Raw genomic sequence first — 72,089 nt, 5'->3', positions numbered from 1 at the left:
GGTGTATTACTGAGTAAATCTCACTATGTGTTTTTATCTCAGACACCCGTATTTCCGCTGGTAAACATCTGCTTATGTTACTTTGTTAAATATTGACTAGGCCTATGAAAACAAGACATGGGGATATCATAGTTTATTTGACATAAGGTATGCACATGTCTTTTGTAAAGATCAGTTTCTGCATTATTCAAACCCTAATATGTTTATCTCGACATTTCGTTATCTCGATATTTTTTGGACGGTCCCGATGACTTCGAGATAACGAGAGTCGACTGTAATATCTTTTTTTGTTTCATTTTATTTGTTGGTTCAAGATTAAGGAACACTGACACTGTAGCTCATATGGTGACTTTCCAGTTTTTGTTTGTTCGGTTGGTTATATGGCCAACCAACACAATTAAGGTCATATGACTCTCAAACGGGAAAGATGATTTCTGCTAACCTTGAGTGTAACAAGCTTAAGCAATACCAGGGGTCAAAACCAACTCATCTGCTGGAGGTAAGAGAAGACTCTAGCAATTCTGACCCATTTAGGGATAAACGGTGGCTGCAATTCTTAAGCCTCAACCCTTCCAATTTAAACTGGTATTGGAAAACCTCAAGTTTAGTTAAGTCTAAACATATTTATTTTAGCTTGATTGCAAAACTAAGTTCTTGTGACATATAATTTTCACTTTCCAGTCCACTTCATGAAACTTACCAGTACTGATGCCATATGAGTAAACATAACATGATAGACCTCAGTCGAGTCATCATGTATTATTTTAAGCACAAGTGGGCACCAGAGTAGAACCACTGACACTCTGAAAGCTACCTGGATAGCTTTATAACATGAAAGATAACAAAGTCCTTGGCGTGATTCAAAGCGAACATATTTATATACTTGTATGTTTTCTAAGGAAGAAACAAGAATGGTCACAAGAACTTGTGTTATGCTTCAATGAGCTAAATAACAACAACTAAATATATTCCAGTGAAGCAAATGAAAGTTTAAAGGTATAAATCAAAACTCTTGCAATTAATTTATTAATTTTCTAGTTCAAAATAATGAGTTGACCAACAGTGCTATCAGTGTTTTTCATTCTCAAGATGGGCCTAAACATTCCATACCCGTTTAAGCAACACAATACCCTTTATATACTTATAAAAACACTTTTTTTTTAAGTTGCTTACCTCTAACAAAGCTATTTTTTGTTTTACTTGTTCTTTAGTATTTATCTTTGTAGGGGGTTTCATACTGAAACAAAGAAATACATGTACACAAATAATGATAAATAATGATAAACTATTTTCTCCATCACTATCCATGCTTGCATATATAACATTTGCTTTTTGTCCATACTGTATTTGTCGACAAAAAGACACTGACAATTATTTCTTCAAATGATGATGTGAATAACTACTATACACTCTCAGAAAAGACATAAACCTTATGAAATAAAATTTGTTTAAACCAAAAAGACAACAATTCAAAGGTTTATAACTGGCACTCTTTCAAATCAGAAAAAAATGAATTTTCAAATAAGCAAACTTATGAAAACTATTTTATTAGGTTAAGAAATAAATATTTACAATCCAGTTGAAAAAATTCAGTGATTTATGCAAAGTACAACAGACTTTACAAGCACAAACCTGGAGGTGTGCTGCTTTAAAAATATGTTTCTTAAAAAGATACTAAATAACCTAACAAGAAAATTTTTTCAAATATATTTAACTACAAATGTATGTCTATTTAAAATTCACATTAAACCAACAGATATCAATGTAATAACATTCAAACTATGAACAAATAGTCTTGAATTGATGATTTTTTTTCTAACAAAAAACTTAAATTAATTATTCTACAGTCTGTTACCCAAAGTCATGAGGTATTCTAGTATAAAACTCATCACAGGCGTTGTTTAACGTTGAACCAAAATCTTTCTTCTCTATGCATGCATCTATCTTCTTCAGCGCCTTGTACCCGGCCTTTATCTGGTCAGCTGTTAGTTTACCTGCATTAATAAAACATGACATGTATGTGCTACCATCTGGGATCTGAAATATGGCAAACATTGTGTACATGGTCTGGAAGCTCAGTCAGTTCAGAATCGGACTGGTAATTTTTGTTTGCATCCCCGATCAGGCAGCACATTTCAATACAATGGCAATTGGGAATGTTGCATTCTATGAATTAAAATCCATTTTAAATGCCCTTCTTAAAATGTCATATTTTCCAAAAACAAGAACTTTAGTAGCATGCAAACACTATCAAGAAATATGGGGCAGGGGCATTCATTAAAGAGGTGCCTATATTACAGAATTTACTAGACATATGTATATTTAACTCCTTATTATTGATTACTAACCTAGAGGAGCTTTCTTGGCATCATACTGCATTTCCATGACAGCTTCTTCCATTGATTTTACATCACAGATCAAATCTACCAGTGACTTTAAAATAAATGAATGCATGTAAGCTGTTACATTGTCACAGAACAATTGACCAAAAAAAACACAAACTATTCTGCCAATGAACAAATACCATGGTACAACCCTTGTTGTCAATGAAGCCAAGCTTTCAATTTCATATACTTTGGATATGACTTCCTATCACTTTCTTTTTAATAAAAATTCACACTTAAATGGGGGTGGGAGTGTTTTGTTGGTGGGATTTTAAGTTCAAAAGGCAACTTTTAAGCTTAACTGGTGGAGGAAGACCTCCGATGTTGCACGGTGCATTATTTCAAGCAGAAGCTGGCACCTGAGTAGAACCACCAACTATTAGCAGAAGTAAGGCAAGAACAAGAAGTTCCAAGTCAGCAACCTCAACCACTCCAAAATTGGGGCAGCTTATTTAAATCTTTCAAAAGTTTAGATCTTTAAAGGATATGAACATATGAAACCCAATTTTACAGTTTTTAGTTAATAACAGCTTTACACTCTTTAAATAAAGCCAGATTTTTTGTCACGCCAACACATTATAGGTCAAAAGCAACTTTCCAGCTTTACTGGTGGAGGAAGACCTCAAGTGCCTATCCTTGCATTATTTCAGGTAAAAACATGCACCGGAATAGAACAACCAACGTTCTGTTAGCTAGCTGTAAAGCTTCCTCACATGCAAGAATCCCCACTTACAGCAGTGAGGGGCACGTGGTGTTAAGTCAACTACCTTAGCCACTCGGTCAAGGACACCCAAATAAAGCTAGTTAGTTTATCAATGCAAAAAGCCACTGAGTAAAAGTGACAAGAAGAACAGACTGTAAAAGAACAGTCCTGTACAACTTTCTGGCAAAACATATTACCATACCTGTAACCGTTTGTCAAGTTTGGAATCAGGAACTTTTCCTTCACTTTTCTTCTTTTTTAATTCTGGTGCATCAACTGCATCCTGTATTAAAAATAAATTTTAATTACTGAATGAAACTTAGTATTTATGCAACATTCTTCATTTAACATTGACATAAGCAATAAATATCATTAAAATTTTCATAGTTATGACATTGATTAATAAAAAATTAGGTACCTATTCCCTACACAATGTTAAGAACAAGAACTGTCGGAGGACAGTAACGCTCGACTATTCAAAAAGTTGTCACAAGTGTGTTTCATTGAGTATAATAATGCTTACCTTTATCAGGGATCATTCTAGGGGGCGATTTCCGCGATTTCTCGCAAAAAAATCACCAAAATCTCAGAGAAATTTGTGAAATGAGAGAAAATCTCGCACAGCAATTTGAGCCGGAAAATGTCTAATCACAATCTAAAGAATGCTAAAATCACACAAAATATGATGAAAAATTTACGATTCCCATCAAGAATTTAATTTCAAATTTTTTATTAATGAAATCGGTGTAAAAAAAAATCCAAAAAGTAGTCCAACACTTGGAATTATTTAGCCTAAAATAATTGCCGATCGGATTCGGAGACCGCAAATTCACCGTACAGAAATACGGTATGATGGCTAACCTTTATCTATCCATAAGTCGGAAATTTACACGAAACACTTTTAATTGATTTTAATAAAAATTGTTCGACACAGACTAACATAAAAATGGACATGTCAAAAAACAAATACTGGTAAAATTTATCTTCTTAATGTCACATCAACCACGGTAAATTTTGCCGTAAAGAACAAATTTAAAAATTTTGTTTTACGATTCCTGATGAAGTAGCCGATAAAAAATATTCTTTTATTGAACAAAAATATTTAATTTTATATAATTGCAATCAGCAACAGCTAGAATTGTGAAGGTTTCAGCGGAAAACAGACAAATATTCATTTGTCAGATATTTTCGCGATGTCGTGATTAAAAATAAATACTAAAAGGAAGCTGAGTGTTATTTAAAGGTGTTTTATAACACTTAAAATGATGTTTAAGAATAAAAATTACTTTAGGTATTGTTTATATTTGTGGATATGGAGATATTTGTCATTATGTGTTCAGGTCACATATTCAATGAATATTTTTTAATGGAGGGAGGTGTGTGAAGAGAATCATAAAAAAAAATGTAAGGTTTTAAAAAATATTCTTCAAATCTCAACAATCACTTTTGTAGAGTACAGTGTTGTCCATTAGGAACATTGGCTGCAAATAATAGTTGTAGCAGATATCCATGTATACTTCTTTTATATTTCAGAATGAAAGTGTTATATTTATTTTTTTCACAATTAGAATTTTATTATGTTTAAAAATTCACAAAAGAAAAGGCATAGGATGAATCCATAAAGTGAAAACAAAACCACTGTAATAAACAGAGCTACATCTGTATCCTCATTAGATAAACAATGTTTATATGTACAGTGATTTTAAAAAGAAATTTCAATATTTTTATCCTCGCCCATCATGAAAATTAAATCTCTCAAGAAAATCTAATTTCTCTCATTAAAATTTCTCAAATGAGAGAAAATCTCTCACTAAAAATCCTGACCAGAATGATCCCTGCTTTATGTATCCATAAAATTGTCCGTAAAGGTACAAAGGCTTGTTATTAAGATGTTTTATCGAGTTAATCACTGCTTTATTATTATGAATGCATAAAATTGTTCCAAAAAGCCACAAACCCTTCAGTAGTTATGGTGATACCAGCTTACAAGCAAAAACTTTACCAAGAATTTCCAAGTCAAAAAAGGGGCATAATTATGCAAAAAATCAAATCAGAGTTATAGGACTTGTGCCAATCACGTTAGATTATCGCTGAGAACAAGTGTGAGAAGTTTCAATCCATTCCCTTCAGTAGTTATGGAGATACCAGCTTGCACGCAAAAACTTAACCAAGAATTTCTAAGTCGAAAAAGGGGCATAATTATGCAAAAAAGCAAATCAGAGTTATGGGACTTGTGCCAATCATGTTAGATAATCACAGAGAACAAGTGTGTGAAGTTTCAATCCATTCCCTTCAGTAGTTATGGAGATACCAGCTTACACACAAAAACTTAACCACAGGGATGCCGACACCGACAAATGGGTGACTGCATTAGCTTGATTATTCTGCGAATAGTCGAGCTAAAAATAATTCAAGAATAAAAAACAAGAGCTGTCGGTAGGACAGCAACGCTCGACTATTCTTAGTGCTTGATAGTAAAAAAAATGCTTGATAGAGTTACCTCCTCCTGTTTACAGGTTGGGGTTATGATGGTGAACAAGTGTGCAAAGTTTCAAAGCCATATGTCAATGGACTTTGAAAATATTTGAACTGTTACAAAAACTTTAACGTAAATTCTAAGTCGAAAAAGGGGCATAATTCTGTCAAAATGCTTGATAGAGTTACCTCCTCCTGTTTACAGGTTGGGGTCATGATGGTAAACAAGTGTGCAAAGTTTCAAAGCCATATGTCAATGGACTTTGAAAATATTTGAACTATTACAAAAACTTTAACGTAAATTCTAAGTCGAAAAAGGGGCATAATTCTGTCAAAATGCTTGATAGAGTTACCTCCTCCTGTTTACAGGTTGGGGTCATGATGGTAAACAAGTGTCGAAGTTTCAAAGCCATATGTCAATGGACTTTGAAAATATTTGAACTATTACAAAAAGTTTAACGTAAATTCTAAGTCGAAAAAGGGGCATAATTCTGTCAAAATGCTTGATAGAGTTACCTCCACCTGTTTCCAGGTTGGGGTCATGATGGTGAACAATTGTGCAAAGTTTCAAAGCCATATGTCAATGGACTTTGAAAATATTTGAACTATTACAAAAACTTTAACGTAAATTCTAAGTCGAAAAAGGGGCATAATTCTGTCAAAATGCTTGATAGAGTTACCTCCTCCTGTTTACAGGTTGGGGTCATGATGTTGAACAAGTGTGCAAAGTTTCAAAGCCATATGTCTATGGACTTTGAAAATATTTGAACTATTACAAAAACTTTAACATAAGTGGTGACGCCGACGCTCGGGTGACTGCAATAGCTCTACTTATTCTTATCGAATAGTCGAGCTAAAAAATATTACAAAAACTTTAACATAAGTGGTTACGCCGACGCTCGGGTGACTACAATAGCTCTACTTATTCTTACCGAATAGTCGAGCTAAAAATAGGAAATGTCAAAGTCTCTTTCTATCAAAACAGGGAAAGTAGTCAAAATTTTCAAAAATGCCCCAACCCATACCTAAATAGCCTAACCTTTAAATAAAATACACACAAACACAAACCTTCACACCATAGTCCATTTCAAGCTGGTCATATTTACCCGGGTGCTTCACAAAATGTTTCCTATTGGCCCAGTCATTTAGTGTCTTATCTTTAAACCTGAGAAAAATATAGTCTAGAATGAAAAACCATGTTTTTTGAACATGAACAAGAGCTGTCGGTAGGACAGCAACGCTCGACTATTCTAGTGCTTGATAGTAAAAAATAATGCTTGATACAGTTACCTAATCCAGTCTACAGGTTGGGGTCATGATGGTGAACAAGTGTGCAAAGTTTCAAAGCCATATGTCAATGGACTTTGAAAATATTTGAACTATTACAAAAACTTTAACATAATTCTAAGTCGAAAAAGGGGCATAATTCTGTCAAAATGCTTGATAGAGTTACCTCCTCCTGTCTACAGGTTGGGGTCATGATGGTGAACAAGTGTGCAAAGTTTCAAAGCCATATGTCAATGGACTTTGAAAATATTTGAACTATTACAAAAACTTTAACGTAAATTCTAAGTCGAAAAAGGGGCATAATTCTGTCAAAATGCTTGATAGAGTTACCTCCTCCTGTCTACAGGTTGGGGTCATGATGGTGAACAAGTGTGCAAAGTTTCAAAGCCATATGTCAATGGACTTTGAAAATATTTGAACTGTTACAAAAACTTTAACGTAAATTCTAAGTCGAAAAAGGGGCATAATTCTGTCAAAATGCTTGATAGAGTTACCTCCTCCTGTCTACAGGTTGGGGTCATGATGGTGAACAAGTGTGCAAAGTTTCAAAGCCATATGTCAATGGACTTTGAAAATATTTGAACTATTACAAAAACTTTAACATAAATTCTAAGTCGAAAAAGGGGCATAATTCTGTCAAAATGCTTGATAGAGTTACCTCCACCTGTCTACAGGTTGGGGTCATGATGGTGAACAAGTGTGCAAAGTTTCAAAGCCATATGTCAATGGACTTTGAAAATATTTGAACTATTACAAAAACTTTAACGTAAATTCTAAGTCGAAAAAGGGGCATAATTCTGTCAAAATGCTTGATAGAGTTACCTCCTCCTGTCTACAGGTTGGGGTCATGATGGTGAACAAGTGTGCAAAGTTTCAAAGCCATATGTCAATGGACTTTGAAAATATTTGAACTATTACAAAAACTTTAACATAAATTCTAAGTCGAAAAAGGGGCATAATTCTGTCAAAATGCTTGATAGAGTTACCTCCACCTGTCTACAGGTTGGGGTCATGATGGTGAACAAGTGTGCAAAGTTTCAAAGCCATATGTCAATGGACTTTGAAAATATTTGAACTATTACAAAAACTTTAACGTAAATTCTAAGTCGAAAAAGGGGCATAATTCTGTCAAAATGCTTGATAGAGTTACCTCCTCCTGTCTACAGGTTGGGGTCATGATGGTGAACAAGTGTGCAAAGTTTCAAAGCCATATGTCAATGGACTTTGAAAATATTTGAACTATTACAAAAACTTTAACATAAGTGGTTACGCCGACGCCGACGCTCGGGTGACTACAATAGCTCTACTTATTCTTATCGAATAGTCGAGCTAAAAAGTAACATATCTATTCCTCAAAAACCAACAAATTATTTTCTTTTATTTCTTAAAATTGTTTGACCTGTAACTGAAGTGGTACATGTATTAATATTTTTTTTCAATGGATTTCTGAAAACTTCTTGTTGTGGAGTTGCAGTTCTTGACAAGTACATGATAAACAGAGAAAAGAAATTGATATATAACACTATATGTTTCTTTATATCACAAATGACTAAACTTATCTAAAATAAGAATGGTTTTCAGTTAACCAATGTCATTTTTCGTTGATGTGCCTATAGTGTTATTCTTAGTTTAGCACCCTTTAACGTAATGTTTGTATATAACACAAATGCTGTCATGCCAAAGTATTATTACACAAATGAGCCATGTCATGACAAAACCTATATAATGGGTCTGCGACCAGCATGGATCCAGACCAGCCTGCGCATCCGCGCAGTCTGATCAGGATCAATGCTGTTCGCTTATCAACTCTATAACAAGTAGAGAAACTGATAGGGAATAGCATGGATCCTGATCAGACTGCGCGGAAGCGCAGGCTGGTCTGGATCCATGCTGATCGCAAACGCATTATGTTGGTTTTGTCATGACACGGCTCAAATGTAATATCCTTTTTTATTAAATGGGATTATTATACTCCTGCCCCGTGGTTTATGTGAACAGATGTGACATGTTTAAGAATAGGCAATTTTTAACACTATCAGTTATGGGCCAAGAATTGAGTAAAATGCATTGTCTCTTTTAAATTTCATGTTCCAATTGTTTTGCTCTAATTGCCTGTGCAGGTTAATCACACTATATATGAATTGACCTGAATGTGTCCGACCACTTTGGTTACATACACATACTCACGTTTTGTTTGTATTTTGTACCAGACAATGTTTTATTTTCCAATATAGACTGCAAACTGCAACCAATCATTCTCTTCCAAATATTATAAACATTCTTACTTTTTAAAGAAGTGTTTTTTGGCAGCGTCAAGGCTCGCACCACATGGTATAAGATTGTTACTGCCGGAATAGCCAACTCTACCCCACCTGAACCATGTGTAATACATCTTCTTGTCATCTGCTTCCAACAGCTGTATGATGAAATACTTGTTGTTGTTGTTCGAGACATTTGTCTGAAATATATACAAAGGTTTTAAAGTGCTAAAAGAAAATTTTCTGACAAGAAATTCTCATCTGTACATTATTTGATATCTTTTATAAAACTGCATATTTGTAATGAAGATTTTCATTGGCTAACACAACATCATAATCTAATTATATATACCATCAAAACATTATTTAAGCTAGTTTCAATCTGGAATAATAAGAGATGATGTTTACCTTGTTTGAAAGGCATGTGCTCAATGGTCAGCCAAAATGTCTGTAATCAATTCAAAAATACATAAAACAAGGAAAATTTATTTCATTGTAAACTTTGTCAGACATGCAGTTGTGGGAAATTTATTCATTCATCCATACCTGATTCAACATACAATCATACACATCTTTCCCCTCATAGTATACATGAGCTTTTCCAACCAATGAAGTACACTCTGCATCGACAGGTGCCTTACCAGACAACACAATCGACTTCACTGAAATTAAAAGGTACCATCATCATACATATCTTAGATATACTCAAAAGGAAAAAAATGAAAAACGAGGCTCCAAAAATGGCAGCTTTTTTCAAATGCGAGAAGTTAACATATGCAAAATTAAGTGTTTTACGGTGGAAAATGGAAAAGATATTTGGATATATTGATTATTAACTGTATTTGTTTAGTATCTTTGATATTACTTGAAAACTTACTTCGGAAAAGGTAAGCATGTGGTGAGGCAGAAGAAAAGACAAATGGCATTTAAAAATAGCATGCAGCGTAATAATGAAAGAGAATATTACCCGCAGGCCTCTCCTTCGCTCCAGATTTCGTTTTACTGCCAGATTTTCCGCCACCAGATTTTGCTGCTTTCGTTTCCACTTCATCATCAGGCTCGGCTTTCACTTTCCCACCTGATTTACCTGCTCCAGTTGATCCTTTTGTAGCCTTCTTAGGAGTGTCGGCACTAGAAGTTGTAGCAACTGGCTCTGGGGCACCAGGATCTGCTTTTATTGCATCTTTAAAATATTTATAAATTATAGTAAGAATACCCTATAAGAATCTGCTACCATACAGATGGGAATATTTAGCTTGAGGGTAACAGTTTATGGCCGTAACAAGGTTTTGCCGAGTTTCTGCTAAGCAAATACCCCAGAGCTAGATATTTTAATGGTCTGTTAAGACAGTCAGTGTTTGATTCTATTTCTTGCATATCAATATGGCATATTTATCATAATTGGGAAAGAAATTAAGAAAACTGATATTTTTATTTAAACAGTTGCAGTTGAGAAACAAATTATTAAAATCGTATTCTAGTATAGAATGAAAAATAAAACTTCTTTAAATTTAAGTTTCATTATTATATGATCTAAATATAGCTGTCATACACCGTATACTGTTAAATACGCGTGTTACTTAAAAAATAATTGTTGCTTTTTGTTCTTTGTGGCATATTTCATTAAAATATAAATACATTACCATTTTACTTAAAAGCTACACCGCAATGATGAGTATAAACTTGAATTACTTTTGTATGCGCAGCGTTCGCGAAGTCGTTGCACGCCTAACACGTGCGTCTTTTTTCCCGCGCTTCAACGAGGCAAAATTTGTACATGTATATATAAGGTTGTACTGTTTGTGATTTTTTTATTTCCTAGCCTATTCATATAATAAAACAATTATTGACTAGTGAGCCATTGAATATGATGTGATATTCACCGGCAGAAAGTCATATTGACCTCGGCTATCGCCTCGGTCAATATGTCATCTGCCGGTGAATATCACATCATATTCAATGGCTCACTAGTCAATAATTGTATATTATGAACTTGCTTTATTTATAACAAAAAATTTCCTTCAGTCATAATTGTGTGGATGAACAGGCCAACCAGATAATTTTCCTACAGGTTTGTATTCTGTTCTTGTTTTTTTTTATTACAAATCACCCTTAACTCAACTGATTTTCTGATGTTGACAACTTTAATATTATATAGTATATCAATAACAACCTATGCAATATTGATTCATATACCATAAAATTGATATATCTATAAATAAAATGATATAGAATAAATCAAAATGAGCTTTATAAAACAAAGATCTTCAACTATAATCCAGAAAACCTACTGTGGCGGCATGGCCTAGTGGTTAACACATCTGACTAGTTATCTAATGATTGCTAGTCGCTCAGGTTCAAACCCCGTCAAGGTCAAGTCATTGTTTTCCATGAGCAAGAAATTTTACACTTATTGCTCAGTACTGGTTGGTTCCAGGAACGGATGCCAAGTCTTTAAGCTTATAGCTTCCTACACATTCGAACTGAAATAAATTCTGTATACACCAAAACCTACTTGACTGTTCTCTAAAGACCTTCCTTGAGACATCAGTGACAGTATTTTTCTGTTCCATGTTCTGTATATCAACACTGTATGATCTACTACATGCCTCTATTGTCACACTATCTTTCATTTGTTTATGAGCAGTCTCTAGCTCAAGTGTATTCTTCACACCGTAAGGATTCATGTTTCCTTTCTCGTCTTCCCATTGCCACACATAGTACACTGAAATAGTAAATATAGCCATTCAATATGCTAAAATTATAAATATCTATAGTCATATAGTACACTTAAAGGGTAAAAGCCACCATGCATAGTTCACATATATATAAAATAAGCACACTCAACTAGTACACTGACATTTGTGAATACTGTTTCACCAAGGGCATAACCATTTTTCCAACAGAAAATGATAACTCATTGTGAATCATACTTGCACTTAAGATTTTATTCAGAAAATGAATATCTCTAGCATCTATCCTAAACACCGAATACATATTACATGTACATGTATTTGTTTAAAAAAAATGCTACTAGTCCTTTTAAAACTGTGGAGTATTGAAGTCTCAAATAACATTTAAATCAAGTGAAACTTACAAGTATCAGAATCATCTTTCACAGCTATTCGGATAGGTCTTTCCCAGCCCGTTTTCTTATTTTTCTGCACATTCTTTTCAAAGTTAACAGCCATCTTGATTCCATTACTCAGTTCAAAATCAACCTAAAATTCATATTCATAATGTTGGTAGCTTGAAAGTTATAAAGATATGCATCATTGATTAATCTCATACCAAATAATATCTTCGTGGATTTCTGACTTACCAGAAGCATAAGATTGCCCATCAGTTTGCATGAAGGTTCGTATGTGGTTGATTTTCATTGAAAAGGGAATCCCTTAAAATTACTTGTAAAATATGAATACAAAGGCTATCAAATATTTGTTAGTGATCGTAACTCAGAATAATTTTACATTTCTCGAATTATTCAATCATAAAAAAAAATTTAACTGAAGAATCTATATATGTTTTAATTATAGGACAGAGTTGACCGTGCTGAGTTGGTATAGGGTCAAGTTGACCCTATGCTGATTCAAAACCCATGAGGCGCAAGCTGTTGTTTCTTTGAGCATGAAACTTAACATACATTCAATGTTCATTACTGGTTGGTTCCAGGAGCACGGTGCCTACAAGCTTAGCTTCCTACACAATCAAACTAAACAATAAGTTCTGTATAAACTATAGTAAACACCTCTGAAACATAGCCTCATTCTGTACTGTTTCTTTTTAGTTCGTTGTAAGATCTGTAAAGGGCTATCCAATGGCACTACTGTACTGTGTCCCAGGGTCTCTTGTCACCTTCATATTCCCAGCGAAATGCCAGGCTGACCTCCTCCACTTTTTTCTTCTTGACTGGTGTGGCATCTCCATCACCATTGGCTATTTAATTAAAAAGAATCTGACAGCACAAGTTTTACAGAGCCAACATGTAACCCTTCTTTGAAGAAAAATATTTGCCACTTCCCCAACCAAACCAGCTTCTCTTTTTTTCCCCACTTTGGTCCTTAAAATTCCCTAGTCCCATAAAAATTCCAAATACTGAATAGAATTGAAAACCAAAAGTAACAGAAGGGTAAAAAATATTCTGAAGTTGTAATAGGCGACAAATAACTGAACAAGAGGGCCATGATCATTGATGGCCCTGAAATCGCTCACCTGTATACAGGCCCCCGGGGCGGGCCAATTTTAACCCAGGGGCTTTTATTTGGACAAACTTGGTAGACACCCATTTGAAGATGTTTCATGATAAATATCTAAGCTCTAGCTGTAAGAAGATTTTTTTAAAAATTTTACTATACACATGTATGGAAAAACAATGACTCCCCCCCCCCTCTGGGCGGGGCTAATTATGTCCCCAGGGCTTTTACTTGAACAAACTTGGTAGTCACTCACTAGAAGATAGTTTATGCTTAATATCTAAACTCTAGCTCTTTGGGTTTTTTAAAAAAAAGATTTTTTAAGTTTTTACTATATACATATAAGGAAAATCAATGATCCCGGGGCGGGTCCAAATTTAACCCAAGGGCCCTTATTTGAACAAAAATGGTAGACAACCATAAGAAGATTTTTCATGCTTAATATCATAGCTCTAGCTCTTAAGGTTTTTTAAAAGAAGATTTTTAAAGTTTTTACTATATACAGTCAAGACTGCCTTAGCGACCCCCTGATTTCAACGACTCCCTGTCTTATCCGACCTTGTTTCAGTCCTGTGTGTGTGTGTGTGTTGAGTTTATTTACCCTCGCCACCGGTTAAAAACCATATGGGCGAGCATATGCTTCATTTATTAAAGGGAAAACACTTTATTTAGTTAATATCTGCATATGTGACTAGTGAGTACAATATTTCCTGCCCCAACCATGCAAAATAATTGCACTGAATGGGGCCGGTAAACGGTGGGATTACATCCCACACTAAAGATTAAAAAAGCTGTATTTAAAATTTTAAACTTAAATTAAAAAGGGGGGAAGACGCTTATACGCGGACGTCTTCTATATAGGGAACAAAAAAAACCACCTAATAATTATGTTTAATGATAGCTTCATGTTATTGCAAATCATATTTATAATGTTAAACAAATATTAAAAGGGGGGAAGACGCTTATACGCGTACGCCTTCTATAACAGACCAACACAGTTAGATTTGTATATCTTAGTTTTTATAAAACTTTATTTAGCACATGAGAAGGTTTAAATAAGTATAAACCTTAGAACACCCCGAGAACATAGTTTTTTTTACAATTGGCCATCATTTAATGAATTTACTTTTCGTAGGGAGACACAGTGCAGAAACGATTTTGACAGATAGCGCCGAACCACGTTTAGTAGGGGGTAAAATTTGGATTGGCCGAAAATGGTGTGATTTGCTAGTGGCTAATTAGGCGATAAGAATATGATTGGTTGATAGTAACCAGATTTCATTGGGTCATTTTACTATCGCGATTTTTGAGGCTGTAGCTTCGAAGTATTTTGTGGTCTAGACCACGTGGTCTCTGTTTGACATTTCTGCACCGTCTCCCATATAATGCTAAAAATAGTAACACGGTGTCCTGTTGGAGAAACCACGACACCGCTGTTTAAAATATTTAAAACAACAGGAGGGGAATAGTACTGATACAATTGGTACATGATCTTATAAGATAACAATGATATATCATAATTATATTCGTTACTTCTAGACTCTCTATAGAAACCTATTACAAAAAGAAATATAGAGAGATAAGGAAAAATTCTCCCTAAAATGGCTATTAAATAAACTTGCTTGGTTTACTACAATCTTGGTGATGAAGTAACTGCCTTTTAGAGAAGAAAAAAGCTGCGTCATACTTGTTTCTTACTCAATGAATCTAAACGTATGCATCCATTTTTGTCATTGAGGTAGATCACAGTATAAACTGTTTTATAAAAGTATTTGTTTATATGGGTACAATTGATATGGAGTCTTTGCTAAATTAAGGTTGTCTTTTAAGAAAAAAGAACAGCATTGTAGCCATAGGGGAACTTGTTTATGCTAGTTTTGAAATAGAGATAGGACATCCTTAATGTGATAAAGTCCTCTCTTAATTACTACATAAAAGAAAGACTTCATACTTGATTGAGCACCTATATAGCCTTTGCTCCTAATTATTGAATAGGGCTCAATTTTAACATATAAGTATGCTTATAGGATTGTACCCTATATAAGAATGAATAAAAATTAAGAAGATATATTATATATTATATATTTCAAACATGACCAGCTGTTTATTATTTACAAGGGATTAAAATATAGATAAAGAGGTATAAAATGGAGTCTTTAATGTGACATTGTAGGTATCATGTAGCCACATCGCAATTTTGATTGATCATGTTCCAGGGACAATAAAAATAAGTGATAGTTGTACAGTCAGTATTTTAAGAAATATGTATTAAATGTATTAAAATGTAAATAAATAAGCAACTATATAGTTGTCTCACCGTTTAACGGCCACTTTTTAGGAACCACTTTTAAAAATTTAATTACATGTAAATAAAAAGAAATACAATAGATTATGTACAATAAAAGTGTCTGACTGTACACTATTACAACTTTTTAAAAATTAATATTTAATGGAGCTCATAGCTATTATCAAAGAATATAACCAAAATAAACAATACAAGTAATGATGGCAACACGCCATTGGCAGGTAATTGGAAAATTTATACACCTATATGGATATACATGATTCTACATTAATAAAACCTGGCTCTCTTGGAGCCAAATGATAATTAGATGAAAATAAGAACAATACCAATTAAGCTATTCATGGAGGAAATAATGTACCTCAAGGAAGGACAAACCACAAATTACCTTAAAATAGCACCATTAGAATAGGTATTAAACTAATACCAATTACCAACATACTATGTGTATTTCTACTATATTGGAAAACAGTTGAATATTTAATTAGGACAGCATTGGGTCAGTTTCCCTGAGGTACGGCTGTCCACAACGCTCAGTTCAGCCGCCCCTATCTGTCCTATCAAAATCTAATTGAAATATTTTATTTTACATTTAAATTCTACTCTGGGCACCAGGTTGGTAAAAGATGTAAATAGATTTCAGTATTTTCATGTACAATGTTGGTTTCCCCATCTGACAGGTTTATATTTATTATGTTTCTATGTATATAATTTCATTTATTACAGTAATTGGGGACACTTTGCCATTATTTCTTTTAAATTCATTTGTGTTACATTTCATATGTTTCGCTTAATAGTTGAACTAAGTATGATTATAGAGGTAAACCAATAATAACCCAAAAATTCAAGTATTGGGTAGGACAACTCCTACTTATACCAAGAAATTTACCTTTTTCTAGCTATAATTTCTTATTTCCTCCTATCCTATTATCAAATATTATCTTAAAAACTTGTTAAAATTACATATTTATATCCTATATAGATCATATTATAACCATTTGATCTTATTATGGCCATTATTAATTATATCAGCAGCAAATTGAGAAAATATACTTCATTAATCCAAGTTTGAGTTGCTTCCCTTGTACTATTATCTGAAATTTAGTGATTTAACATATTAGTTTATGTGTCATAGGTAATTGGCCATATCTTCTTTAAAATTTAATGAATTTTGATGGAATTTTCTTTATTGTCTCATTAAAAAGATTGCTCTTAATTATTATAGTGATGTGGCATTTGTAAATAAAGAACTTTACTTTTTGGGGGAGTTTAAGTTGGTGAAATTTTGATTATTGTTTATTGTTAAATTGACTATTTACCACATATTTAATATGCTGTATAGGGAAACAACCATAACTTTTTTAATAAACCACATAGAGTAATGAAAATTCTTTTAATAAGACCTTAAATGGTGTTAGTTAATTATAATTAATTAATAGTTTGGATATTTCAATTGTATTTGGGTTTAATTTTTGGTTTTACTGGGTCATATTATGTCAATAAATAGAAATTTCACTGCTTTTCATAAGTATATATATTATGATTTATATACTATCATAAATTTGGACAATTTTTTACTATATTTGATATTGTCAAAACTATAAATCCATAAAAAAGGAACCGGTATCGGGGGACTGAGTATGCAAACTGGGTCCCTTTAACACCTTTTGATAAATTAAAGTGAAGTATACAAATAATGGAATCTTTATGTTATTGTCAGAGGGGAGGAAAAAGTAGGATTTTTACATTAAAGGCAATATCGACTTCATATTTTAATATGACTGTGGGATCAAGGTCACAGTTGTATTTGGACAAAAAATTTAATTTAAAGCCCCATCACTCCGATAAATTAGTGAAATGGGTTATTATTTGTTTAAAATTTATCTGTTAGACAACAGTTTAGAATAAAAACTCTAAAGCTTTAAAATGGTGTACTGGAGTGATTTCTTTGGGATGGACTCAGTATATTTTGTGTGTTATAATCTCAACCGCTACAGCACCAAGTGCAGACCGCAGTTCTTCTATGGTCCCTGAACTGAGTCACACTCATGGCAATAGGTGGGATATATTGGGTATCTCTCAACATTGGGCACAATTGGGGGTCATTTTCTTGATATATTGGCAGAATCCCCTGGTAATAGGGTTGTTGCCCAACCTCAGGTCTTTGTCGTATGGCCCTATCTTATTTATTAATATTATTTGAATATTGAAATTGGGCGACTGAAGCCCAACTGAGTTTTTATATGTTTTCTCTGATCATGGCAGGAATTGAATCAGCTGCACACATTTTAACTATATATTTTTTTGTGATGCGTATTGTATAGGATACTGACTGGTAGTAGTTTTGTGTGGGGGGAAGGGGGGGGGGGGGGGAAGAATGCAGATGAGTGATTGGAGTTGAAAAGGCGGGGACGCCGCCCCGCGCGCCTGCCCCCCCCCGCCTAGGTTTGGGAGGGGGGGGAGGGGGGGGGGGGGGGGGGGGGGGTTGTTGGGGGGGGGGGGGGGGGGAAAACGGGGTTGTTATTCTGGGGAGCGAAAAAAAAAAAAAAGGGGGGGTGGGGGGGGAGGTGGGGGGGAATGGGGGGGAAAAGGTTTTTTGTTATCTGTTGTTGGGAGAAAATATTTGATGGGAGCGGCGCGTACCCCCGCGGCGCGGCCTCCGCCAAAGTGAAATGTTGAGGTTTAAGCCCATTTTGGCCGCCCTGTTCTGCCTGTTTTGCTGAGATCCTATATGTGGCTGGACATCCAAACTATGGTAACCTGTTTTCCTAGGTTTAGGACTTTGATTATATAGAAGAATTATTTCGTTTAATAATCTTGGGTCCTGACTGACTAATTGTTGGATTTCAGTGAGATCAGTGACTGAAAGTGAGTCAGAGATAGATGACAGCTTTTTAATTATATACTGTCATGGAATCAGCACATAGCATTTCTAATAGCAAGGAGCTCGGCGGTATAGATGGATGTATTATTGGTTAAGCCTATCCAAGTTTTTTTTATATTTTTGGTAAGGGTTTTACTACAGCCGAGGCAACCTGCCAGAGTCCGGGTTCCTTTGATCCATCTGTATTAATGTGTGTTTGGACCTATATATTTGTTAATTAATATTTTTGTTTGCTGTATTTGCGAGGTGCGGCAAATCAGATTTTGTTCACTTTTTCTTGTAACGTGATAGTCGACCTCAGCAAGGTTAGGGTCCACGGCGGAAACCTCATGGGCCGCTTCTCAAACAATGTTTGAATCCTTAATACCACATTCCCTCCGCCAGGTCCTGCGTTGCAGCACCAAAGGGGAGGACTGGGTCTTTAAAACCTATTTTAGTGTATAGTGGCCTTTTCGCCCGCAGTTCCACGGACGGGTTGGTCTGCCGCAGAAGGCTCGAACCCGGGTATAATATTTTTAAATGTTTGTGCATTTCTCCTTATTGCTAGAGGTACTTATACGCGCCCTCCACCTCGCAGGTCCTTGCTGGTGTGGGGTGAAGGGCCCCCAGGGCCAATCTGAGAGCAGTGTTTTGTACGGTATCGAGTTTATTTAAATGTGTTTTCTTAGCAAGCAAGAATAGATCTGAGCACGCATAATCTATCTTTTGAACGTATTAAGGATTTATATAGGAGTAATAGGCTATTCTTATCAGTCCCAAAAATCAGTGCCCTTTTAAACATCCTCATGACATTTAAAAATCCTTTTTACATCTGTTGACCAAATCATTGATATGCGGCCCGAAAGTTAATTTGGTTCATCTAAAAGTTAAACCTAGAAATCGGGGCCGTTTTAACAAATTTAATGGGTGTTACCACCTAAAGGGATACGTTCAAATTGTGCTTTTTTTGATTAAACCAAAATTTCAGTCCTCCCAACGTATTTTCCTATATAAATGGTCTGAATTAAACGACTCCCTGTCATATGTGACAAGCGACCCTAAATTTTCTGGTCCCAATGCATTGGGCTTTTTCTGATTTAGAATACGACTTTCACAACCCTTTTAATTGTCCGTTTAATCAGATAAATAATACCTGTTTTAACACCCAGAGAGACAAAATTATAATCCAATAGTCAGTACTCTACAAACAAACTCTACACACCTCTGATTATTACATGTATATATGCAGGTGTCAAGTGACGTAGCGTCTGGAGTGTCCGTAGCGTCTGATGCAATCGATGTGTGTTAACAAATTGAGGTCACAGGTGTAATAAACATAATGAAACTGAGTAAACTGGGATTAAGACTTGTGTTAAAAAAATTATTGGAGTGCCAACGGAAAGATTTTTTATAGGCAGTTTTTTTTTTATTTTACCTTTCTTTAGCTGCATGGATAAACGGGAAAAATGTTGATACCAGACTAATATGGATATGTTTTTAAAAAGTATGATATTTATTTTAAGGATTTGAATGCATCAAATCAAGTTTATTTTGTACCATAATGATTCAATATTAATTAAACTAATACAAAAAATAAAATTAATTTTTTTATGATATACATACTATTATATTTGCTTTACAGGGATTCTTATTTTATTTACATAAAATATTTAAAGTACCTATGTGTATTTGCAATTGGTTAGATATTATTCCTTCACACAGTTATACAGTATATATGTTAAGTCACAATGATATATAGACAGATGCAGTTTTTAGATGGTATTTTAATTTTCTATGAGACTGTATTAAGAGACTCCCTGTCATATGTGACCTTTTTCTCAAGATCCCTTGGAAAGTCACATATGACAGTCTCGACTGTACATATAAGGAAAATCAATGATCCCCAGGGCGGGACCAATTTTGACCCCAGAGCCCTTGTTTGAACAAACTTGGTAGACACCCACTAGAAGATGTTTCATGCTTAATATCTAAGCTCTAGCTATTTGGGCTTTTTAAAAGAAGATTTTTTAAGTATTTACTATATACAAAGAAAAATTAATGATCCCTGGGGCGGACCAATTTTAACCTAAGGGCCCTTATTTGAACAAAAATGGTAGACACCCACTAGAAGAAGTTTCATGCTTAATATCTAAGCTCTAGCTATTTGGGCTTTTAAAAAGAAGATTTTAAGTTTTTGCTATACACATATAAGGAAAATCAATGAACCCCAGGGCGGGGCCAATTTTGACCCCAGGGCCCTTGTTTGAACAAACTTGGTAGACACTGACTAGCTGATGTTTCATGCCAAATATTTAAGCTCTTTCGCTTTTCTAAAAAAAGATATTGTAAGTTTTTTCTTTTGGTTGCCACATGGCAACCAGAGTTCTGCTTAGAATTAAATTCTAAATTCTAAATTTTTAAAGTTGATCACCAAAGCAACATTCCTGTGAAGTTAGGATAAATTTGGCTAAGCGGGTTATGAGAAGATGTCGTTTAAAGTAAAAGTTTACAGACGGACGCCGGACGAAAAGCCATCACAAAAGCTCATAGGTGAGCTAAAAATTATTAAAGGTTAAATTGTTTGGTCTGTTTTAGGTTAATCTGCTTGGTGTGTTTTGTTGTTTCACAGCTGAGCCCTTTTCAAAATTGTTTGATTAAGTTGTGTGAATCTCTTTCCTTGTGAATATACCCGCTTTGAATTACGGGAACCAACATATTACCGAATGGCTCCGCGTTTGACCGACTGGTTCTCATCTTCACAGCGCTGAGTTTTTGCATAATGCAAAGCTTGGAGCCACGTTTGAATTTATCGAAAGATTTTATAAATAGAGTAACAAGAGCAATCAGTAAGCACATGTGTCGCCTCATAATGGCCAATTTCATGTTGGGACAAATTTTGTGACAGACGGACAGACAGACGGACAGTGCACAACTAGACTTGGTACTGATCAATCCTGTAAAGTTTGGATAAAATTGCACCAGTAGCTTATGAGGAGTAGTCTGGACAAGCTTTTGCGTATCTGGCAACACACTGAAAAAAACACCTTTTTATCAAAGGGCCATAACTCAGCCAAAAATCATTCAACCGGAAAACCCGTGCAATATGCGCAAGGACTTGAGCTACAGATCAATCCTGTAAAGTTTCATTGAAATTGCATAAGTGGTATAAGAGAACTAGTCCGGACAAACTTTAGAAATAAAAATTATTAAAGGGCCATAACTCTGACAAAAATCATTGAACCGGAAAATGCTGACAATATGCACAACTAGACTTGGTACTGATCATTCCTGTAAAGTTTGGATGAAATTGCACCAGTAGTTTATGAGGAGTAGTCCGGACAAGCTATTGTGTATCTGGCAACACACAGAAAAAAACACCTTTTTATCAAAGGGCCATAACTCGGCCAATAATCATTCAACCGGAAAACCCTTGCAATATGCGCAAGGACTTGAGCTACAGATCAATCCTGTAAAGTTTCATTGAAATTGCATTAGTGGTATAAGAGAAGTAGTCCGGACAAACTTTAAAATAAAAAATTATTAAAGGGCCATAACTCTGACAAAAATCATTGAACCGGAAAATGCTGACAATATGCACAACTAGACTTGATACTGATCATTCCTGTAAAGTTTGGATGAAATTGCACCAGTAGTTTATGAGGGGTAGTCCGGACAAGTTTTGTGACGGACGGACGGACAGTCAGACGACGGAGAAGTGATCCCTATATGTCGCCACTACTCCGTAGAGGCGACACAAAAACGGCGATAATCTTGATGTTTATTATTGATGTAGTTTAAAAATGACCATCATCATGAAGAATTATATCTTCTGATCCGATGGACCAAAGGATTATGTGAAATCATTGGAAATGGAATAAAGTACATGGTGATTTTGACAGTAGGTGTGCGGATTTTTTCCAGCGAACATTTTTATCTTGTGTATAACAGTATTATTATAGACGTTGAAATATGATTTTTTTTCAAAACGGCTTATATTAAGTTTTTTTCAGTACATGTGCTCACGGGGGAGGAAGTGTTACACGAAGGATGGAGTTCTTATGATAACTTGTTTGGAGTTCTTATGATAACTGTCACGGAGTTCCTGGAAAACGTTACGGATTTCTGTGGAAAACTTTTCGATATACTTGGAGAACTCGCGTAAAAAATGGTTATTTTTAACTTTAAATGGGTAGTTTGAGGTGCTAAATTAAACTTTGATAATTAAGCTTGCCCTACATATTGTATTATGTTTCCGAAAAAAATATTTTAGTCCATATTTCGTCGCCGTTTAAAAAAATCTGGTAGTTTTGAGAAAAATTTCCAAATTACTTGCTAATTCGTACATATTGACTTTTTCATTTGTGATCTTCTTCGTTGCTATACATAATCACCTAATTATAGTAGAGAGTTGCAAACATAAAGCCCGGGCTAATAAAAGTATACCCGATTTTTCAAATGTTACGGAGTTCTTGTGATAACTCAAAATATGTCCTGGAGTTCTTATGATAACTTTTGTTACTGCCAGTGTGTTTCTTGTGCTTAATTACGTCACGTTTAAGCGTATTTTATTAGTCAATAAGTGTGTAAATCATTATGAAGCATAGTACGCTTATCATTTGCACAAAAATTTGGTTATATAACGTTGGTTTTGATCGTGTTTTTAGTTCCTAATTAAATTGGTGCGAAATCATATTGACATTATAAAACCCAACGAATGCACTAAATGTTTCTGTGTATACTGTTCGTCAACAAAAAGTTTTATGTCATAAGTTTCCGCAAATGCAACATTGAGGCCATGTGGCAAAATTAAAACACGATCAATCAATATATCTGGAGAAGACATGAAACTGCTTTGGTGTACAGTCTACATAGGATAAACAGGTGCTAAGTTATATCTTCAGGAACGACCGCCTCCGTGGTCGAGGGGTTTGAGTCGATGACTTCTAATCCAGTTACCTCTCTGGCGTGGGTTCGATCCCCGGGAGATGCTTTGGTAGTTTAGCACGGAGGAAGGTAGTCTAGTACTGGTGTAACTCTCCAGGAACGATGGAAACTACCCGCCCATATGACTGAAATACTGTTGGGAAAAGGCGTAAAATGAAACAAACAAACAAACAAAATTCTTCAGGAAAACCTGAATCAGCGGTCACCTGTATTCAGCAGTAACATGGCTTAAACCGCCAAGGAAAAAATATTTAAAACTTACACTTTTTTTCTCAGATAACTTGTTTTAAGCAACCACCTTTCTAAAGCAGACAATAAGTAGTTGGGCTTCCCTCAAGAAGCGGCTAAGTAAATTGTATCATTATATACCATGTAACGTATATAACCGGGATATCCTTCACACCCATGCACCGAAATGTATGATCTTTTTTAATGAATAAAAAAATCAACCGATTACTACGATCTCTTCGACAGATTTGCACGTGCCCTACGTGTTCGAGCGAAAGAAGTTCGACAATATATTTTTTGTAATCAATTACAGCAAAAGTTGTTGCAAAATTTCCACAAGGACTCCAACTTTGATAAGAAAAATGTATGCAGTACTTTTCCGTAATATGGAAATTGCTATACGTCACGTGATGCTACATTGGATTTAATAGAGAAAGGAACAAGGTCGATAAACGGCATGAACCTTACGGTGACTCACATATCTTATTAAGACTTACTTTCTATCGTCATATCATTGTCATAGAACTTTATACGTTTCTATGACAAAAACTGATACATTTTAGAAATTGAAATACCCGTTGAAACATAAAGACGACACCCACCTCATTAAATTTAGATAAGGGTAGTGCATACTACCTACTGTTTTGCTGATAACCATTTACATGCATACCGATAGCATAGTTACTTAATGTTCTCTAAAACTGCCAGGAATAATGCATATATGACGAAATCATGCTTGAGTATTAAATTCAAAGCGTATTTTTATCCTGTAAGTAAATGCTCTACATCAAGTATGTTTACAGTCATTCCAATAAAATAAAAAAAACACACACACACACACAAAGACCAAAACAAACACACAAAAAACCCCACAAGAAACGGAGGTAAGAAAAATATCTCTTGAACTGAAAAACACGATCAAAACCAACGTGATATAACCAAATTATTTTGCAAATGATAAGCGTTCTATGCTTCATAATGATTTACACACTTATTGACTAATAAAAATACGCTTAAACGTGCCGTGATTAAGCACAAAACACACTGGCAGAAACAAAAGTTATCATAAGAACTCCAGGACATATTTTGAGTTATCGCAAGAACTCCGTAACATTTGAAAAGTCGGGTATAAATTTATTAGCCCGGACTTTATGTTTGCATCTCTCCATAATTATTAGGTAATTAAGTATAGCAACGAAGAAGATCACAAATGAAAAGGTCAATATGTACGAATTGGCAAGTAATTTGGTAATTTTTCTCAAAACTACCAGATTTTTTTTAAAAGGCGACAAAATATGGACTTAACGATTTTTTCTGAAACAAAATACAATATGTAGGGCAAGCTTAATTATCAAAGTTTCATTTAGCACCTCAAACTACCCATTTAAAGTTAAAAATAACCATTTTTTACGCGAGTTCTCCAAGTATATAGAAAAGTTTTCCACAGAAATCCGTAACGTTTTCCAGGAACTCCGTGACAGTTATCATAAGAACTCCAAACAAGTTATCATAAGAACTCCATCTTTCGTGTAACACTTCCTCCCCCGTGGTGCTTGGATTGACAAATATACTGTACATTTTATTTATAGATAGATTTTAAAGGCATTTTGAGCTCCACACCCCAAGGGTCTGTAGAGACAACAGGTCAATGTTTGTGGTTAAATTTATTGTTATTCAAATAAATTTTAAAAGGTCAGAGCAGGGATTTATCGATACAGAAGCTCTATTGTACAAGTACAAATCTTTTTTAAAATGAGATAGGACCATTTGCACGTAACAATTATTTAACCACACCGTTTTACTGTACACAGACAAAAACATGACGACTTTGCATTTTTTTTACCAATGTAAACAGTAAACTGTTACAAAATTTTGCTTCATCAAAGAATTGCCTTACTTTAATAAAATAATAATTGACATATATTGCTTCAAACTAAGCAAAATAAATGCTGAAAATCAGTAAAATACCATTTCTTTTCCTCGGCATTTTCTGTTTACTTTTCTAGCGCGCGAACTGGATAATTTCTGTCACAATTGGAGTGGATATATACCGTAATATACCGTCACCGTACGGTATATACCGTCACGGTACGGTATATCTGAACCCTCTTGGTTGTCAAGGTGAGTTTTGTGCATATTAAGTACAACTAGAAATGTGTCCATAGGACACGGATGCCCCCACACGCCACTGTTCTGTCAATATTATGATTCTAGGTCAAATATTTTTTGGACTACATGTGCCACAAGTTGAAAACTAAAAATCAACAAAGGGCCATAATTCTGTTAAATTTGGTCGCAGCAAAAATTCCTTCCTTTACTACCATCTACACATTAAGGTTGTTCATCCCTGGAAGTTTAAGCAAAATCTGCCATCCGGTTTAAGAGGAGTTGCATTCACAAAATTTCTACATAGTATATAGTGAAAAAATCAACAAAGGGCCATAATTCTGTTAAATTTGGTTGCAGCAAAAATTCCTTCCTTTACTACCATCTACACACTAAGGTTGTTCATCCCTGGAAGTTTAAGCAAAATCTGCCATCCGGTTTAAGAGGAGTTGCGTTCACAAAATTTCTACATAGTATATAGTGAAAAAATCAACAAAGGGCAATAATTCTGTTAAATTTGGTCGCAGCAAAAATTCCTTCCTTTACTACCATCTACACATTAAGGTTGTTCATCCCTGGAAGTTTAAGCAAAATCTGCCATCCGGTTTAAGAGGAGTTGCGTTCACAAGATTTCGCGACATACGGACAGACAGACGGACGGACGGACGGACGTTCTCACAGGACAGTAATTATGTGGCTACTCTATTGTTCTCTCTATTGTTCTTTTTAGCCACACAAAAGAAAATAGCCACATAAAAGCATTACGGAATGAATGACATCAAAGAGAAAGAACAGTTACCTATTGTCCCTCTAGCCACATAATTACTCTCCTGCGAGTGCCGACTGACGTACGGACGGACACTCGGATAGACAAGTGCAACGCTATATGCTCCCACTCTGTGGGGGCATAAAAAGTATTTTCAGGGGATTACAAATTGCAGGAAACAATTTTTTTCGCTTTCTTTGAAAAATGTAGGTAGCTAGAGTTCACTGATTGCCACATCTCCATTTATTCACATGAAAATATGGATTTTTTTCTCCATGAATAAATACTGAAATGATTTCAGACTTAAAGGACTTGTGTTTTGGAATATCAGTCATTTACTAGCCATAATAATCGGAGAATAACATAAGGTTGTTTTGTTTTTTTATGCAAGGGTTCCATAAATTTTGGATTACTTTTATCAAGTTTGACCTACAGATACTCAAAATATCTCACTGGACAGACAACTGTCCACCCTCAATCTTATTCTTTACTCGACGGACAACGGACCATCTATCTTGGTCTTATCTCATCTCACCAGAAAGATAACCGGCCATGTTACCATTTTCATATTTCACCAAACAGAAAACTGTCACCATCCATAATCTATTATTATATCTCACCAAGCACATAACTGATCTTAATACACTTGTTACTAAATATAGTAACAAAATTGCCTATGATTTCAACTGATTATGAGTGTCACGTGACCTATTATGAGTTTGCGGCCCGGGGCCGAGAACTAGTTATCAGCCCGCGGAACATGTGCACGTGCACAAACTGAAACAATGACGTCATATTTTATGTCATCAAACAGTTAAATGTAGGTTATCAGCACTCGCTTTATTTTATTATGAGAGCTTAAGCGTATTTCGTACCAATACATTTTTGTTACTATTGAAATTTGAAGAAATAATACGACAAATTGATTCCAAAAAATATAAAAATAAAACTTGCTTCTAGATTCTACTGCTTTGAACACACAAACAGTAAACATCTCTGTACAGAACAGTAGAAGTGTAGACAAGAATTTCAACGAAAGAACTTCAAAGTATTTGTTTTTGTTTTTTTTTATAAAAATGCTACTTTTAGATCTACCAAGTGTATTAAAGACATTAATACACGACAGAGTAGGGCCGGAAGGTGATAATCGGCCCTTAATGAATAATGCCCTCGGGCTGAAGCCCTCGGGGCCATTATTCATTTTGCGGGCCGATTATCACCTTCCGGCCCTACTCTGTCGTGTATTAATCTCCTAATCTGTTCCACTGCACAGATAACCATCTCACTGGTCATCCCAATAACTATCTGTCCTATATTTATATCCATGGTCTATCAAATAGAAATTTGAAAGACACTGTTATATCTAACCATAACTGCCTATGAACTAAAAATTCAAAACACTGACACAGTTTTTATGTTGTTAATCTTTTTTTTTTCATTAACACATGTAGAGACATTATATTTATACAAAATACACCAAAAAACAGCACATGTTATAATCAATATTAGATCATCCATAAAAAAGATAATACAAATGTTTATTAATATTCATACAAGTATAAACATGATATACCCAAACAGAAAATAATCATCAGAATCTTTTTTACATCACTTTTCATACAAGACATACTTTTTTGTATAATATTATTAGTAAATCAGCTTTTTTAGGTTTCTGTTGATAAACAAAAATATTGGTAACACTTTTGGATGTCTCCTAAGGCCTCTTTGACAAAACAATAAAGATGGCATCAGTGTGAGGGGAAAAATAGGAAAATCTATTTTTAGCACCAACGACCTTCACCCTGTAGACCTTTGGAGGTTCTTTAAAGTTACCGATACATCAACACCATCCGTTAAGAAATGAGAAATGGTAAGTAACTATTACAGAAACAGAAAGAGAGGCAAACTGGCAACCATATGCTCTAACAAACAATTTTCGGGGAGCATTTAAATTACAAAACATGTTCAAACTTGTGCACAATGTGTTAATTGTATATTTATCTAAATTATCAAAAATTTGTCCAGGTGTAAGAATCCTATATATCTGTCATTACATAACAATTGTTTTTTTAACTATAACAACTAATAGGAAAGAAGAAATGAGTTTTATGAATATTTTATCAATCAAATACAAAAATATAAACACATGTTATTTTGTACAAAGAAGATGCTCTTTCCTGCTCTTGACTTTGAAGGATAATTGAAGATTTGTTTAAGTTTGAAAACCCCTATACACTGTACATGTATAATAATTACAATGTTAAACATTTCTTCACAATATGTTCATACTGAATCAACATATATTCATCAGCATTTTGTATAATATTACGCAGGCTTATTTTTTCATAATGAGTAGAAATGAGGACTTTTTAACTGGAAAATATATTTTCCTACCAGGGGAATCATGATTACACCAATTATTCAATAATAAAAAAATGGAACTTTACATTTTCTCCATTCAAACAAATTAAATCTTTTTCAACACAGCAAATTTACCTCTCAACAACTCCTAACAACTTTTAATTCCTTGCTTTCATTTCTTACCCTTACATAGTGGTAATAATTTGACCATTGATTTAACACAAGAATTACTTTATTCCCATTGTACATGGCAGTTGCCTGGCATTCATCTTAAAAAGTTAATCTAAACCTGATGAATTTGGGTAATAGACATGCCAAGGTTTTGGATTTTGGAACAGTCCATTCAAAGTTTAAAGAAAAATTTCGTAAGATATAACTTTATACCCTTTAGTAAAATCCTTTAATCCAGTACAAACTAGAACTGCCACTATCATGGCGTGAATACCCCCGCATACCACTTTGTCAGAATCAACAGTGGCCATTTAGAGCTCAAGGACAACCTCCCTGCCAAATCTGAGGTTACTAAGCCAGTGCATTGCTAAGTTATGTATTCTACATGCTTCAAATGTGAAAATGTCAAAATCAATACATTGCGGACAGGACATTCTTTAGCAATTGAGAAGAAAAGCTTTTTTTTTGTCAAGGTCCCTGTGACCTTGACCTTTGACCCAGTGACCCTCAAAATCAATAGGGTCACCTTATAGTCATGATCAACATCCATGCCAAATATGAAGACTGTGGGTCAAAGGAATCTTAAGTTAATGGGTGGACAAACTTTTTGAAGTCAAAGTCCCTATGACCTTGACCTTTGATCCAGTGACCTCAAAATCAAAAGGGGTCATCTACTAATCATGACTAACCTCCATTCCAAATATGAAGACTGTGGGTCATAGGAATCTTAAGTTATTGGGTGGACAAGCTTTTTGAAGTCAAGGCCCCTGTGACCTTTGACCTGGTGACCTCAAAATCAATAGGGGTCATCTACTAATCATGACTAACCTCAATGCCAAATATGAAGACTATGGGTCAAAGGAATCTTAAGTTATTGGGCGGACAAGCTTTTTGAAGTCAAGGCCCCTGTGACCTTGACCTTTGACCTGAAAATCAATAGGGGTCATCTACTAATCATGACTTACCTCCATGCCAAATATGAAGACTGTGGGTCAAAGGAATCTTAAGTTATTGGGCGGACAAGCTTTTTGAAGTCAAGGCCCCTGTGAGCTTGACCTTTGACCTGGTAACCTCAAAATCAATAGGGGTCATCTACTAATCATGACTAACCTCCATGCCAAATATGACGACTGTAGGTCAAAGGAATCTTAAGTTATTGGGCGGACAAGCTTTTTGAAGTCAAGGCCCCTGTGACCTTGACCTTTGACCTAGTGACCTCAAAATCAATAGGGGTCATCTACTAATCATGACTAACCTACATGCCAAATATGAAGACTAAGGGTCCAAGGAATCTTAAGTTATGGGGCGGACAAGAAAAAACCGACGGACAGCCGGACGGACAAGCTGATTCCAGTATACCCCCCTTACAACTTTGTTGTGCGGGGGTATAAATATTAACTCTAGCTAAATAAGAGAACTCTTTACAACCATTTCAAGTACATTCTCAAGTCATCAAGACAGCACCTTTCAAATATATATAATATATATAGTGATATATTGTCATTAAAGCTTGATAAATGAAAACTCATTACTTTCAACTTTAAAAGTCACTTTATCACAGTCATTTATACTCCATTATAGAAATGAAATACAAAAAAAGAAAAAAAAAGAAGAAAATCCCACTTTAAAGCTGTAAGTTCTAGAATGATAAATTTAAACAACAGCACAATAGACTATTCTTAGTCCTTGACAGTTAAATACGAGCCATGCAGTATCTTATTTAAATCAATTCACAGAGGGGAGTAATTCAGTGAAAATCAATGCTACAGTTATGTCCTTGAACCAGACAGCCTGAATGACTTTCTATATGATAGTAAAACAGGGTCCGTGCAGAAATTGTAAAGAAAGGGGAAAAGTTCAAGAAAGGGAATAATACCAATGAAGATCAATGCATAATTTAATAAGTTACTTAACCTTTACCCTGCCGGGTCTTATAGTGGGCTTGTCCACCTATAATTTTTAAACAGTCCATTATCATTTTAGGGGATTTAATTGCAAATCTTTAAGGTAGACTGCCAAAATTATAGCATAGTCAGGCTGCACTGAAGGTATTAGTCTGAATTTTTAAAAACTTGCCTTGCCCTTTACAAGTGACAAAGACTTACCTGGTATAACTTGCCTACAAAATCTTAATGTAAGTTTTATTTCAATGAGTACTATATTCTTTGTATAGAGGTGTTTAAAATCAGAAGGAAAGGGTAAAAAAAATCAAAAGAATTACATTGACAGCAGATGTAGTTACTCTGCCCTAACTACAATGTATACAATATGAATAAACTAATAATTATAATAAACAATAACAATTTGCAATAATAATAAGAACTAATAAGTTTTTCAAAATTGAACATTCTACAAAAATTTAAGCTGCACTGTCGATATTTTCTGTATCTAATTGGGGGGAAAAACAACATAAACATGAATTTTAGATTATAATACGTTACCTTTGTTAAAACTGTGAAGCCCATTATTTAATAAAATTCAAATACATGTTCTTCAAGCATTTATCAAATGAATAATAAACATGAAATTGTAAAAGACTGTACAACGATCTTTCCTGTATTGCTTTGTCACAATTGGCTTGTACTTAAAGGAAATGTATTTCAAAACAAAAGTTGATGATGCACAATGGAAAAAAGTTATCAGAAAAGTAAAAAAATACCAAAAACAAAAAAACCCCAAAAACATGCACAATATCTGAAATTAATCTACAAATACTGGACAAAAAGCAGTCTTTTTTTTCTTTCTGTTGTATTCATTTATAGGGTCCTAACTGAAGGTTCCAATTCATAAAGGCAGTGCTTTACATTGTAAATTCAGTACTCTGAACAGAAATAACTTTACAAGTATTATACATTAGTGGTGCAGATATCCAGTGTTAGGAGAATGTAGTTTGGGACTATGAGGTCCCTGGTTCGGATCCAATTATGAACATTGTCCGTCAAAATAAATATACCCTGTGTTGCGTCACTGAACCCAGATGTACATGGGTACATGAGAGGCATTTAAATTTTAAATACCATAACTGAATTGAAAAAATTACGATTGCTTTTACATTAAATTTATCCTCAAAACTCTTATTATTACCTTACAAGAATTGGTATTTTCTAAAAAAGAAAAACTAAAAAAAAATAAAATAAAAAAAACACCCCCAAAATTTCAGTGCAACTATGACAGATTCTGTTCAAAAATATTACAACCAGTACTGGTAAAGCAGCACTGTTGCTTTCATACTCTGATTAAATAATATTAATATGTACAAAAAATTTAAATAAACATTGAGAAAAAACTTGACACCAGTTAAACCCTTGCCACCCTGAAGACAGTCAATCTTTAAATCTGGACAAAACCATTGACCAATTTCAGAATATGTGCTGACCAGTGCATAATGCAGACTTAAATTTCAGCCGGCACACTGGTTGCATGCCACCAGCAGGATTAGAGTTAAAGAAATATTAGTCAATTCCATATATGTTTAATAAATAAAATACTTCAAAGTAAATATTAAAATTTTAATGTCATATGACCAATTTTTACAAAAGGCATAGAGCTTCCTAGAAACAACAAATTCTTTATAAATAACTACATGTACACATAAATAATCTACTTTAATCAAATTCTGATAACCTATATTGCACTGGAAAAAAATTAATGTGCAAAAAAATTGTTCATAGCACATAGCTATCAGATTTGTGCTGTACTGTGCCAAAGTTGTATACTACTTGTTGAGTTTTAAGTCACACCAAGACTCTAATAGAAATATGTTGACATTCCAGCATTACTGGTGCAGGAAGACCTAAAGTGACTCTCTATGCACTACTTCTGGCACAACCCGACATCAGAGTTAAACCATTGACCTACCACAAGCCAGTTGGATAGCTTACTCTCTTGAGAGAATCCAAAATTGCTCGACAGGATTCGAACCTACATCAGTGAGCAGCAAGTGATTTGAAGTTAGCAACCTTAACCACTCAGCCATGAAACCAACAGGTTGTACAATTAAGACAAAACAGAAAATATTCTAATTGAAATCAATGAAGACAGAGCTTATGTAGCTGTTAGCAGTATAAAATATCATCTTGCCATTTAATCATTTGAGCACTAACTAAATTTTGAATCTCTACTACAAAAGTACAGTAAGGCCAGCCTGTGCTGTCAAATTAGACTACACTTCTGGCTGCTTAATTCAAGCACTATTAACTCTTATAGTCCCTTTATAGATGTTATCCAAAACTCGACAAATGTGGGTTTTTCCAAGCTTATCCCCCGGTGCAAACAAACCTTTAACCATTACAGTTTCATTAAGCACTACCGTTCACAAAAGATTAGTCAACCTCTTGTACTTAATGTTAAATCTGTAAAAGTTTGTTTGTACCCCTGAATTAGCTGGTAAAAAACCAACACAAACCAGAAAAGCTACAAACCCCCAGACATTGATTTTGTCCCCTCTTCTTTTTTTGGCAACAACCAATTCCTACAGCTTTGTCAATTTGGAAAACGCCTATTTTCAGTCCCTATTTTACAAAAAAAAATTTTTTTTAAAAATCGGTGCCAGACAAGTAAATCAATTTTCAATGAAAAAACTCCAACTTACGGTAAATGAACTTACTTATAAAATGTATAAATGTATTCACAACAAAAGTGACTTTTTTCAAGTTTCATGTATAATACGACAAAATCTACTGAATTTATCTTCATACAGATCTACTCATAGTAACGGCCATTTCAGCATTTATGTCATGCAATGTTACATGGTATTTTATTATTTTCATAGAAAATTAAAATAAACCTTGAGTCATGCTGCTTTAAGATAGGGTGCAGGTTGAGGGAATTATTGTTTCTTAAAATGTTCAATAACAAAATGTTCATATTCAATATCTGTTATTCATCTGTCAACATGAATTATTCATTTGTTAATATATCTAATTCATGTGCCTATATTTCTTACTAATCTTTCAACATACATTATTCATCTGTCAGTGCGTGTTATTCATCTGTCAATATGTATAAACCATTTTTCAATATTCCTTACTCATTTTTTTCAACATGTATTATTCATCGGTCAGTATATATAATTCATCTCTCAGTATATGTTATTCATCTGTCAATACATATTATTAATTTTTCATTTTTTCAATATGTATTATTCATTTTTTTCAATATTGTATTATTCATGTGTAACTCCATGTACTGTTATAGCACTTGGTGTATGACTAGACCATATTATAACTGTTATATTATTGATTGTAATCATGTATCCACACACAAATCTCTGTCAAACGTTTCACGTCTGTTTCGCCGTCTGTTCTGTGGTTAATTTTCGAACAAATCTCTTTGGATCATAATTTACAAGTCTTTGACCAACTAAATATCTGGAAATAGACCAACAAAAGTATGTTTTTTAAATTAATCATATTCATAATTTGTCTATTTAAAAAAAATTCTGCTTAGTGCATACATAGGATTGGTACAAAATCTAACCACAAACAATGAAAATGACTTTTTTAACTGCTTAGCTGTAAAGAAAATATCATTTCATTTTTATCCTAATTCACATACAATTACAGTTAATGTACAAATAAGTTCTTTGAATAATATGAAGTTCAAACACTCATTCTTTCAGCAGTAAATGATAAAAAAAATTAACCTCTTAATTAGGTTTTACGTTATAATTAATAAAACTATCAATAATATGTTTCACAATGACATTGTCAAGGTCATATGACATCATTCCATCTATACAGGAGAAGGACCTTAGATGCCCTGCATACATTACATCATCTACAAGCAAGTATCTCAGAAGAACCATCAACCTTCTTTAATCTAACCAAATAATTATATGACATAAATGTCATAAATGTTGTGTCTCTGGCTGAATTCAAATCAGTAACTTAGCAAGGCAGGCCATGTAAAGCAAGTAATATAAACAAATTTGCCACAAAGGCCTCTAAAATTCGCATCTCTACGAAGATTTAACAAAAAAATATACATACTTGTCATTTTTAATATGTTCATAAAGCCTTTTAAACTGTCTAGCTTGGAATACACACACAAACACCATAACAACACACGCTAACAGGAATGGGTAAATTCTTCGTAATACAAAATTCTGTACATCAAAATCAAAACCTGCAAAAATAGGGTCAAATATGTTAACAATTTAATGTCATTCAATAATTTTTTAGGTTACTTAATGTATACATGTATTTGTTAAAATTTTGAAAGCTAGTAACCACAACAACTTTCCCCAGCGGTTTTTCTCATTTAATTGGAATGAGGCCTTAATGCTAAAATTGCTAATTTGAGAAGTAATAAAGCTGGTGTAAGTTCTCAATTTTGGTAAAACTGCAGATTAAAAAAAAAAATCCATTGGGAAAGGCTTTTTTAGGCCTCCATATATGACAAAAGGTCTCTATAATACAAGGTGAAAAATCCCTGTGCCAATACAACCAGTGTAGAGTCAGACCAGCTTGTGCATCCATGCAGTCTTACTGTACTTTATACTAAACAGCTAATAACAAATATAGAAACCCCTCTTACAAATAATGGACAGATCCAAAATAAAACCACAGCCAGTCCATCATTTGAATTCAACAGGGCGATTACAAAATATTGACTAATATTTGGATGATATAAAATGCTGTAATTGATCAATGTTTGATAGCCCTGGCTCTGTTTGATTGACAATTGACTACATTAGTAGAACATCAGTAATCATATCAATTTTATTTTGAGCTTTACTCAAGTATTGCCTGAAAACTTGTAAATTTTTCACCATAATTATAATTTCAACTAGAAATATGTCCATAGGACACAGATGCCCCCACAAATCATTGCTTTGTCAACCTATAGATGTTCAGCGGGACAGATGTACCAGAGCTAAAACATATTGATGCATTTCTGAACAGATTTTTTTATATATCATAATCTCATATATAAGATTGCTAATCTACCTTTACTTATGACAATTACTTTTGTCTGTGTAGTTTTTTTTAGAGCAAACAGATATCAAACCTTAGTACAAGATTTGTCGTCATGTTTTTTTAAACTAAACCATGCATCCTGATTATATACAGTACAAGTGATCTATACATACCTAATGCTGGAACAAGACTTCTTGCTATAACATATGGCACAGATAACGACATGCCTAGCACACCAATGACAGGAAAACATAACTTGTAAAGAATAAATTTGAGATTCATGTTGCGTAATCCATCGTTATACACCTGTAATATAGTATAAATCTGTTATACACCTGTAATTAAGCATAAATCTTTGACAACCATATTTCCTCATATAACACCAGTTAGTTCCAGGAAATTGACTTGAGAGTGATTAATATAAGTTGCAAGTACATTTTTTACAAGAATTTACACAAATATGTTTAAACTAATAAAATATTTTAGAAGTAAATAAGAAAAGAAAGTAGAACAACCCCTCAAAATACTGGAATAAGTTTATGTTACCTTATTTATCAACTGGTTTTCGTCAAACAATGACCTTCATCAGGATAATACAATTTCAATATAAACACACACAAAAAGTGTAATTAATAAAACATTTGATAGACAAGAACATCTATGACTTCTTTTTATACTTTACAATGTTGCCTACACATTGCTAAGAATAAAATATAGGGAGAAAGCAGGGAAGACAATTTAGCGCCTCATGACCTTGACCCAATTCAACTACCAAGAATTAATGTCTCACCTGCTCAATGACACGTTTGAGCCACCATTGTGGACCCATCATTGTAACAGCGCATATAATTTTAGTATGTAAAACACCTAATGCCCAGTCCTGAAACAGAATTTAATATACATAATATAAATTCATATCAATATATTTAATTACATATATTTGATTGGTATGTGTTTTTCTTAAGAATATTGGATAGTGCTCAATAACTTTGGAATTGAAGTAACAAGAGCTGTAATTACAGGTAATAAATTTGTGAAACCATTGACTGACACTATGATCAATGGCACCATTTTATGAATTATTTTCTTTTTGTACAGAGATTTTAACGGGATCATGTATTGTATTGTACAAACTGTGAAATCCCCCTAGCACTATCCACTCATTTTCTAAAAGGCATGCCAACTCTTTAATAAAAACAACTGTATGTAAAAACATACCTGAACAGCTTTAAGACATGAATATTTGCCCATTTTAAACAAGGTCACAATGGCCGTAGACAATTCATTTTAACGATTAAGAACTAATTGGCAACAAAAGTACCTAAATCCTATGATTGTGAAGTTTGGGGAATTATAATCAATACAAGCCTACATTATATCCTGGGCCATAAAACTTGCTGCTTTTGTGCAATGGCCTATTCCAGCTATGACTTTGGACTTTTTCATTAATAGTTTTGGGTATTTTAATCAGCCAGCAGTACAGAGTTTGATTAGACTGCAAGGATGTGCACCCTAGACTGACTTATTTCCAGTAGCATATGTCAGTTATTATGGCAATAACAGAGAAAGGGTAAATCTATGATAACTAAAATGTCACAGGAACTCTTGGAATAACAGTCTGCAGCACTACTGACTGAACTATTAGATATTTACACATTTTCTCCCCTGTAAGTGAAATGTTCTACACTTTCATATTCAAAGACAAACATGGATGTTTTGTCAACTTGAAATAAGATGTTACTGTACAAATACATGTGTACATACCTGCCAGGGGAAGAAGACTGGGGTCTGATCCAGTGACACCCTCAATGGTGCTACCACTACAAGCTCAAACAACAGACCCAGTAACAATGGCACAACTCCCATCAAAATTACAGCTACAAATAGTGACTTTAATGCCTGTAATATAACCAGAATAATTATTACAAAACGTATCAATGTAAGTATCACAAACTTTTGCATAAAAGCTAAGCATGCTGCTATATATTAAGAAAAAGAAACATGTATTAACAAGCATGCACTATTGTTGCATGTTTTTTCGAATGCATATCTCGGGAAATTATGTAAAATAGCTTACTTATGTGACAGCCCCAATAGTTTCATTATCTTAATAGAGCTGTCAAATGGCATTGCACAAACATGTGAAAAGCATGAAAATTTTTATTTCTTTATACAATAAACGAAATGCCGGATTATCGATTCAAGGAATATCCTTTTTTTCATAAGCAATTAAACATGGCTGAAACTACTTCACATCTCTGCACACTAATGAAGCATCGTATACTTACCAAAATAAGCCACTGTTTAAGTTTATTGAGTATGGCCGCAGTACCCTGTGGTATCCAGTTATACAGAACTGTTCCTATCCTTAACATTAACCAACAAACGTATAATCCACACGCAGCTGTATAAAGTTCATGAATTTTAGCTTCTCCCATCCACAATGACATCAACTTTCGGCCAAAAAATACTGAAATATATAATAGTAAAGTTTTTAAAATTTCAGCATTTTTTTTAAACCCATTTAGGTCATTGATCAGAAGATTTCATTAATTCTCTTAACCATCTTGACATGTATTATGAACTTGCCCTACTATATTCAATACAGAATTGTCAACAAATTTTGGGATTCAATATGTTAGAGTACACAAAATCAAGCATTGTTAAGAGCCTGGTCGCATAGCATGGATGGGGAGGCTAGCCTGGCTCTCTATTGATCGCAAAGGCAAGTAACCACAGCAGGTTATACATGTTTTTAGAAAATTTCAGAAAGTTACTGTACAAGTGAATATTTTTACATCACAAAAGGTTTTTGAATGTCCAAAAACAGATTTTTTTCGTGCAGAAATATTTGGGAAACTACAATTTCTGGAACTCCCATCATATTACCACAACAATATATTATGAACCTTTTTTTGTTACTATTTCACATTGTGGAATATTAAATGAACATTAAATCTTTTTATATGTTGGTTTGTATTTAGCTAAATGTTATTTTTAACAGGATATATTTCCATGGTAACCGGTGCACAGGTGGATGGTAAAATAAAGAAATGCCATTGAAGACTTTAATAATTGCGAATTATTTCGATATTCACAAAAATCGCAAATATTTCCATGTCCCAAAATTAACCACTTATACAGTATTACTGATAAGACTTATTATGAGATGGACCATATATGAAGATTTGAAAACTTTATTTTGAGACTGTATATATATCAGGATTTAATGTACACTAACTAACCTGGCAGTATAAGACAAACAACACTGGCTGCAAATAATGTAAAACACATCAGTGCTACCAGCAACACGATCTGAAATAAACACACCATATAATAGGTTATAATTCAACATTGCTTAAACCACGTAATTCATCATAAATCATGCCCAAAATAATTCAACCATGTATTAATTCTTTAGACATGTCAAAAAAACACTGAGCTTAACCTTAAAATACAAAACAATGATTGCATTATGGATGTGAAATGTGGGGTAACAATAATTTATATGAGACAGAGCAATATCCTGGGCCGCAAAACATGATTTGGTATTAACTGTTTACATTAACAACATTTTTTCCACATCAGTTTGATTAATTAAACCTCCATTATGACTAAATGCTAGGTAAAAGATAGTCCTAGAACTATTCAGTAAGTAGTAGTTTCCTTATAAGGCAAAACAAGCATTGTCCACAAACTTTTTGAAACCTTGTTTGACATTTAACTAGTTAAATAAACAGTACTAGTTAAATAGAAAAGCAAGGTTTTAAGTTGCTTTAAGAATTTATAAGACAAAAAATAAAATCTTCTCAATTGACTAAAATACCGGTATACTATTTAATTATAACTTTCTCAAGATATGAAAAATAATAATGAAGCAAACATACTCTAAAATAAAAGAGTTTTGGCCTCTTGTATGATTGAAAGCCTGTTGGGCCTCCAGCCTGTAACATAGCTTGATGGGCCGCTGCAAGTCCCCCTGGCTGGCCTGGTGGAGGTACAGGATTGTTCGGGGCATTGTTACCCTGGTTACCAGCAGGTGGGGGTGGTGGACCAGCGGGAGGTGCTGCAGCATCACCTTGTATAACATTATCCTACAATATACAGTAAACATCATTTAAAAATAAATAATTAGCAATATATAAGATCAAAATATGAGCAAAATCATTAGGGACCTTTAATTTACTTTGCATTCTTTATCATAATTTTTGTGCATTTATAAATTCCTGACTAAATGACTAAGAAGCTGATCAAGCCAGTTACTGTGAATTCCCTTAATTTCGTGGGCATAAAATTGTGTGGGTTCTTAAATTTGTTGACTGTTCTTTTTTCCCCCAAAAGGTCAAATGTAAATGATATGATGCAATATAATCTTACAGGAGACAAAATGATTTTTTTTTTATCTATAATTCGTGGTTTCAGCTATCCTCGAAAACCAAGAATGTTTATTCCCCAGGAATAATAATGATTTTGTAGTAACTTACATGGTCGTCAAGCTGCACATCCCCGACAAGGTATGATCGTAGATTAAGCATCCAGGCTACACACAGGGTCCAGCCCCGCACCAAGCCCTTTAACCACATCCTAGTATGACCTTGCTCTAGCAGTGCAGGTAGAACCACTTGTAATAACAACAGTTCTAGAGATAGTTCACTGACAGGTGCATCACTGTAATACAATAAATAAGTTTCATTTAAAATATTGGAGTCAACTCTTGTCATGTAGGAAATGTTTTGGAAATAAAACAATACTTGACTATTATAACCATAAAACCTGTGTATCATAATCAGTTTTGGGAATAAAAATGTTTAACTGGTCTAGGTTTAGGGAATTTTTGAATATACAAATAAAACCTTGGCACATGTATATATGCCAGTGTTAAATTTGTTAACAACAATCCAAGAACTTAATACTATCTATTTTTATTAAAATCAGTTTTGAAAACAAAAACATCAAATCTGTCTGTCAAGTTCAATTAACTGAAACAATTTTACGTCACATTTTACGCTACAAAAGTGAAAGTAGGCTTTAAGCACGAATCTCTTGAATTTATGATGAGAGCTTAAGTGTAATAACTACAAACACAGTTTTATTGAAATCTAATTCAATCAATTTGATACATTATTTCAGAGAAAATGAAAATAAAACTTGCTTCTTGATTCAAGTTAATGTTGTATACACATAAAGGAAGCAGCCCAGATATGAATAATGCCCTCGGGCTGAAGCCCTCAGGACCAGTATTCATTTTGTGGGCCAATTATCACTTTCTGGCCCTACTCTGCCATGTATTAATCTCTTATTCTCTGTCAATATTCCAAAGATGTTTATTTTACATTTCTACGCTGTGTAGTTCTTATCAGTTCTTTTTTTTCTTAAAAATATGACATTTAATCATTATAAATATGTCTTAAACATAAATGCATCATAATCTTATAATGTGTTATACCTTGACAACATGACGTTATATGGCAGGAAACCTGGAAAAAACTTTTCTGAAAATCTCACGGCAACAAGATCATAAAAAAATGTACCAAATATGATAACAATCAACAAAAACTTCGGGGAGTCTGTACACTGGCAGATGTATCATCTGCAAAAATATGAACAATATTGTCATTTAAGTTTTGTCAGACTATATTTAATACCGTATTTGTATTAAGAAATATGAATTGCATCATAAAAATATACGATAAAACATTAAAAGAAACTATTATACCCAGAAAAATGCTTTGATTTTGGAAGTTTTAAGATTTTTTAGGGTAACTATTTCCTTACCCAAATCTTTAAAATTAATAATGGTCAATTCCATGCAGGAAAACTCCATCACATAAATTAAGAATGGCAATGGTTAAGTATTTGTTTTACATTGCACCAATACAGTATAGGAGTAGAACCATTAACTTTCTGTCAGCTAGCTGGATAGCCTCCTCACATTAAAGAATCCAAAGTACCTCAGGGGATTTGGACCCATAGGGGTGGGGAGCAAGTGTTCAATAACCTTAACCACTCTGCCTTGGACACCACGGTTAAATGAATAAAATTTCATTTAAATGATTTCACACGGAAATAAGTATAATTACAACAAAAATTGATATACATGCAGAAGAGAAAAACACAAACCTCTTGTATTGGATTAAACTCTGGATCGTTGAGGTTTCTGAGGAACCAGAGTACGCCCGGTCGGAGCACCTCCCTCAGTAACAATATAAATGAGGCGAAGTAGAATACATACACCATACCAACCAGCCAGTGGATAAACATAGATGTACCAGGTGCCACATGAAAACTTGTCTTACGATCTTTCAATGTAGCGTCAAACATGGACTGAAAATTAAAATAGTTGGTACTACAGTTTCAAGCCATTTTTTATGAAAATTAACCAATTTCTGATAGTTAAACAGTGTCCGAAGAACAGATAAAGTGATTGATCACATACCCTTGCGACACCGTAAAAATGGTATTGCATGGCCATGCATATATTTTGACATCACATCATTTTCATTTTATAAACATAGCTTTAAGACGCGCTAAATGTTATCATTATACTATAGGCGCACCTATGAAAAATGGTTCTTTATCACTTCAAACAATCTTTATTTTTGGTATGTGATAAATAGAATATTAAATTCGTGTAAGTTCATTACTAGATTTATTGCGCTCATTGAATAAAATAATATAATGCTCGACAGAGGCTCGCATGTTACAATTTTATTCCACTCTTTCAATAAATTCAGTATTGTTAAACTTACATTCATTCATTATCCTCCCTTTATGAAATGAGCCTAAAGTTTTAATAATTCACACAAAAAACCTTTAACCTATCAAATAATGCAAAATACACTCATACATTTAATACAGCACTCACCAGGGAACAGATATCTAGCCACCAGCCACATATCAATGGAAACACGCCAATTTCTATGACAACCAATAACTTCACCTTGACAACCACATAACACAGACCAAACACTCGTGGAAACCTGTTGTAAACATAAAACATCATATTAACCTGCAACACCCAAATAAAAACATTAAGTCAACATGATCCTAGAATATGCTTTGATAGGTGGTTGTAGTAAAATATGTGAAATTTAAAAGTCTGGGCTTGATAATCTTTGCAACTCGCATTTATTTCATCGGCACATTATAAATTTCACTTGGATAATTTTCTGCATTTAATGACTCGGCAAGAAAATTATCTCAAGCCTTTGTAGGAGTAATTTTTAGGTACAGAATTGGGGAAATATGTCTTTATTTTTGATTGGAAAGGGTCTGTTTTAAGGAAAGAAGAAGCAAAAAATTGCAGCTAAATTAAGATTCAGGAGAGATGGGCTTGTTTCTTAACCCATTACTTCAAAGCATTTGCGAAAAATGACTGATTCATAAAGCAACTGTACAAGTTCAAATTGCTATGAAAGTATAACTAGATACCCCCCCACAAGTCTGCTTCGGAAATGAGGATGTTACTAGTAACAGAATACCTTGTAATAGAATTGAAACATAGAGTTATGGTTGTGGGCAATTAAAGATAATTGTGGTTCATGTATGTTGCTTTTCCTTTCAATGTGGTTGGCCATTGATGAAGTTTAATTGAATTACTCTGTAATAAGTCCAGAAAGACAAAGAAAAAGAACAAAGGGCAATAACTCTAAAAATACTGAATATAGAGTTATAGTTCTTGTGCACTGCACTTCCTCTTATTGTGCTTGACCATTGTATGAAGTTGTCAAAATGGAGTTATGGCTCTTGTGCACTGCACTTCCTTTTAATGTCCTTGACAACTGTATGAAGTTGTACTGAATTCCAAACAGTAGTTTTCAAGTTATAATCTGGACAAGGAAAAGTAACAAAGGGCAATAACTCTGTACTTAGTCAAGATGGAGTTATGGTTCTTGTGCACTGCACTTCCCCTTATTGTGCTTGACCATTGTATGAAGTTGTTTTTGAATTCCAACCAGTAGTTTTCAAGTCATGCTCTGGACAAGGAAAAGTAACAAAGGGCAGTAACTCTGTAATTAGTCAAGATGGAGTTATGGTTCTTATGCACTGCACTTCCTCTCAATGTGCTTGACCATTGTATGAAGTTATAATGAATTCCAACAATAAGTCTTCAAGTTATGGTCCGGACAAAAGAAAGCAATGGAAAAGTAACAAAGGGCAATAACTCTGTAATTAGTCAAGATGGAGTTATGGTTCTTGTGCACTGCACTTCCCCTTATTGTGCTTGGCCATTGTATGAAGTTGTTTTGAATTCCAACCAGTAGTTTTAAAGTCATGCTCTGGACAAGGAAAAGAAACAAAGGGCAGTAACTCTGTAATAAGTCAAAATGGAGTTATGGTTCTTGTGCACTGCACTTCCTCTCAATGTGCTGGACCATTGTATGAAGTTATAATGAATTGCAACAATTAGTCTTCAAGTTATGGTCCGGACAAAGAAAGCAATGGAAAAGTAATAAAGGGCAATAACTCTGTAATTACTTTAGATAGAGTTATGGTTCTTATGCACTGCACTTCCTCTCAATGTGCTTGACCATTGTATGTAGTTATATTGAATTCCAACCATTAGTCTTCAAGTTATGGTCCGGACAGAAAAAGAAGGCAATGGAAAAGCAACAAAGGGCAATAACTCTGTAATTACTTTAGATAGAGTTATGGTTCTTGTGCACTGCACTTCCCCTTATTGTATGTTTGACAATTGTATGAAGTTGTTTTGAATTCCAACCAGTAGTTTTCAAGTTATGCCACGGACAAGGAAAAGTAACAAAGGGCAATAACTCTGTAATTAGTCAAGATAGAGTTATGTTTCTTACGCACTGCACTCCTCTCAATGTGCTTGACCAGTGTATGTAGTTATATTGAATTCCAACCATTAGTCTTCAAGTTATGCTCCGGACAAGGAAAATGCAACAGACAAAAAAAAAGCAATGGAAAAAGCAACAAAGGGCAATAACTCTGTAATTACTTTAGATAGAGTTATGGTTCTTGTGCACTGCACTTCCCCTTATTGTGTTTGACAATTGTATGAAGTTGTTTTGAATTCCAACCAGTAGTTTTCAAGTTATGCCCCGGACAAGGAAAAAGTAACAAAGGGCAATAACTCTGTAATTAGTCAAGATAGAGTTATGGGTTCTTGTGCACTGCACTTCCTCTCAATGTGCTTGACCATTGTATGTAGTTATATTGAATTCCAACCATTAGTTTTCAAGTTATGCTCCGGACAAGGAAACGTCTGGACCGACCGACCGCCCGACCGACCAACCGACCGACCGACCGACCACCGGGTGACTCCTATATACCCCCCCAAACTTCGTTTTTGGGGGTATAAAAAATGCTTTCATACTAATCAAACTTGGCACAAATGTTTACTGGACCATAGACTTTGTAACAGTATGCTCAATCTTAAATTTCCTGTTACCATAGCAATGAGAGGACATCTCAAAATTGCCATAAATCACTATTTTGCGCTGATTTTTTTCCCATTAAAACTGATTTCAAAGTGCTGCAACTTCTGCGTTAAATCACGTATATAATTATAAGGTAAAAGGTTAAGATGTCTGCATCTCAACCCAGGAATTGTTGTTTTGACCTCTACTAGTGTCACAACCACGTTTCCTCACATATAACACCAATACTTATTAGATCCAGGTAGCAGGTAATCTCTAACACTTTCATCATTATCATGCCAACATAAATATGTTTAATGTTGAAACCAAAGTAAGAGTTATATAACTTACGGAATTATTGAAGAATCATTGACAACAAACCTTTTTAATCTGATCAAGGAACAGATGGCATACAAGAAAATCAGAGAGAATGCTATAACAACATAGCCAATCAATGTCGTTAGTAAACCCTCAAAATGTGATGCTTCAACCTGAAATAACAAATAACATCATACACTCACGATCTATTAAATGCATTTCCTTGTTGTTGTTTTTTTTCTTTTCATGCCTTTATAACAGTTTACAGGTTTTATGTCTAACTTTAACAGTCGTAATGTGTTTTTGTTTTGTTTTTTCCAATTGAACTGATGAGAGAAGAACTTGGGTAATTCAGGCACAACCAGCCACCACTGACCAACCAGCCTTATATACGCCAGATGGAATATGTTCTTCATATAAAAATATTCAACATAACTGGCAGTATTCAAATTCAACGATACTTGCAGTAATTATTTAAAGATGAAAGGCAAGTGAATCAGCCATGAAAGGCACTGTATATGGTTTATATAAAATAGATTATTTTTTCTTTATTCTAAAAAAGACAAACAGTGCACATTACACAATCTGCAATGCAGCAAAGGTAATTTTGTGACTATTGCCATAACCTTTTTTAGGGGAGTGGATGGTTGTAATTTGTCATTTTAAATTTTTTAGAATTTTTAAAAATATAAAAAATGTATTACCACATCTTCCATTTTCATTCCAATCATTGTAAAGTGACCAATATGATATGGACAAAATGCTGAAAACAAATGTACAACAAAGATATTTTTTTCAACATTCTGACAGAAAACAATATTTTTTATAATTTTTTTTATGAATAACCGAAAGCAAAACAAGAAGTCCAAGGTGTTTTCGCTGAGTGAAATATATAAAAAGTTCCTATACAATAAGCCATTATGACAATGATGACCATGATTTATATTAGCCGCGTCATGACAAAACCAACATAGTGAGTTTGCGACCAGCATGGATCCAGGATCCATGTTGTTCGCTTACAAACCCTATTACAAGTAGAGAAACTGATAGCGAACACCATGGATCCTGATCAGACTGCGCGGATGCTGGTCGCAAACCCATTATGTTGGTTTTGTCATGGCACAACTCATATTACATGTACTTTGTAGCAGTCCGCTAGGGAAATTGAATGCTACACACCAAACTTAAACCCTTAAAGTGACACCAGTTATAACAAATCTTAACTCCGGGGCTTCAATTAATGCAACTTACTAAAATCTTCAAACAATAACTGTACCAGTAGAGCCAACTTTTGACCCTCAAAGGTAACATTATTTAAAAATTTTAAAAGTACTAGACCATGCTATAAGATAAATATTTTACTTTGGACCCTATAGCATATGAGAGAAAGGAGTTTTTTTTAAATTTCTTTTCTATAATTGATTTTAAACCTATTGCTCAGCAGATTGGCTCTACTAAAAGTAGTACCTTAAGGTAATTCCTGTAAACTTCAGTCAAATTTTATTATAAAATTTTATGTAAAGAAAAGTGTGAAATGACAACCAATAACAGACAAACGGACACAAATCCACCACAACAGATCATATTTGATTTGAACACTTTGTGCTAAGGTGAACTAAAAATAAATTATTCTGAGAAACTTACCAAATACAAGTATAAATAATGTGTTAAGAGACACAACCCAGAATACATGTTCCTGCAAAATATATATTTCTCCATTTTGATATGTATTTAAACTATGTACAATATAATAATGTGGGTTGTTTTTTTATTTATTAATTTTATGGAATAATCTCTTTTCTTGGAATAATATACAAATTAAATAATACCTTCTTAAATTGATGACTGACAAAACAAGAGCTCCTAATAAACCAAAACTATTCTTTAATATAAATAATGAGACAAAGCTTTTCACTGGTGCATTCATAATTTTTACTCATTCATAAATTTTGAGCTCAGCCATAAAATTTCATTACATGAACATTTTAATTTTAAACACCCATATTATAAAAAAAAGCTACATTTACTTAGTTAATACTTCAGTTGAGGCCTATTGCTAAATAAATTGCCCCCAAAAACATCAAAGAATTAGGTAATGTACTTACAAGGAAAACAAGAGAGCCGTCTAATCCAAGAAGCTACAAAGACATAAAAATAAATTAATTAATACATATTACATACAGAAAATATTTCTCACATAAAAGTATTATATATTTTTGTATAGAATGTAAGCCTCACAATTCATCAACAATCTAGCTAAAAGTCAAATGACATTAACTTTCATCCCACCTAAATCAAACCCAAACAAAAGGTAGACGTCTCTGACAAGGCAGACTTAATACTTAACACATGAGATAAAATACCCAATGATGAATGGAGAAAATATTTGAGCCGTGTCACGACAAAACCAACATAATGGGTTTGCGACCAGCATGGATCCAGACCAGCCTGCGCATCCGCACAGTCTGATCAGGATCCATGCTGTTCGCTTTTAAACCTTTTAACAAGTAGAGAAACTGATAGCGAACAGCATGGATCCTGATCAGACTGCGCGTACGCGCAGGCTGGTCTGGATCCATGCTGGTCGCAAACCCATTATGTTGGTTTTGTCGTGACACAGCTCATTTATTTCTTTGCCTTAATCAAACCCTTTGATCATCTGTGGCGACAAAGGGTTGCCAATGTAACTTTTTGTCTTTATTGTGAAAACTGGCCTGTTTCTATACAGGTAGTTGCTATCTCTACAATGTAATAAATTAACAAATCAAATAATATTCACCCTCTCCCAGGTAAGTTCTTCAGCTGCCCTGTCCCATTCTATTGGATTCCAATTATTGTCATCTGAAATATACAAAATAACACATTAAATAAATCGCTAACATATATCTCAAGACCCTTAATAAGTTTGTTTTTTTGTTTTTCCAATCTAAGATAGCATCAATTACCATTTTACTTCAACCTTTTCCCCTGCCAACTTTGTGTGTAACAAACATATTCCTCTTGTAACTTGGAAATGTCTGTTATTTTACCAAGGATTTTGATATCAAAATGTTTTAATTAATCAGCCGGCAATGTTGAATCTGGTAAAACTGCATATATGTGCAAGAAATTATATTTATTATATACTTTGAAATGAAATATTGAGAAATATTGATGAAATAAAATGCGTATTTTCATTTTCCGTATTTTCACTGTAAAAATTTATTTTTCACTGCAGTTCCGTATTTTCACTGGTGTCTTGCCGGACTACTTTCTTTTAAATTCTGCCAGTACTCAAAATTTAAGGGAAAGTCTTGCAAATTTTAATGTCCAGAAAGAGAAAAATGTATATAATAAACAGAAAATTCAAGTTTTTTCTATAAATACATGATTTATTTTCATCTTGTGGCATGAAAATTACCATATTTCACTCGTGGCTATTGCCACTCATGAAATATTTATTTTCATACCACTTGATGAAAATAAATCATGTATTTATAGAAAAAACTTGAATATCCTCTATTTATTTATACCTTTTTTGTTGCATAATAATACAATAATGAATAATTTATAGTTTAAAGGCCTTGTACTTTATATCTCGGACCTAGGTGATTAAATTGATGCACATATAAACTTTAACTGGGCATTATTCTAAAAACAATGCACCCAAAATAGATAACATAAACTATTTCCAGAAATATCACAGATATATATTTACCTTGTGCAGCGTTATTTCCATTATCTGCACCTTCCTCTTCCACCTCTTCTTCACCCTCATTGGCTGCCTCAGCATTGTTATCTTCATTCTGATTGTTCTGATTGGCTGCTCCATCTCTAGCTCCGCCCCCTCCCAAACCAACAAGATTGTTTACAACACCGATATCCAAAGGATTCTGAAAAGACAAGACAATATTGAAATTCTAACTGATAAACTATATCAAAAATTTATTCTTCTTTTTTTTCCAGAATAAAATAACAAACGTTAGATGGATTATATATTATGTTGAGATGGTAACCAAATAAAGCAGAAAGCAAATTATCCATAAGTCTCCTTCAACCATTGAAGAATATAACAACTGACTTAACAATCTTCTTATTTAAATTCTTTATGAATATTCTAACTACATTGTAATTCCACAAAAAATTCAAACAACTTTTACAAAAGTTCCCATAGAAGTCACACTGGCTTGAAACATTCAAATGCAGCTTTTAACATGAAACCTGGAAACAGTTTATGTAAAATTAAATTTGATAAAGTTTCACAATGTCATTTTGGAAAAACTAAAAACATATGGATTTCCTATAAGAAATAGGAAGAAAAGTTATTTTAAGCTTCCGTCATCTCAAACCAAATATACAGAAAGAGGTTAATAGAAAGTACCATCAACAAAATATCCATCCATACATCAGAGGTCTTACAAAAACAGTTTGTAAAAGTGAAGAAACAACAGGAGGCAGAATAAACTTAGTAGAAAAAAAATTAAAATATTCAAAATTTTTAGAGAAAACTAGAACTGTTACTATCATGGCGTGAATACCCCCGCATACCACTTTGTCAGAATCAACAGTGGCCATTTAGAGCTCAAGGACAACCTCCCTGCCAAATCTGAGGTAACTAAGCCAGTGCATTGCTAAGTTATGTATTGTACATGCTTCAAATGTGAAAATGTCAAAATCAATACATTGCGGACAGGACATTCTTTAACAATTAAGAAGAAAAGCTTTTTTTTGTCAAGGTCCCTGTGACCTTGACCTTTGACCCAGTGACCTCAAAATCAATAGGGGTCACCTTATAGTCATGATCAACATCAATGCCAAATATGAAGACTGTGGGTCATACATTGGTGGACAAACTTTTTGAAGTCAAAGTCCCTATGACCTTGACCTTTGACCCAGTGACCTCAAAATCAAAAGGGGTCATCTACTAATCATGATCAACATCCACGCCAAAAATGAAGACTTTGGGTCCAAAGGAATCTTAAGTTATTGGGCAGACAAACTTTTTGAAGTCAAAGTCCCTGTGACCTTGACCTTTGACCAGGTGACCTCAAAATCAATAGGGGTCATCTACTAATCATGACCAACCTCCATTCCAAATATGAAGACTGTGGGTCAAAGGAATCTTAAGTTATTGGGCGGACAAGCTTTTTGGAGTCAAGGCCCCTGTGACCTTGCCCTTTGACCTGGGGACCTCAAAATCAATAGGGGTCATCTACTAATCATGACTAACCTCCATGCCAAATATGAAGACTATGGGTCAAAGGAATCTTAAGTTATAGGGTGGACAAGCTTTTTGAAGTCAAGGCCCCTGTGACCTTGACCTTTGACCTGGTGACCTCAAAATCAATAGGGGTCATCTACTAATCATGACTAACCTCCATGCCAAATATGAAGACTGTGGGTCAAAGGAATCTTAAGTTATTGGGCGGACAAGCTTTTTTGAAGTCAAGGCCCCTGTGACCTTGACCTTTGACCTGGTGACCTCAAAATCAATAGGGGTCATCTACTAATCATGACTAACCTCCATGCCAAATATGACGACTGTAGGTCAAAGGAATCTTAAGTTATTGGGCGGACAAGCTTTTTGAAGTCAAGGCCCCTGTGACCTTGACCTTTGACCTGGTGACCTCAAAATCAATAGGGGTCATCTACTAATCATGACTAACCTCCATGCCAAATATGACGACTGTAGGTCAAAGGAATCTTAAGTTATTGGGCGGACAAGCTTTTTGAAGTCAAGGCCCCTGTGACCTTGACCTTTGACCTAGTGACCTCAAAATCAATAGGGGTCATCTACTAATCATGACTAACCTCCATGCCAAATATGAAGACTGTGGGTCAAAGGAATCTTAAGTTATTGGGCGGACAAGCTTTTTGAAGTCAAGGCCCCTGTGACCTTGACCTTTGACCTGGTGACCTCAAAATCAATAGGGGTCATCTACTAATCATGACTAACCTCCATGCCAAATATGACGACTGTAGGTCAAAGGAATCTTAAGTTATTGGCGGACAAGCTTTTTGAAGTCAAGGCCCCTGTGACCTTGACCTTTGACCTGGTGACCTCAAAATCAATAGGGGTCATCTACTAATCATGACTAACCTCCATGCCAAATATGACGACTGTAGGTCAAAGGAATCTTAAGTTATTGGGCGGACAAGCTTTTTGAAGTCAAGGCCCCTGTGACCTTGACCTTTGACCTAGTGACCTCAAAATCAATAGGGGTCATCTACTAATCATGACTAACCTCCATGCCAAATATGACGACTGTAGGTCAAAGGAATCTTAAGTTATTGGGCGGACAAGCTTTTTGAAGTCAAGGCCCCTGTGACCTTGACCTTTGACCTAGTGACCTCAAAATCAATAGGGGTCATCTACTAATCATGACTAACCTCCATGCCAAATATGAAGACTAAGGGTCAAAGGAATCTTAAGTTATTGGGCGGACAAGAAAAAACCGACGGACAGCCGGACGGATGTTCTCACAGGACAGTAATTATGTGGCTACTCTATTGTTCTCTCTATTGTTCTTTTTAGCCACGCAAAAGAAAATACGGACGGACGGCCGGACGGACGGACGGACAAGCTGATTCCAGTATACCCCCCCCCTACAACTTTGTTGTGCGGGGGTATAAAAAACAACAACAAACAACTTAGAAAACTGTCTTGATATCCAAAATGATAAAATTGTAATGCCAATGTGACTTCAATACATACTACGGAATTAAATACAAGTTATTTACCCTTTGTTGTACACCAGGCACGTCCTGTTCTAACCAATCGGGCCCTCCTCCATGCAGGATCTGTTCACGTAGCCACACCAAGCTGATAAATGCACATAATGTACATGCCACAACAAAACAACCATGGAAACAATCTGACGCAATATTTTCACTGAAAATAGAACAGTTAATTCTTTATAACAACTCTTTTTAATACAACAGTAATACTTAAAACTACTGTGTTTAGGAAGTGGTAAAGATAAAGTGTTAATTTTTTCTTAAAGTTTTGTGGTATTTATTTTTTAATTTCCATATACAACTTTTTGATGTTGGAATTTTGATAGTGAAATCCTTCATGGTGTAAATGAGGATTTTTTTAAATTTAATATACAGAAAAACTCAATTACATAAATTCAGAGTAGAAATGTTTGTTTTGTTGGGTTGTAATTCATGCCAACAGTAAATGTTATTTGATAACTTTCAAACTATACTGGTGGAGGAACACCTCATGTGCCACTTCCTGCACCATCTTAGGGACTAGCGGGCACCTGGGGGAATGGACCTTACAAATATAGATGGATAGCTTCCTCACGGCTTCTATGAAGTTTAAAAATATGGAAGTCAGAGACTGCAAAATGTCTGACATTAAAAGTCATATGAAATAGGTAAAGAAGAAAAAGCGTTATATTTTGGAAGTCACAAGTCAAAATCAAGGTGTAAGTGACTCCCAAACTTCCATTAATGGAAACCCTGGGCCTTCCTAACATAAAAATCTGTAAATTTAGCACAGTCTCAAGTGGAAAGTGATTGATACCATTTAGCCATGGACAGACCCATGTTTTGATAGTGTATTAATGTTTTAAATCTATACTTACGTAGATAACATATCAAGTGGTAATGTTAATAATGAGCTAACAGATCCAGTAAACAGACATCTGTAAATACGACCTAGAAATAAAACACGTATGTAAGGTACATTTCATATTTGTATTAAATTGTATATACTACAACATCATGCACATTATCGAATACTACGCAATCATTTTTTTTTTCACATAAAATTCTCAAATTTGCAAAAACATGCATTAAAGATTATAAATACATGTATGTAATAGAGAAGAAATATATACTGCATTTATAAGACGATTTAAAAGAGAATGGTAAAATATTTTTTTAAATTTTTATGAGAGGATTTTTAATTATCATAATTTCTGTAGTAATAGATGTTAGATAATGTATAAATTGTGTCAAGTTTGATGCTTCTGGAAGTTATTCCAGGCTCGAGCAAGTGCTCTAATAATCCTTATTATGTACAACAAGTACACATCCATCAACTTACAAGCTGTTAATGGTACAACACCAAGCCAGGCAAACGTGACGAGTGTATAATGGAACCAATATCTGACGGCTTTTCCTACACTACCTAACAACCCACTCACTATATCCTTTATAGGTAACCTCTTTGGCATATCTGGTGAGTAAACTGTAACATAAAACAAACAATATTTATATCTTTGATATTTTATTCGAACAAACAAGGGCTGTTGATAAGCCAGCATGCTCACCTTTTCTTAGTGCTTGATAGTAAAACAAGAGCTTGGATAATGTAAAAATTTTAAAAAGCGCCATTATTCTGCAAAAATCCATGTTAGAGTTATGGGCTTTGGATAGTGACCTTTTATTGTGCTCTCAAATGTAAAGTTCCATTCCTTTCAGTAGTTTTGGAGGTACCATCTTGCATGCAAACAAGAGCTGTCAGTAGGACAGTACGCTCGACTATTCTAATTGCTTGATAGTAAAAGAGTTCACAAAAAGGCCATTTTTTCCTTCTCAAATCCATGTTATAGGCCTTGGTGTGAATCCTATTATGCTCACAGAAAAGCGTATAAAATTCAACTTGTTTCAAAGCAAGATGTCAATGAAATAAGAAAATATATGAGGTGGTACGCACACTTTAATGTAAATTGTAAGTTGAAAAAGGGGCATAATTCTGTCCAAATGCTTGATAGAGTTACCCTCTCCTGTCTACTGGTTTGGGGCATGATGGTGAACAAGTGTGCAAAGTTTCAAACCAATATACCAATGGACTATGAAAATATCTGAGGTGTTACAAAAACTTTAATGTAAATTCTAAGTTGAAAAAGGGGCATAATTCTGTCAAAATGCTTGATAAAATTACCTCCTCCTGTCTACAGATTGGGGTGATGATGTTGAACAAGAGTTCAAAATTTCAAAGCCATATGTAAATGCACTTTGAAAATATTTGAGGTGTTACAAAAACTTTAACATAAGAGGTTACTCCGACACCTACAACGACGCTGACACTCAGGTGACTAGTATAGCTCTACTTATTTCTATCAAATAGTCGAGCTAAAAAGTAATGAAAACTTACTTGGTGTAAAAGCAAACCGATGTTTGCAAAGTTCGCAAAACTCCTTTCTGCTGTATTTTAACCATTGTACCAGACTGAAGATAGAAAATATATAACTAAATATTGATAACATCAATGATACACATTTTTGTTTTGAACCGATATAACCAGCATTTACCAGTAATTATTACTGTTTGACATGGAATAAAAACAGCCAAACACCTTACTCATTAGATAAACAGCTGAACCAGGATTCCAAAACCCTTCCACTGCTAAATTTGCAACTACATGTACAATGTGTATAATGAACATGCCTTTCTTTAGAAACTTCTCATTTTATGGGAATACAATTTTTTATAAATTAATTATCAAAATATTAAATCTGGCATAATGGCATAGGGTGTGCTCAGACTTCATTGGCATGCAAGTTGGCCTTGACACATGCTTGCTTCATTGTAGCTTGCACTCAAGAGATTGAAGTTTGAACTACTGTATTGACTTGAACTCAGGACACAAGGATTGGCCTTACAGTTGGCCAGCTACTATACTGGTCATCTTGGCAAATTATTAACAACGCTAAGAAAATCATGTAATTCTTACCAGTCTTGATGTATAAATTTGATACTGCCTGTGCAGACACATGGATGATACAGGGGTTTATCAGACGTCCCCTCACATCTGCACACACGACATATATCTGAAAATATAAATGGTATAAAATAAATATATATCATATAATGATGAAAACTATAATTTCTTTAAATAATGTCCACATGCACTTGCCAGCTAAATTTTGACAGTTACTCTATTGAGCAGTAAAAATAGCATACAGGGTAAATATATATAGTACTTACACTTTAAACCCAAGTATTAATAGGTTCAAAGAAGCAGAACACGAAAGTCATCTAAGTAAAAAGGCTATGCCTACATGTTTATGAGCATTTTGCATGCTTTATAAATTTTCATATAAAATTTTTGCATGAATCTGCAGGTGTGTTGCTTTAAGTTTTAGAAACACTTTGGTACATTTTGTACATACCATATAAAAGCTTTTAATTAAACAATACATAAATACATGTTATAGTTATTACTATTCTAACACATAATTTATATATTAATATGAGAATACGAAACATTTTTACCTTGGGAAGTATCTAAATACAAATCCCCAGCCATATCATGTGTGATACATTTTCTTTTATTAAATAATTTGTTTGTATCCTTTTATTTAATGTGTCTTTTCATTTAATACATTTAATAAATCTTTTCATTTAATGTATCCTTTCATTTAATGTACCCTTTTCCTTTAATGTATCCTTTCATTTAATTTAAGTCCTCCTGTTTCACTATCACATTAAATTTTTCACAAAATTTCAAAGGTTTATTATTATATTGATCAACATTCAATATAGAAAAACCTACTTTTTAAAGCTATGTTACAAAATTCAATTCATGCTCCAACGTTCAAATTCACAAAATGAAACAACTCTATTCAGCCTTTCAAATTAGCACACATTACTTTTATGTTAATTTATATCAAGGTCCAGTTATCAGACATTCTTATTGTAACATCTCACTATTTTCACATACAACACTTTTACAAGGAATTCCTTCACTCACACTACTAATGAAAATCAATAAGGATTACTTAATCTTTATTCCTGCCCAGCTGATTTAAAAGATTATTTACAAATTTTTGAACTGGTGGAAAAAGTTCATAACTAATTTTACACCTGAATAGTCTCCCTTCAAGAAGTTGGGGAAGTCTATCTATGCTGTAAACTGGTCAATATTTGACACCGTCCAATTTGGTGAATAAACTAGATCTATGTAATATTTCATACTTTGAGGTTTCAATGTATGACTATCAAATCAGTAATAAATGAGATATAAATAATCATTATGTAAGACGCTGCATACAAATGCATAAAAAGTGTCAGTATTAAGATAACACCTGAGTGAGTAGCAGGGCTTTTTCCCCCACTTCTATAGCAGGGGTCATTTAAGTCCTGTTTTTCCCTCAATAAAATTCTTTAAAATAATGCAGTTTTCACCTAAAATTCAAATGATTTAATAACATCAAGAAAATTCTTTAAAATAATGCAGTTTTCAACTAAAACATCAAGTTTTCCTTCCCTTTTTGCAAAGCCATGGTGTTTATTCTCCCAAAAGTTGGATAGCTCCACTGCTCTTTTAATAGTTGGAAGTTTATTCACTAATTATGACACTAATTTTTTCCAAACTTTCCCTCAAATTTTTAAAAAATTCCCTCAAATTCTCAAAAAGTCACAAATCACAATTAAAACAAAATTCAGTTTTTTATACATGCACATTGATGTGACTTTAAAAATCATTTTGTAACAAATTAAATTTCATTTTTAATAAAAATCAACAAATATTAACATATCAATTTTTTTTCGACACCTAAAATTTGTACATTGTAAGACACTGAAAATCCTTTGCCACTTAAAACCTGACTTTATAGTAGAAACATAAGGATTAGGGATTATCAAACATGGTAAGGCAAAAAGTGACACCCAGCCAGGAGCAATATAATCTTTTCATTAATATTTCAATCTGTTTTCAATACATTTGGTACTTTAAACACTTCATGTAGCTGCAAGTTTACAAACATATAAAAAGAAAAACACTTTTAATACCACTTTTATGCGACAGATTTGAATACATTTATAACATACTTTTATATAGAGACCACATTAGTTTAATGTATAAACAAGAAATTGTTGAACTCAGTGTTTTGAAAGGAAAAATCAAAATAAAGCAGTGTGTTTCATTTTAAAATAAATTTATAACAAATAAAGATCACATTTATGATATAATGCATTAACAAGGAATAATTCAACCCTGGTTTTAAAAGTGATTTTTTAAAATTTCCCTTCAGCAGTGTGTTTGGATATTAACAAAATAATGGTAAATTTTATTTATTGCTTTTATCTTATTGTAGTAAATTTTTAATAGTAGACTTAATGCATTTTACCAACAACAAAAGATTGAAACTTAAGGTATTAAGTTGTTTTTTTTTATTTGAAAATTGTTTGGTACTTTTTGAATAATTAGAAAAAAATAGTACATTTTATTATGCTTTAGTAATGGAAAAATGATAATTTATTAATAAATTTTCTTGATTTATACTTGTGTTCAAAGTGGTTGCTTTTCACTATTTACATGTAAATATAATATTAATGATATATCTCTTACTGTTACATATACATTTAATTAAATGTAATAATGTATGTAACTTTACTTATATGTAAATATAAATGTAATAATACACATCACTTGAGTTAAATCAAGAAAATATGGTGGTTTTTATTATTATCATTAAATTATCCATTATAATTTTTTAACATATCTAAGCAGTAAGCAGTAGGTAATTTTATTCAACATTAAATTATTAATCTGGGCTTCATTCTTGTATTTATTCAATTTTTTCAATTTTTTTCTTAGATGTGCATATACATGTACATGTACTATAAATCAATCCTGTATATTTGCCCTTTTAATTAGTTATGAAATTTTGATTTAGTACATGGATATTCAATAAAATTAATGATACTGGGTAATGAATATTTTGTTAGCATTACAATGTACATGTGTAATTAATTTTATTTTATGAAACATCGTTTTAACATGTGAAATTTTATAGCTGTAGCTGTAAATACAAGTATGTGATTCACTGGGCCTAAAAAATCTAGTCAACTGTTATTCAAATTTGAAATCTACATCTTAAACTAATGTTGTATTTTAAATTTTAATGCTGTAGCTCTGCTTAAAACAAAACAAAGCTTTAATATCTAGATTTAAATTCTGTAGAGATCTGAAACAACATGCATATTGTGATATTGACAATTTAATGCTAGCTTTACTTGTAAAATTATAGCTTTACTTGACGTCGACGACGTCACTTGGAGACAACGTCGTCTTTGTCTTATGACGTTATGTATTCAGATCAGTTGAATAAACTTTATAATCATGAATTTAGAGTTGATTAGTAGAAGACATAACACATATGGTACAAATTTTATAGCATTACACATAACTGTATTGAGCAATTTACTTTTGTATTAATTAATATAATATGCATGTAAATACTGTATAATACGGTGTAGTATTGATTATCCTTAATTGCTATGTTTACATTGACAAATTAATTCAATTACAGGGTCATTATGTCCAATGAAACTGCATAGTCTGCACATACACTGCCCTCCAAAAATTCCTTCACACACCTTTTTTTCACTGTTTTGCCTAAGTATTTTTATTTGGAAATCAGTACAGATGCTTCAGTGGTTAAAATTATAATAATTTACATATTATCTCCCTTTTTAAGAATAATTTAACTACTATAGTAAGTAAAACAGTAAGATGGGTCAGAATATTAAGTATTTTCTTAGGGTGGTCAAAATCATTGCAAAGAGTATCTCTTCCATAAAACATTCATCCAGTTTGACATATTTTCATAACCTTAATGAAATAACATTTTATTATTTGGATATAAGAGAACGTAAATTAAAGATTTCAACATTGTCATCATGGTAGCTTTAACTCAAGAACAGCGGGTCACCATCAAGGTTTTACGTGATCAAGGCGTCAATATCAAAGACATTGCAGACCAAATTGGGTGCTCAAGGTAAGTTTTTTTTCTCTCACTCCATTTTATTGCCTCACTTCAAAGTAATTTCTTTTGCTGTGAAATCTTAGAAATGAGATTTGTTTGAATGTTTGTCTTGGTCTTACTTAGATTTCTTTTATTTTCTTGCAGGCATTCTGTGTATGCTGCTCTGACAAGGTACAACAACCAAGGTAGCCATGCTGATCTGCCCAGATCTGGTAGACCCAGATTGTCCAATGCTCGTGATGACCGCCGTCTTATTCGAGTCACTGCAGAACAGGAGGCTGACGGTTCCGGATCTTACAGCATCATGGAACCATGCTGGTGTAGCTTCCTCTACTTTAACTGTCCGTAGGCGACTGAAAAATGTTGGTTTGACTGGACATGTTGCCCAGAAAAAGCCTATGCTGACCCAGAGGCACAGAAATCTGAGATTAACATTCGCCAGAGAGCATTCGACGTGGACACGGGTTGATTGGTCGGCAGTTTTGTGGACTGATGAGTCAAGGTTCACAATGTTTCATAGTGATGGACCAACCTTCGTCAGGAGGCGGCATGGTGAGCAGCCTCGAGATGATTGTGTGGAGCCAACTTTCATATTTGGTGGAGGGGGGATCATGATGTGGGGCGCCATGTCGGATCGCGGGACTGCATTCCTCACAAGAGTTACTGGTAACTTAAATGCCGTTGGATACATTGATATTCTTGGCAATAGTGCTGTGCCATCAGCCCACTACTTGGGCTATGGAGGTAATTTCTGGCTCCAGGATGATGGCGCACCTTGTCATAGGGCAAGGATTGTCACAGAATGGAAGAATACCAATGGAATTCGAAGTTTAGTGTGGCCTCCTCAGTCTCCAGACTTGAACCCGATTGAAAATCTTTGGTGGGACATCAAGAAAGCTCTTAAAACAAGACGAAGTGCAAATCTTAACCAACTGGATATGAATGTAAGGCAGTGTTGGGAGGAAAATGCAGTGGAACGTTGTGAGAGACTAGTGAATAGCATGCCTAGGCGTGTTCAGGCTGTCTTAGCTGCTAATGGTGGCTACACTAAATATTGACAGAAGTTGATTTCCATGAAATGAAATCTAGCAAAGTGGTGTTATGTTCTGTTTTTGTTGAGTTATGTATTTTTGTTATTTCAGGTATTCATATCTTGAAATATGGGTATAATGTATAAATAAATGTTATAAAAAATAATGTAAAACTTTGTTTTAAATAAGTAAAGCCAAAAAATCTTAAAAAATGTTGTATGTCAAGGAACTTTTGGAGGGCAGTGTATGTGTTAATTGAAGTAAATTATCAGAAGTAACTGTGTATCACCAATTTGGTTTTAATTTAAGTTATGCCAAGAGGCCAGGAATAAATTTATTGACAAGCGCTGTGTGATACATAAAGATCTGTAATTGTAAATCTGAATGTTGTTGGTAAAATGCACAGCGATGTCCATTTCACTTTGATGTTCAAATTTCGGGTAGTTCTGAAACATAAGGGGCAAATTTTGAAGAAAAGTTTAACAAGACAAATCTGACAATGAGAAGTGTTGTTGTCAGGTTTTAACCACAGACACTTGGAGTATAGACCCCACCCTTCTCCACACCTGAATATTAAGAACTAAAAATATTATTTATTACTGTAAGAATTAGTTTTAAATTTTTGCATATATTAGTATGAGACGGTTAAGTGTCTAACACGTGAACAAGTTTGAATAGAATTTCATAATGTTTTAAAAAAGTCAATTTTTACCAACGCTTCAATTTCCTGAAGATACCAAGCTTCGAAATGTAAACACAACTGACCTACATGAATTTCAAGCATTTTTGTTATCGCATGCCGTTTCTTTCTTGTGTAAATCAGTCGAGGTATATATTCTTCTAATAAATAAACATAATTATACTGTGCTCCTCTTAGTTCACAGTACTTAACGCTTCGAAACAAGGAAGCAAATAACAAAAGAAACTTATGGTACAAAAATTGTCATAAGCTGTAACATATCGGGATTTTCTGCTGTATGACACAAGGAATCAACAATATATTCAGTCAAAATCAGTTTTGATGGGCCAGACATAGACCATATGTCGGTCATTTTGAAAACTGTATGTCATCATTTAAACCACGGTAAATGGTTTACATTTCAGTTTTTTCATCTTTTAGCTAAAATTTCTACATGTATTTTTGCTTAATTTTAAATATTAAAACTATTTTTACTTTGTAACTCAAAATCTATTTTTTCAACAAGTAAGAACATTTAGAAAATGATGATTGTTTCAAACTTATTCACATGAAAATATGCCATTACCGTGAAATAAATGACAGTGGTTTTTTTCCAATTTTCAAAACAACCTGTGGCTTTCTAAAGGGGAAAGTAAAGCGCAATAAATCAGAAAAGGGGAAAATCAAATTCCAACAAATGAGAATGGAATTTACCCACACATTTATAAAATTTCGATTTCAATTCAATTCAAAATGCATGGTACATAGAGGCAGCTTTCTGTCTTCTAGCTGATATGATAAGTCAGAAGCTGTTTAGTAATATTTCTGGTGCAGAAGTGCACAGGGCATTTCAGGGGGAAAAAATTAGATTTATAAGGGGAAAATATACCTATTTTGAGCTAGGGCTAAGGGGAAACAGCCTTTATTCAGCTGTAAATACAGGGAAAACAAGAGCTGTCACAGGAGACAGCGAAGCTCGCCTAATAAAATACTGGACGCAGTAAGGAAGACAAAACTATGAAAGAAAAATCAATTATGTATTATAATGTATTAAGTTATACTGTTATAGTAAAAAAATAACATTGTTAACATAAATTCCAAGATCAAGGGGAATAATTCTAGAAATAGTCACGCTAGAGTTATGAACCTTGTCACACAACATGTGTGTTATGATAAGAAACATATATTTGAAGTTTGAAGTAGTCTGTAGATATCTTAAAAAGTAAAGAAGTTATAAAATTTCTTAAAGAAAATCCTGTTCAAAGAGAGATAAATCTGTAAATATTGCTTCAAGAGTTATGAACATTGTCACATAAAATGTAATTGATGATAAGGAATAAGTATTTGAAGTTTGAGGTAGATACCTTTAAAACTAAAAAAGTTATAGTAAAAAATAACATTTTTCTAGTAAAAAAATCTAAGTTTATGGGGAGATAATTCTTGCAATATTGGTGCTAGAGTTATGAACCTTGTCAGATAACATGTGGTTAATGATAAGGTGCATATATTTGAAGTATGAAGTTGATCCCTTAAGAAATAAATAAGTAATAGTAAAATATAATATTTTTTTTAAGGAAAATTCTAAGTTCAAGGGGAGATATACTGAAAATATTGGTGCTAGAGTTATGAACCTTGCCACATAAGATGTGGTTGATGGTAAAGAACATATATTTGAAGTATGAAGTTTATTCCTTAAGAAATAAAAAAAGTAACAGTAAAAAATAGTATTTTTTAAGGAAAATTCTAAGTTCAAGGGGAGATAAATCTGAAAATATTGGTACTAGAGTTATGCACCTTGTCACATACGATGTGGTTGATGATAAGGATCATATATTTGAAGTTTGAAGTAGATAACTTAAGAAATGACAAAGTTATAGGGAAATATATTTTACTGCACCAAAACTTTAATCTGAAATCTGGACGCGGACGCCGGGGCGAGTAGGACAGCTCTCCATATACTTCGTATAGTCGAGCTAAAAATCACTGAATGATGATGCGGAATTAGTGATGTTGAGTTTATGTTACTATCTGATCGTACCTTTCTTCCAAGCTTTACACATTTTCTTAAATTTTCTTAACCGTGTCACATGTTTGTTTGCGAATTCATGACGACTGGAATGTTTCCCCCAACTTACAGCGGAAAAATTGTAGGGAAATAGAAAATTTCCTAAAAAAGTTTAATGAATGAAAATGTATGTTGTTATCGTCTCACACATGTGCGCATGGCCTATATTTTTGGGAGCGAAAATACAAGGTAAACAATAAAAATATAGAACAATTTTATTCTTTTTTACTTTAAGACTTTTACATTCATTGTTTAAATATTATTTTACTTGAATTATGTTTCTTTATAATTTCACGTGGTTATCAAACTGGCTGGATGAAATTCCTCCGGATGTGATGATTCCGTGTATAAATGCACATGTTTTATGCGTAAGAGAATTATGTCTGGTTCTCGGCTTTAAAATGAAAGCGCAAAACAGTGCTGAAACTCATTCCAGTTGTCTCACATCAAAGGAAGTTGTACGATGTTATCTTTATGAAATTAAGATATTTTTGGGACTTTTTAAAGGTGATTCTGCTTTGTCGGCCATGTTTGTTTTCACCAAGTCTGTCCAAAGTGAAAGTAGGTCAAAATTCATATAACAACAAAGATTACAATGTAAAATGATGAAACACTTGAAAGTACACTTCCAGTTCTATGTTTTAAAGACTATTTAAAACAGAAATACAAATGATAACAATAAGAATATTTACCTTGAATGTGCCACATTTCTGAAGACCAAAAACATTTTGTTGCAAAGTTTTATACACATTTCATGAATGGCAAAATCCTTTTGAAAGTCTGTTTTAGTGCCTACAAAAGCTATTTTTTGCATAAAATACAAAAAACTTTAAAAAACATGAATCTTAGGAAAGTAGTTTATCTGACCTTGAAAAAACATGGCCACCATGACATGTGTAAAAAAGTAGTACCATGAAAATAAACATCATTTACCTATTACTTGTGTGCATGACAAACAGACACACTTCACTGTTACACATAAAAAAGGTTAGATTTTAAAGTTTGATTGTGTTTTCATTTCAATTGTAGTTCATAAGGCTATAAATGATGATTGTTTTCTTGCACTACTTTTTTACAAAAAATAATGGAGGCCATGTGCTTAGAAGGACATAAGATACGGATTTATTTGGAGTTAAGTTTTGAAAGATTTTTGTATTTGCTGCAAAAAATAGCTTTTGTAGGCACTAAAACAGACTTTAAAAAGGATTTTGCCATTCATGAAATGTGCATAAAACTTTGCAACAAAATGTTTTTGGTCTTCAGAAATGTGGCACATTCAAGGTAAATATTCTTATTGTTATCATTTTTATTTTTGTTTATAATTGTCTTTAAAACATAGAACTGGAAGTGTACTTGCAAATGGCTCATCATATAACAATGTGAGCTTTGTTGTTATATGAATTTTGGCCTACTTTCACTTTGGACAGACTTTGTGAAAACAAACATGGCTGACAAAGCAGAATCACCTTAAAATTAATGTTGTCAAAATAGCGGAAACAAGTTTCATGTTCAAGACATGTGACCAGGTTGTAATAATATGCAAAATATTTTGACGTACGGTTATCAAGATAAAAATAGACATGTTCAGGTGTATGCAAGTGTGGATCAAGAAGGGGAGCCACACACATAACCCCAAGTGTCTGTGGCAGGGCTCTCAGTAGGGTCAGAATTTCACGAGTCAAAGACTCTTTGGCCAAAATTTTCATGAGTCAAATCATTTTTTTCTAGTGTCATTTGACTACATGAATCATTTTTATGTTACAAAAATGACTGTATTGGAGGTCATTTTTGGAGATTCCAAAGTCTAAATTGACAAAAAAAAATCCATAATTATTTATGTCTATATCCCCCTAAAAAAAAACAAACAAACAACAAATAAAACAAAAAAATTAATTGCTGTGAAAGAATAAAATATGCAGCAGCTTTTCTGATTAAATGTATAAAATATATAAAAAAAAATATCTTTACTGGTATGCTATATATCATATTAATTTTAAATACCAAAATGTACCAGGAATATTTAATGGAAAAAGAAATAACAAATGCACAGGTACTCCAAGTAAATCAAAGACGTATTATAAACCTTTAAAAGCAATCATTAATTGACACCTCAAGTATGTTATTCTTATCAGTTGTGTAGAGCTATTTTTAGCACTGTCAAATTGCAGCCACTGAATTGTCGTGCTTCAGTGCACAGGGTATAAACAATTGTGGTGTGTAAAGCATTTAATACACGGCTTATACTGCCTGTTGACATTTTTAATGAGTGTCATTTGAACATATGTAGGATTTGATAGGTAATTAGGGGTGGATTAAAGGTAATTATTATTGAATAGCTGAAAATCCCATGTGGCAAATTGACTCTTGAGCGGTTTTAATCACGTGTCAAATTTGTGCATTTCCCAATTTTCACGAGTCAAAACCCGGATCCCCGTGTCAATCGAGAGCCCTGGTCTGTGGTTTTAACTAAAGATCTTTATAGGCAAGCCATTGTCAGGCCAATAATTTGGACTATATATACATTGTTGCATACAAAGTACATAAGCTCTAAGTTCATATTTCAAGTTTTAAACATGAATGATTTCGGTCAGAAACAAAGAGCACCTGCAAATTTAACATGTTAACAACAAGTGACCAACAAAAATTTGGCAAAAAAAGTTTATAAAATCCCATTCTTTTGCGATCTGGAACGAACATGGCCAAAATAATACGTCATTTTCATATAAATAAATATTTCTTAAACAAGTGTACATGAAAAGCAATCAAATAAATTTGAAAAGATATGGTAAATTTCAGTAAAATTCTAACCTGTCTGTGGCTCATCTGTGTCGTCGACGTCCATTTTGATTTGATGTCGTAAATTATGTCAAAATTTGCCAAAATTGTACTTTTCACCAGGAACGTTTAGATTCATGCGGCCGAGTTAGATTTTATAAATCTTTCGTCTTTCAGATATTTCAATACTATTTTGGCAAATATTAAATGTAACAAGGCTATGTTTACTTTTACGACATTTGACAATTTGGAGTAGTTTACACAGCAACACAATTTTCTGCATTTTGGGATTTTTTTATTCCCATAAACTTGAAAACTACGCAATAATGACTGATGCAATAGCAACAGAGGACGACATAAAAAGTGATATTGATCTTGTTCAAAAAGCAACATGGGAACATGAAGAACTTGCCCAGGTTTTACACATAAATACTAAATAGATATAAAAGTGTTAACACGTCCCTAAGCCAAGTCATCCTCATTTTTACCTTCTCACTTTTGAGTTTGGTTAAAGCTTCCCCATTCTCAAAAAAACAAAACATACAAAACAATTGTCGGTAAATAGCTAATTAGCTCATGTTTCTTGTAATATGTAAAACCGACTTAAAATAAGTTTCTTGTATCTTGTAGACAAAAAAAAATCAAAAACAAGTTTTCACTTTCATTTTGTGATTTAATTAAATTTATCACACTGGTGTGCACGAAATACAAAAATACCCAACAATTGCCCATGTATATATACTAAAAATAAATATTTTATACTAAAATGCTGTTTTAAATGATGAATACAATATATATCCACATACTGCCAGTTTTCAATCACAACCACTTTTCAATCATCCCTAGATTTTTTTTATTTTTAACCTTATTTGTCATGTAACCAAACTGTAAGCACATCTTGTATTCACCTTGACTACATTTATTAGCAGCAATGTCAATTATGGCGATAAAAAAGAAAATGATAGCATTTTAGTTCAAAATATGTAAAATGTGTGTTTTCCACTAATCCTTTATTTACCCAGTTACAAATCGCAATAATTTTCTAAAAATAACTGATTTACAGACTCAGTTTTTTGTCATTCTGCAGAAATGGATATTAAAGTTGGACAACTGTTTCAATATCGTGAAGTCATAATGTCTACTGCACTTCGAAAGCTATTATTTTAATATGTACATATTTTACCATACAATTCTTAATTTTAAGGTAATACGTCAGTAAAGTAACAGTCACTTAACCAAGGAAAAACATTCTCTCTGATAACTTTTCAGTAAGCTTTCACTAGAATGGGGTCATATAGACCCTAAGATCCTAAAAATTTCTCAAGAACATGCTTTCTCTGTTATGCAAATTGAAATGTACATCCATACCCCAATTACGACAGCTTTACCACTGCAAATAGATATCAAGATTGAAAAATGGCATTAAAATTAGGTTAAAATTGTTTATTACCATTTATCTGAAGTTGAGTTTGTCAAAATTTCTCCATAATACATAACTGATTATATTTTAACATTGTATGACAATTTATATGTGGTACAGTTTATATTTTGTTAACTGATTGAAAAGTGGTTGTGAAATTTTGAAGAACAGGAAAATGGGTCAGTAATGATTTGTCCTCGATTCATAATAATAATTCAGGTAAAATTCTAAAAAGTTGGTGCATTTATTAGCTAAAATGATAATATTCGCAGAATTGAAAGAGATTTTTTTTAAATATAATTTCACTGTCAGTTATTGTAGAAAAATCTGTTAGCTGATCGGAAAGAGGCAGTACGGGGATACTTTCAATAAGATATAACCAAATACCCAATTCTCATCATAATCTATATTCTATACAAACAAAAATGAATATTGCTATATTTGAGTATTATTTGGGAAATATTTGTATTATATTTGAGTATATTTGGGTAATAAATTTGGGTGTATTTGGGTATTTCATGCCTCTGCTTGTTACTTCAAGACATTCAAAATATTGTACCAAAGCTTGATTCTGAGATATTTTTGTTCTAGGTCAGAGTCTCGCTTCTACGGTATATATAAAGTAAAGGGCAGATATTGCCCATACACAAAATAGCACAATACCGCAATAAAAAGTACAATTAGTTGGACTAAAAAACAATGAATTTACAGTACAAAAAAATTGTTATCAGCTATAACTTTTAAGTACATTCTGTTAATGACACAAGGAAACAACAAAATATTTAATCAAAAGACAGATTAATTGGGCCAGACATAGACTGTTCTAAGGTCAGCATTTTTGAGAAACATACATGTTCATCATCATTTAAATTTCAGTTATGTCATCTTTACTGATGTAACACTTCATGTTTCAGTTAAAATTACTAAAGGTTATGCTCTTTTTAAAATATTCAAGTAATCTTTAGACTTTACCTCAATTGCAGTACTTTTTTTCAACAAACAAGAACAGTTGGAAAGTGTATTACTCCCATCTACACCTGGACTGTAGTAGTTTTGTTTAGGCCATAAAATGGTATCCTGTTTTCTAGTATTTACTATTATTGTGGCTAATAAGGACTTAATTTTCATGAATAAACTTAACATCACAGTTTTCTGGGTGATTTTTGGGTGTTTTTTTTTTTTTCAAAGGTAAATATTTCAGTAAAAACTGTTTTACTTCATATCACAAAAAAATATTATGATGGCATTTATTTTAATTAAGTGTTTTGTCTACAGGTCTGGGAATAAGGTGTGAACAATGTTACTGACAGTTCTTTACCACTGCCTATTTTGCTAGCACTACACAAAGAAGTATACTTCCTTTTTCACTTTTTCAGGTGCGCATTAAAGTTATTAAAGCCCACAATGCAGCAGTTAACAGCTGTGAATTTTTTGACGACGATGAGAAGATTCTCACTGGGTCCAGTGACCGTACAGTAAAGCTGTTTAATACTGAAGATGGAGTCTGTTTAAAGACGTACAACACAAAACATACTGATATCATCACAGAGGCTAGAGGTTGCACAGAGGGATCAAAGTAAGATGTTTCTATCAATTAAAGAGACATTAATGAGTCAATAAGAGGTTTTAAAGCAGCTTGCCTCCAGATTTATGTTAATGTTCACAAAAATTTTGAAAATGTATTTGAAAGTAAAATACTGTGAAAAGACCAAAGAAAATAATTCACACATTGCAAATGGCACTTGCAATCCACGTAAATTACCAAAAAGAGGTAAAAATATACATAAATACCTCTAACTGTGTTCAAAGTAACGCAGTAGAATTATAGTGATTGATGCTGCAAAATCAGTCATAAATGGCACATAACATGTGAATAATTAATTAGATATTGAATCTTTTCACTTTTCTTAAGATCTTAATAATTGAATTTCTTGAAATATTTTGGCTCATCTGGAGGCGTGCAAAAAGCTTTAATGATGCATTATAACTAAGTCATTATGCACCAGTCATTTTGTAAACCAGGTCTTCCTTTACTTTGAAGTACCCACACAAAAATTACAACCTGATAGTGAAATTTTTCAGGCTTTTTGGGCCATTTTTTTGTTGTCTGTTTTATCATTTAATGGAAATTTTTTCATTCATAAGTGTACTCCATAAGTTGTCAATCAACTATTTAAGTTAACAATTGCAACATAAAATTTTCAATTTTGTAACACCTTTTGGGTAATTTGATATCATGTATTGTAATGTATAAAACATATTGTTGAAATTTCATGTTATTTCTACTGTGAATGATCATATAGTTTGAATTATTTTCTATAATTAGGTTTGTAACTAGCAGTTATGATAAGTCCATACAGATGTTTGATATAGAAACAGGAAAAAATTTGGTATGATATTATTTTATTACAATTTTTTTGTTATGTGTATTATCAGTTTACTTTCAAGGCAGCATGTGAGTGACCTTTATATATTATCTCTATTTTTATGCCCCCACAATGTGGGAGCATATAGCGTTGCACTTGTCCATCCGTCCGTCAGTCCGTCCGTCATTCCGTCAGTCCGTCCGTCAGTCCGTCCGTACGTCCCGAAATCTTGTGAACGCAACTCCTCTTAAACCGGATGGCAGATTTTGCTTAAACTTACAGGGATGAACAACCTTATTGGTAGATGGTAGTAAAGGAAGGAATTTTCGCTGCGACCAAATTTAACAGATTTATGGCCCTTTGTTGATTTTTTCACTAGATACTATGTAGAAATTTTGTGAACGCAACTCCTCTTAAACCGGATGGCAGATTTTGCTCAAACTTACAGGGATGAACAACCTTAATGTGTAGATGGCAGTAAAGGAAGGAATTTTTGCTGCGACCAAATTTTACAGAATTATGGCCCTTTGTTGATTTTTAGCTCGACTATTCGAAGAATATGAGGGCTATTGTAGTCGCCCCGGCGTCGGCGTCAGCGTCCGCGTCTGCGTTGGTTAAAGTTTTTTGTAAAGTCAAATATCTCAATTATTGCTTGAGATATTCAATTGAAACTTACAATACTTATTTATAGTAACAAGGTACATCAGATAGACAAGTTGGATAACTCTACCTACAATATTGACAGAATTATGCCCCTTTTTAACTTAGAAATTTTGGTTAAAGTTTTTTGTAAAGACAAATATCTCAATTATTGTTTGAGATATTCAATTGAAACTTACAATACTTATTTATAGTAATAAGGTACATCAGATTGACAAGTTGGATAACTCTGCCTACAATATTGACAGAATTATGCCCCTTTGAAACTTAGAAATTTTGGTTAAAGTTTTTTTGTAAAGTCAAATATCTCAATTATTGCTTGAGATATTCAATTAAATTTTACAATACTTTTTTTATAGTAACAATGTACATCATTTTGCAAAATTGCATAACTCTGTCTGCAATATTTGCAGAATTATTTGCCCCTTTGAAACTTAGAGATTTTGGTTAAAGGTTAAAGGTCTTAAAAGATATTTACTTGAAACTTTACACATGTGCTTTGGGTCATAATTGGAGAGTCATAATTGTATGTCACTGACCAAGTTCCATAACTCTATCTTGCATTAAGGCTGATTCATATCCCCTTTTCTACTTAGTCTCTTGGTTAATGTTTATATGCAAGTTTTACATATCTCAATAACTATTAAAGATATTTATTTAAAACTTCACATATGCATTTAGGGTCAGAATTGTAGGTCACTGACAAAGATCCATAATTCTATCTTGCATTTAGGCTGATTTTTCTTCCCTTTTTCAACTTAAAAAATTCATGGTAAAGTTTTGCTTGTAAGCTGTTATCTCCATAACTACTGAAGGGTTTGTGCTTTTTTTGGGACAATTTTATGCATTCATAATAATAAAGCAGTGATTTACTTGATAAAACATCTTAATAACAAGCCTTTGTACCTTTTCTGTCAATTTTATGTATTCATAGGTAATTAGTATTATTATACTCAATAAAACACCCTTGTGACATTACCTTCCAAATATTCAAGCCAATACTGTATAATTAGGCTCTCTCTAAGGCCTATAACATGAATTAAAAAAAAAATTAGCCCTTTTGTGAACTTAGAAAATTTAACATTATCAAGGCTCTTTTACTATCAAGCACTTAGAATAGTCGAGCGTGCTGTCCTACCGACAGCTCTTGTTTCACTATATACTATGTAGAAATTTTGTGAACGCAACTCCTCTTAAACCGGATGGCAGATTTTGCTTAAACTTACAGGGATGAACAACCTTAAGGTGTAGATGGTAGTAAAGGAAGGAATTTTCGCTGCGACCAAATTTTACAGAATTATGGCCCTTTGTTGATTTTTTCACTTTATACTTTGTAGAAATTTTGTGAACGCAACTCCTCTTAAACCGGATGGCAGATTTTGCTTAAACTTCCAGGGATTAACAACCTTAATGTGTAGATCGTAGTAAAGGAAGTATTTTTTGCTGCGACCAAATTTAACAGAATTATGGCCCTTTGTTGATTTTTAGTTTTCAACTTGTGGCACATGTAGTCAAAAAAATATTTGACCTAGAGTCATAAGATTGACAGAACAGTGGCGTGTGGGGGCATCAGTGTCCTATGGACACATTTCTAGTTTAATTCTTATTTAACTGTAATTTTTTCACTTTTTAAATATGGACCGAGATTTGTACAATTGTGAAAAGGTGAAAAGTTTTGATTCATGACATTAGGTAAAATGACATACAAACAAACAAAAAAGT

General features: G+C 33.5%; 3 protein-coding genes across 3 annotated transcripts in view; 1 reads left to right on the top strand and 2 right to left on the bottom strand.

Annotated features, from left to right (window-relative positions):
• The window catches only part of LOC132732591 (poly [ADP-ribose] polymerase 2-like), a 19,048-nt gene extending 6,724 nt beyond the window's left edge, over positions 1–12,324 (bottom strand). The window contains exons 1-10 of the mRNA XM_060719071.1: positions 12,205–12,324; positions 11,623–11,832; positions 10,075–10,290; positions 9,654–9,769; positions 9,135–9,307; positions 6,631–6,727; positions 3,290–3,370; positions 2,349–2,433; positions 1,856–1,994; positions 1,174–1,237 (exon numbers count right to left, since the gene is read on the bottom strand). Coding sequence (XP_060575054.1) covers positions 1,174–1,237; positions 1,856–1,994; positions 2,349–2,433; positions 3,290–3,370; positions 6,631–6,727; positions 9,135–9,307; positions 9,654–9,769; positions 10,075–10,290; positions 11,623–11,832; positions 12,205–12,298 — 1,275 coding nt within the window. The 5' untranslated portion in view covers positions 12,299–12,324. The remainder of the gene's footprint in view (positions 1–1,173; positions 1,238–1,855; positions 1,995–2,348; positions 2,434–3,289; positions 3,371–6,630; positions 6,728–9,134; positions 9,308–9,653; positions 9,770–10,074; positions 10,291–11,622; positions 11,833–12,204) is intronic.
• Positions 12,325–30,436: 18,112 nt separating this feature from the next.
• Positions 30,437–65,994, bottom strand: LOC132732582 (E3 ubiquitin-protein ligase MARCHF6-like). Its single transcript, XM_060719061.1, is given in 25 exon segments — positions 30,437–34,410; positions 35,032–35,167; positions 36,135–36,267; positions 36,752–36,841; positions 37,726–37,860; positions 38,250–38,431; positions 39,207–39,276; positions 39,849–40,055; positions 40,446–40,629; positions 41,408–41,527; positions 41,529–41,551; positions 42,082–42,285; positions 42,827–42,941; positions 45,726–45,835; positions 46,367–46,425; positions 47,307–47,358; positions 47,768–47,800; positions 48,442–48,503; positions 49,360–49,534; positions 52,383–52,533; positions 53,237–53,309; positions 53,701–53,844; positions 54,754–54,827; positions 55,333–55,429; positions 65,955–65,994. Coding segments are annotated over 25 exon segments (2,751 nt in total). The 5' UTR covers positions 65,989–65,994; the 3' UTR covers positions 30,437–34,322.
• Positions 65,995–66,155: 161 nt separating this feature from the next.
• Positions 66,156–69,737, top strand: LOC132732601 (WD repeat-containing protein 88-like). Its single transcript, XM_060719082.1, has 3 exons — positions 66,156–66,337; positions 68,718–68,917; positions 69,668–69,737. Exons 1-3 carry the CDS (start codon positions 66,248–66,250, stop codon positions 69,735–69,737), a joined length of 360 nt encoding a protein of 119 aa, XP_060575065.1. The 5' UTR covers positions 66,156–66,247.
• The last annotated feature ends 2,352 nt before the right edge of the window (positions 69,738–72,089 follow it).

Source organism: Ruditapes philippinarum, unplaced genomic scaffold, assembly GCF_026571515.1.
Source record: "Ruditapes philippinarum isolate M1 unplaced genomic scaffold, ASM2657151v2 ctg2962_1_1_1_1, whole genome shotgun sequence".
Lineage (NCBI taxonomy): Eukaryota > Metazoa > Mollusca > Bivalvia > Venerida > Veneridae > Ruditapes > Ruditapes philippinarum.
The sequence above is the reverse complement of the archived record's forward strand: the minus strand, read 5'-3'. Positions and strand labels throughout refer to the sequence as shown.

Excerpts from the sequence above, each read along its gene's own strand:
- LOC132732601 (XM_060719082.1), top strand. The coding sequence starts at position 66,248 with ATGACTGATGCAATAGCAACAGAGGACGACATAAAAAGTGATATTGAT. Across the intron at positions 66,338-68,717 it reads AACATGAAGAACTTGCCCAG|GTGCGCATTAAAGTTATTAA; the intron begins GTTTTACACATA and ends TCACTTTTTCAG. Across the intron at positions 68,918-69,667 it reads GGTTGCACAGAGGGATCAAA|GTTTGTAACTAGCAGTTATG; the intron begins GTAAGATGTTTC and ends TTCTATAATTAG.